The 72,089-nt window shown below is 40.6% G+C and overlaps 2 protein-coding genes and 1 long non-coding RNA gene across 6 annotated transcripts; 1 reads left to right on the top strand and 2 right to left on the bottom strand.

Annotated features, from left to right (window-relative positions):
* The first annotated feature begins 3,513 nt into the window (after positions 1-3,513).
* On the top strand, positions 3,514-4,953 carry LOC131256457 (scopoletin glucosyltransferase-like). The gene has a single exon (XM_058257345.1). The coding sequence runs from the start codon at positions 3,514-3,516 to the stop codon at positions 4,951-4,953; it is 1,440 nt and encodes a 479-aa protein (XP_058113328.1).
* Positions 4,954-13,213: 8,260 nt separating this feature from the next.
* LOC131256849 (uncharacterized) lies at positions 13,214-14,589 on the bottom strand. Of its 4 annotated transcripts, none has more exons than XR_009176985.1 (4): positions 14,051-14,589; positions 13,684-13,748; positions 13,456-13,576; positions 13,214-13,316 (listed from the first exon to the last, which is right to left on the bottom strand). It is a non-coding gene; the product is annotated as an uncharacterized LOC131256849 (long non-coding RNA). The 4 variants fall into 4 exon arrangements; XR_009176984.1 differs by having other exon boundaries at positions 13,926-14,589; XR_009176982.1 differs by having other exon boundaries at positions 13,456-13,748.
* A 5,771-nt stretch (positions 14,590-20,360) lies between these two features.
* On the bottom strand, positions 20,361-41,312 carry LOC131256464 (uncharacterized). Its single transcript, XM_058257350.1, has 4 exons — positions 41,237-41,312; positions 41,032-41,121; positions 20,822-21,252; positions 20,361-20,742 (listed from the first exon to the last, which is right to left on the bottom strand). The coding sequence occupies exons 1-4, from the start codon at positions 41,310-41,312 to the stop codon at positions 20,656-20,658; spliced, it is 684 nt and encodes a 227-aa protein (XP_058113333.1). The 3' UTR covers positions 20,361-20,655.
* Between the last annotated feature and the right edge of the window lie 30,777 nt (positions 41,313-72,089).

The raw sequence follows: 72,089 nt of genomic DNA on the forward strand, positions 1-72,089 counted from the left end.
TGTTCCAGGCCTAATATAGCTGAGCTTGGGCTGGTTGGCGATGGACCCAACAGCTACCAGGTATTTCACATGCTGATTTTCAGGTATTTCACATGCTGATTTTTTCAACTGTCCAAAACACCTTGTGTTCATGAATGTCCTTGATCGTTCTTCCAACATACCACCTGCACTTACGGTACAATTTTTTCTTGAATTGTGTCAATATGAACTTCAACTATTCATTTTGCAATTGCAAATTTAGAAGTTCTTTTTGTCGGAGGATTGTGAATCTTGAGATTCCCTTGGTGGCTGGAAGAGGAAGAGGATATGCTAAGGGCGTTTCATCGGCACAGGGCCTCCATTAGATGATAGAGACAAACCAAGTTGTTGAGAATGCAACTTTTATGGTTGATGTTTCATGTTGCATGCTGTGAAATTCTGGAGCATGATATGATGTTGTTATGGAATTTGCACTTCAGTGCAAGAAACATGAGGAGAAGCTGCAGGAGATTTGGGTGTAGGAGCATGGGAAATTCTGTTTCAAAATGTCAGCAAATATAAACAGCTAATAAGAAGTTTGCAGCAGTGCAATTATGAAGCAAGAACTACACATGGGTAGATGATTCGATCGTGGTAATGCAAGTGTATGATATTTAAGGTTGTTATTGCATGACTTTACGGTTTTTGCTATTGAATTGATATTAGAATGTTTTGTAGCAGTTCAGATCTTGTTGATTTGTTAACTTTCTTGGTTTTTCTTTATCATTCTTTGTGTTTCTTGTTACGCACATTGGATGGATAAGAATACATGTGACTTGTCAAATAATCACTACTTTACTTGTGTAGAAGAGGAAGTTGTCTCTGATTTCTCTCTTCTTCTTTTTTTAATGACAGTCTGTACATGGTAATATGGGATTTTTGTTTAGGGTTTTGAGTTACTCCGTTCTGATTTTTATAGTGAAAAAACTTTTTATGGTTTTTGCTACACTGTTTATGAAGGAAATTAATTAACTGCTTTTGAGTTATTTCTTTGATTTCCGATGTAGATCTTTGTGAAGACACTCACAGGCAAGACAATCACTCTCGAAGTTGAGAGCTTAGATACAATTGACAATATGAAGGCCAAGATCCAGGACAAGGAGGGTATCCCACCTGACCAGCAACATGTGATCTTTGCTAGCAAGCAACTCGAGGATGGCCGCACCCTGGCTGATTACAACATCCAGGAGTCAACCCTCCACCTTGTTCTCCGATTGAGGGATGGGATGCAAATCTTTGTGAAGACTCTTACTGGCAAGAACATATCACGCTTGAGGTTGAGAGCTTGGACAAAATCGACAGTGTTAAGGCCAATATCCATGACAAAGAAGGCATTCCCCCGGATTAGCAACGTCTGATCTTTGACAGCAGGCAGGCAAACATCAGAGAAATCTGATTATTATTATTATTATTTTGCTTCTTTTTTTTTTTTTTTTGTTCTTTTAAAAGGAAGTAGCTACGGATATAATTCGTAGCCATTGTATCCCTAATTTTATTTTATTTTTAAAGCAAATGGCAACTAGTATGTAATTGTTTTCACTTTTAGCTACAGCTCATGTCCGTAGCTCTTTCTTCAATTGATATGATTCGATGCAATGACTACGTTCTATTACGAATAAAAATCGTAGCTACAGACCAAAAGCTACGCTTTTATTCCGTAGCTTTTCACCTATTTTTAGTAATATTTTTTATATGGTTGCTAGACTATTTATGCGATCACATCGAGATGGTCCTTCAATGTTATTGAGACCCATCAATAAACTATCAATTAGATCGAGGATCACTCAAAAATTATTGTTTTGGGGAGATACGATTACAATAGCTTTGTACCTCTTTTAACCTTATTTATATTGTTCCAATATGAATCCTAAGGTTAAGAGATGATCAATCAAGATTTACCTATAAGGGATATGATCATCTAGAGTCTAAAGTTATTTTGAGTCTAAGGTTATGGTCACTAAGGCACTTTATTTACATGTTTTTCACTCTTTGATGCTCATGTTCTCCTATGTCTTCGGTCTTCAGCTTTCAATAGCTCAATTAACTTCATGACATATAGACTCACGTGATTAATAAAAAAAAAGTGCACTAATAAACCTAGCAGTTTGTACTCTCATCGGTTATACCGAAAATTGTTGTCTTTTTACATGGCCGATGGATAATGGATATTTATAGCAACTAAGTAGTTTTTAGTTCCACCGGGCGTGCCAAAAATTGTTAGCTCTCGATTTAGTTTTGATTACATGTGGTGTGCAGAAGCATGCCAAAACCGATTATGCGGCTTGATTCAAACTGAACAACTTTAACCACAAGCGCCGAAATAGGCAGATTTGTCAAATGCAATTGTATATGATCAAGAGCTGAGAAATCGGTCGCCTATTCAGCCACTCGCGCACACAAGATTGTTATAAGATAATTAGGCGACTGTCGGAGGGTGGGATTCTTCCTCCAAAGATGGGTTGCACTTTACCTTCCATACGAAAGGAATTCTATTATACTAGGCAATCAGAAACAATTACATAGAAAGGAAATACTTACAATCGATCATATAGCGAGATTGCAAGGAAACTTTCTGAATGAAGAACTATTTATATTGAAACAGAAACCGTTCAATGTGAGAGCATATATATATAGACTTGGATTACAGTTAAAGATTACCACTAAAGATTATTGTTACTCCTAAGATAGAGCTAAAGATATGATAAGGAGAAATAAATTGATTCGGTTTGTTTTCTTGGTAGGAGATGATTTGTTCGGCTGATTTCCCATTATATTTCGAAGCTTCTCTACTATGTAGATAATCTATATTTGTTTCTGTACTTTACTTCAACTATTATGGCAATTGAACCATTGCCACGTTAGTCTTCCAAATCCTTCTACATCTTTGTATTCTTTTAATCGTTTCTCTTCTCGATAACTTTCTATCTTTTGAGCTTCTCAGCTGTGCCTTGTCATCGGATGATGTATACTATATCATGTTCAATGCCAGCTATACTTTATAAAAAGTGCTCCAAATATATTTTAAGATGTTACATATGTTATTTTTTTCTATGCAACGACACACCCTTTTCTCATTAGTCATTTCAGTAACGGTCAAAAATAAGATACAACAATTTTCAAATTTAATTGCATAACTGATTTTCTCTAAGTCAGTCCAAAATAGCAATAGTCTAACAATCCCAACCACTGATTGGTGGACGCTTGTTCATTGAATTAGGACAACGGGAATTTTTTGTTTTCTCAACTTTAACCATCCAATAAATGTACGCCAATCCGGTAGCTGTAATGGAGGTTCCATTTGAAGTAGGACTTGATTTGGACTGTCACTTAACCCTTGCAATTTCCAAGTGCATGCGTATCCTCATCCATCACTCTGCCAAAGTGTGGAATCTTTTCCTGGGCTGGGTCCCACCACATTAATGACCCACTAAACCCTATAAAAACCTCATGCCTCCTTCACCCCAAATCAATCTCCACTAACACACCCCATTTCCCATGGAATCCAAAGAGCCCCGTGTAGTCATTTTCCCATTCATGGCCAAGGGCCACACCATCCCTTTGCTGGACCTCTCCAAGGCCCTCTCATGCAAGGGCCTCAAGATCACCATCATCACCACCCCATCAAACTCCCCTTTCATCCTTCAATCCACATCCAACCACCCCAAAATACATACCGTTGAACTCGAGTTCCCAATAGTCGAAGGCCTACCGAAGGGCTGCGAGAACACCGACCAGCTCCCCTCCATGGACCTCTATGTCCCATTTGTACGTGCCACCGAGCAGCTCCAGCGTCCGTTTGAGCAGCTACTGCATCAGATGTCCAACGGCCAGGATCTGCCCATCTTCGTGATCTCCGGCTTCTTCTTGGGGTGGACCCTCGATGTCTGTAACATATTCGACGTCCCTCAACTCGTCTTCCACGGCGCGGGAGCATTTGCGCTTTCTGCGTCCAAGTCCTTGACCGTGCATGCACCACATAAGCATGTGTGCAGAGACGACGAACCTTTCAAAGTGCCAAGGCTCCCAACAACTACCCGGCTGACGTTAGCGGATCTTCCCCGCAGGTTGAAATTGTTGGACCCGACAGCAGACCCGTTTGCTAAATTTATAATGGAAGTCCATGACTCGGACGTGGACAGCTGGGGTGTGATTGTTAATAGCTTTGTTGAGATGGAGGGAGATTATGTGCCTGCTCTAGAGTCCTTCTACAGGAATGGAGCTAAGGTATGGTGTGTGGGCCCCATCTTGTTGTACAAAGAAGTAGAGGATGCTGAGGAGACCCGAGATGCTGAGGCCCCGAATAAATACCGGGCATCTAAATGCATGGAATGGTTGGACAAACGTAGCACATCACCATGTTCTGTAATCTATGTATCATTCGGGACCCAAACACATATCTCCAACGCCCAGCTTGATGAGGTCGCGTTAGGGTTGGAGATATCATGCCAACCGTTCATCTGGGTGGTCAGATCGATAACATGGTCCCCGCCTGATGGAATGGAAGAGAGGATAAAAGAGAGAGGTCTGATCATAAGAGAATGGGCCCCACAAAGGCAAATCCTCGCCCACCCAGCCATCGGAGGGTTCCTGAGTCATTGTGGCTGGAACTCGGTGCTGGAGAGCATCTCAGGAGGGGTGCCGATCCTAGCTTGGCCAATGATCGCCGAGCAGCGCTTGAACGCCAAGTTCGTTGTGGATGAACTCCAAGCTGGGGTTAAGATCGTTGGTTGCACCGGTGCCGAGGAGGGAACTATCATTGGACGGGGCGTGATCTGTAAAGGAGTGGAGGAGCTGATGGGCAAAGATAGAGGAAGGAGGTTCAGGGGGAGGGTTAAAGAGCTGAGTCGAGCCGCGAGGCAAGCCGTACATGAAGGTGGGTCATCTGATAAGAGATTGGATGAGATGATTAATTGTTTAATTAATCGGGCTAAGTAGGGATTTTATTCGGGATGATGGATGTGGATTACTTGAGAAAATATATTTGTAGAATTTGTGTGTATTGCTTTCAATGGGATTATATTAGCTTTAATTAAAGAAAAGATAAACGTATTTCTGTACGTAATTAAAGGCATGAAGGTCAGTCTTCTTCCGCATTGTATGGGGTCATGCTAAGTGGGGAACGGATTAGGTGTTACGGTTACCGTGTGGGGCCCACCTTGAATATTTATTATATATCCATTTCGTCCATCTGATTTTACATCTCATTTTAAGAAAAGATAAATCTTAAGTAGATCCAAATTTTCAGTGTACCACACCATTGGAAAGAGTGGTGGCTGGTCATTAAAAAACTTTTGAGCGCCACAAAGTTTTTCGATCAAGCTGATATTTGTATATCCCCTTCATTAGATCTTCTTGACGTTATCAACAGGTTGGATGGAAAATAAACATCACGAAAAACCTTACAATGGACCATTTGGAAGCTTTTAATGGTGGGGTGTTCAATCACCACTGTTTCCTGTGGTGTGGTCCACCTGAGATTTGAATCTGCTTAATTTCTGGGACCACGTCCTAAAATGGGCTGGAGAAACAGCTGTGTAGCAGTAACATTTTTTTCCCTAGCAAGGTGGCTGGCTGTATTCTACCACGTAGGTCTTTTAAGCCCACACGTGTAGAACCATGGTCCATTCACGTGATAGCACACGTATATGGACCAAGTGTGCAAGATTTTGAGCTTTGTATTAGGTAGTCACACTGTTAATTTCGTTTGGAAGTGGATTAGATGTGGCCCGGGCCTCACCCAAAATGGTTAAGTCCTCACCGTGGGGCCACCTTTATATATGTATTATATATCCAATCCGTACATCCTATTTTCCAGATCATTTTTGGTCACGAGACTGAAGCAGATCCAAATCTCCGGTAGAATATACTTACAGTGCTTGTTGAACTCTCCGCCATTTAAAACTTGTAAGGGCCCACCTGTAATATTTCGGTAATGTTGATTTGCCAAGCAACCTGTTGATGAGGTCGGCAGCAAAATCGCTAAAACGCTGTGAATTGCTAATCCACGTCCACTAATGTAATTATGTATTAATGGGGTTTAAAAAAAAAAAAATAGCTGTGCTAACGTCAGCATAATGTACTGGCCAATGAAATTTCATCAAACAAAGAAATGCCTGTATCCTGCAAACAGAGGATCCGCACTCGCTCTACTGTATCATTTTCCTGCATTCCATGATTTGCTGGATGTGTTTGTACGGGCTTAAAATAAATAAATAAATAAATAAATCTCTTATTAAACTTACTTTCATCTAGAAACAAAGGATAACACCAAGTGAGTTTAAAAACTATAAAATACCGATGAATTGGGTAATTTCAGTACCTTTCATGTGTCCGTTAACTATAGTTGCTTTTTCTCTCGTAAGAAGACAATCTATCGAGCTGTCTTATATAATCCCATAAAATAAAATAAATATCATATCGAGTATGTCTCATGTAAGCTAATATTAAAACAGGATTAGACATCACATTAATGACACTTTGAATGTATAACTATCACAAGCTAGTAACATGGGATCATGATCATCCCAAGTAAAACAAAATGAAAGAGATAAAAAAATAAAAATAAAAAATCCTCTAGAAATGTTGAAAATAGCGGTCAATGCCCATGTTCTCCGGGACAAACACGCTGTGGTTTAAAATCATGGCCAGATAGTGTTTTCCTCGAGTCTTAGTGAAATGTAATCCAGTCAGTCAATAGGCGAGTCAAGTTCATCGCAAGTCAAGTTTATTTATTTTTTAGATTCTAAACTGTGATTATTCATATAAAGTGAAAACAACAGACACCCAAATTTGTCCACAGAACGTGTGGAGAACACCCAGCTCTGTGGGGCACACTATATTGACTATGTAATTCCACCCGGTGTTTTAGGCGTGAATATCAACAGACCCAAATTTGTCCACAGAACGTGTGGGAAACACCCAGCTCTGTGGGGCTCACTATATTGACTATGTAATTCCACCCGGTGTTTTAGGCGTGAATATCTTAACTATATATATATATATATATATATATATATATATATATATATATATATATATATATATATATGGAAAAGGTACTATGCGCTCGACCTCACGATAAGCTCCCGTGAGGTCGAGCTGTGTGAGCCCCACCGTGATGCGTGTCGACCATCAACACCGTGCATTTGATGGGTTCCCTCTAAATTATGGGACATCCCAAAAATCAGTCGTATACGGAACTCAAGTGAGCCATACCATCTAAAATCATGTGAAGACACCGTTAAAACATATAAAAGCACTTGGTGGGGCCCACCTGAGTTTTGAATGCTGCTGAAACTCGGTCTGAACCCTCATCCAAGTGGGACACACATAATGAATGGTCTGGATTTGCAAACCACATCTCGGTGGGCCCAAAAAAATGATTATGAATGTTTTAATGGTGCATAGCCCCTCCCCACTTCTGTATGTGGTGTGGCCCACACAAGTTACGGATTGACTTGATTTTTGAGACCTAGGCCCACGATGGAATGATGCATCTGACTGATGGGGTAGATGTTCGAAACGCATCACGGTGTGGCCCACACAGCTTGACCTCATGAGACGAACTCGTGAGGTCAAGCGCATAGTACCTTTTCCCACACACACACACACACACACACACACACACACACACACACACACATATATATATATATATATATATATATATATATATATATATATATATATATATGATCTCCTATGAACCATACCATAAGGAATTTACATGTAAGTCTTTGTGATGAGGAGAGCTGCTAGGATTCAGCTGCATTGAAAGAGGGAGAGTCTTCAATAAAAAGACTCTCCTAACACTTGCAGACAAGGGATTTCATGCAAAAGCCTTTCGTTAAAAGATCCTGTGCAGGAATTCTGTGTGGGGCCCATTATGATGTTTGTGATAAATCCAATACGTCCATCCGTTTTTCAAAATCATTTTAGGACATGCGACTAAAAATGAGAAGGATCCAAAAGTTAAATGAGCCACGTGAGAGGAAACAGTGGGGGATCCAAAAATTAAATGGGCCACATGAGAGGAAACAGTGGGGATTTAGTAACCACCGTTGAAACATTCATATGGCTACAAAAGTTTTGTATCAGTTTATGTTCATTGTGTTTTCATTTCATCTCACTGAAAATGACCTTATAAACAGTTTCGATGGAATATAAACACCAAGGTGGAGCCTAGGAAGGTTTCAATGGTAAGTATTCCTTTCTCCACTATTTCATCTCTTATGGCCCACTTGAATTTTGGATCCTCCTCATTTTTGGTATAATGTCCTAAAATGATATCTAAAAACAAATTTACAAGTTGGATTTTACACAAAGATCACAGTAGACCCCACACAGAATCCTTCCGCGCGCGGATCTTCACAGAAAGGTTTTACCAAGAAATCCGCATCCCTGGGTTTGGGAAACGGACTGGCTACTCCCTCACCACCTTCCAATGGCAGGTGGTCGGTGCTATGTGGGCTCCACCATGATGTATATGTTTCATCTTCGTCGTCTATCCGTTTTTCTAGATCATTTTATGGCAATGAGACCAAAAATGGGGTTTATCCCAATCTCAAGTGGACCACATTATAGGAAAAAGTGTTGAATGGGCGTTGACCATTAATATTTTTTTGGGGGCCATAAAAGTTTTGGATCAAGTTGATCTTTGTTTTTTCCCTTCATATGGGTCTGTATGACCTAATCAATAGATTGGATGTCAAGATTTGGATTTTCCTCATTCTTTTGGATAATGCCATAAAATGATCTCTCAAAATGGATATGGTGTAATTACATAATATGGGGGCCCAAAAATTTGAGTACTTTTTCCTTCAACCTCTCTTTATAATTTGGCCCATAAAAAAGTTGGTGTATTAACGTCAACAAGTTCTATGGGTCCCATCATGAGGTATGTGTTATATCCAAAACGTCCATCCATTTGGCAAGCTCATCTTAAGGCTTGAGGTGAAAGATAAAACAGATATAAAGATCAAGTGGACCACACTGCAAAAAGCAGTTGGGGATTGAACGTCTACCGTTGAAACCCTTTTGGGGTTCACAGAAGTTTCTGATCAATATGAATTTTTTTTTCCCTCTTCATCTATTCATTTGTGATCTTATTAACAGATTGGATTGAAAATAAACGTTATGGTAGGCCCTACGAATTTTTTAACAGCGAAAATCATTGTCCTCGTTGCTATTTTTGGTGTGGTCCATTTAAGCTTTGGATATGATTATTTTTTGTTTAATGGTTTAAATTCATCTCAAAAAATGGATGAACAGTGTGGATATAATAAATAAATCATTGTGGGGCCATGTAACTTTGATCTCCTTTGAACCGTTCATGCAACTTGGAGCTCGAGGAGCGTAGGCGCTTGTCTTCACGTGACACGTATCTACACCCGCTATATAGCTGGTGTGTGGTACACCAGCCAATCTGCTTCCCTCCTAGATGGAAGGGAATTGCTTAGCTTACTGAGTAAACTGTGCGAGGTCCAACGTGATTAATGTATTTTATCTTCTCCGTCCATCCATTTTCCCAAATAATTTGATGGCTTGATCCCAAAAATGAAGTATATACAATGTTCAAATGGACCACATCACATGAAACAGTTGAATTGAACTTCTACTATTGAAAATTTCTTGGGGCCCACATAGGTTTTGGATGACAGATAAACATCACTATGGGGCCTAACAAGGTTTTAATGGTGGAAATCATTATCCCCAGTACCTTTTCCCCTGGTTTGATCCACTTGATCTTTGTTTATGCTTCAATTTTGGGCTCAACCCCTTAAATTAGATGTAAAAACAGATGAACGGCATAGATGAAACACATACATCATGGTGGGGCCCACATAGCACTGACTACCTGCTATTGGCCCGTGGCTGGGGAGTAGCTAGTCTATTTCTCAAAACCAGGGACATGTATTTCCTGCTAAAGCCTTTCCCGTGAAGATCCGCAGAAGGATTCTGTGTGGGGACCACTATAATCTTTATGTGAAATCCAACTTGTCCATTCATTTTTAGATATCATTTTAGGACATTATATCAAAAATGAGGAGGATCCAAAATTCAAGTGAGCCATACGAGATGAAACTGTGGGGAAAGGAATGCTTACCGTTGAAACCTTCCTAGGCTCCACCTTGGTGTTTATATTCCATCCAAACTTATAAGGTCATTTTCACTGAGATGAAATGAAAACACCACAAACATAAACCAATACAAAACTTTTGTAGCCATATGAATGTTTCAACGATGGTCACTAAATCCCCATTGTTTCCTCTCATGTGGCCCATTTAATTTTTTGATCCACCTCATTTTTGGTCGCATGTCCTAAAATGATTTTGAAAAATGGATGGAAAGGTTGGATTTATCACAAATATCATAGTGAGCCCCACACAAAATCCTTGCACAGGGTCTTCCAACGAAGGGCTTTTGCGTGAAATCTCCTTGCAATTCCAATAGTGTATCTATGAGTGAATGAGAGAGTTTTTTTTTTTTTAAAGACTCTCCCTCTCTCAATGCAGATGAATCTCAGTCACTCTTCTCATCTTACGGCTTACACGAAGGCTCACACATAAATTCCTTGCGATATGGTTCACGGGAGATCATTACTCTACACACACACACATACACACACACACACACACACACACACACTCAGCTGCGCATTCGCATGGAACTTGTGCAAACTTTTTTGAGAACTCGTCATACAATGGTTCACATGAAGCAACACATCATGAAACCCTCTAGGTCCAATTTTTACTTTGATCCAAAACTTTGTTGGGTCATTTTAAGAGCAATTTTATATATAATTGCTCTTAAAATGACCACATAGTGTGGCCTACCTAAGTTTGGATCAGGCTGATTTTTGTATATTCACTTAACCCTGGTGATTTAGGCTTAGATGGTTACGATGACTTCACCCTGCTGAGTTATGGCTGATTAATGGGTTTGGTGAAAGATAAAAATCATGGTGGTGTGAAATAAATTAACATGTAAGAGAGAATCTGTCTTATTAATCTTTCTACTCCCAAATCCAAAGGGAACAAGATGGGAAGGAATGGCCACCCTTAAATTTCAGGGAGGCCCACCTGAATGACAAAACACCCTGAATCTTGGCTTAATCCTTCATCAAGATTGAATGAAGGTCATCATGGCCATGATTATATACACACAACACGGCAGGCCCCCATTCTAATCAACAGTGTGTGTTCCCTCTCAATATGTTACACGTGTTGTGGCCCATCTGATTTTGGATCGGACTGATTTTTAGGTTTTATGAGGTGACAATCTTATGACGGGTTGGATTCCGTGAACAAATTACTAGGTCCAGAACTGCCCAGTAACACTAAGCTTATGGTGGTAGTGGTACCACTGGAGGGCATCCCGTAATTAAAACCCATGAAAAGCTAGCTAGTTGAAAAGCAAAAGGAACCCAAGGTATGCAAAAATGGTTTCACAGTAATAGTGGCCACCATCAAGCGTTACAGGGTCGTAAGAGCCATTACAGAAAAAACAACCCGTATCGTAATGGTAGCATTGGTGGCCCTTACGGCCACCGTTACTGTTATAGAATACTCTTCAATCCAATGGGGCATTCAAAAAACATGACTTTGCTTGGAACAGCAGGTTGATCATGCCTTGCACTCATGCTAACAAAGCCCAAATGTACAGTACAAGAGTCAAATACTTTTCAAACTAGTATCTTCATCTCTGTATATAGGTTAAAAAGTTGGTGACCCATTATAAGCACCTAATGTTCAAGAGAAATCAGAGCAAACTAGAAACAATTTGGGGAAAAAATGCTAGAAAACACACGAAAGCTATTAGCAAGTGATGGAAAGCTATGTAACATATTTTCATAGTTTCCTACAAAGCTAACGATGAAGGTGCATATAAAATAAGCAAATGGCTATATCATGCTAAAAGTTATATAGTGATTCCTTCTCTATACCAATGGAGGTTTCAACCAGTTATAAATCAATTAGAAATTATCAACTCAAGCAACTGTGCAAAAAACACTCCCACCCTGTTAGCCATTGACCTCAGTGAGGAACCCAATAGAAGAACAAGACAATAGATCGGCGGTTCCAATCATCGTAACACCCAGCATGTGAGCCCATTGGCGGCGATGGATGATGGTCATGAGTTGCGCAAAGCGAACTGAGGCCCCATGCAGTTGGAACCATCTACATCCTCTCAATTTTGGGCTCATATCCGGCAAAATGGACAGCATGGATAAAATCCTTACATCACGATGGGCCCCACAGAGACCTGTCTAGACGGATTATCTTCGAGGAGGGGACAGGACGCAACCCACTTCCTGAGTTTTGGAGTTAAATGCGACCAATTGAAAATAATTTTTTAATTGTTCTAAACTCAAAAATAGACAGGGACAGTCACAAACACTCATTCTGTGTAAGTTTCTTATTCTGGCTCATTTATCATACATTCCAGAACATGAACAGCTCTGATGATTGAAACACTCATCTTGTGGGCCTCTAAGGGCGGCGACAAACGCTGCACCTAAATCGTGACAGAGGAAAAACCAACTATTTCTTTACTCCGTTTTCTCCTCTCATTACCTCCGTCCCTTCGTCTCTCTATCTTATAAAATACCGCCTACGGAAGCGGAGAAATCTTCAACAGACAAAGAAACCGTCACTGCCAAAAGAAAAAAAAAAAAAAGCCCTTCAGAAGATTTCAGACGCGTATCGTAAATAAATGCAAGTCTTTTGTTCAAAAAACTCAACTAAAAAACAAGAAGAGAGAGAGGGCTCCTACTGACCTTGTAACACCTCTATAATGTGATGTTCTCTGCCCAAATTTATCAATGGACTTCCTATGAACTGGCTGCTTCTGGCCCACCTTCCCACCCCCTCTTCTTTATGTCCATGGCTACAAAATCAGCCTCACCATGGGAAGATTCTCCTGCACCTATTAGGAGAGAGTTGGTTCAAGGCTCTAAAAAGGCAATAGGAAGGCCCAGAAGGATGTGAGTGGAGCGTGTGAGAAAAGACTTGCTGACCTACAGTTTAACTGACGATATGGTCCTTGATCGAGTGAATGGCGGAACAGGATTCATGTAGCCAAACCCAATTAGTCGGGATAAGGTTTAGACGATGATTGGTATTATGTCATTCCTGGCACCTATTGACTGCAATATACATCTTTAAGTCAAAACAGACAAGCCAAACAACCTATGCAAGTGCTTCTTCAAGAGTTCCAATATCCCCATGTATCTCAACAGTTAGATCCATCATCCGTTCATGCTTCTCAGACTTTCTTTGGCATTTCATGCACCTTATCTGCAATAACCATTCAAGTTTCCAGCAGCTATTCAGTATTCAGTACAAAATTTTGTTGCAGAAACCACGATGACTCAAACTAAAAAAGAATACAAAGATCTAATGAAAATGCTCTCGATCTCGAGGACCATGGAAGTACCTTAAATCGAAGGTAACCCCCGAAAATCAGTTGTATAAGAGTAGTTTCCCCTGCTAAAGAGTCCGTTGCATTTGCACCAGCTTCCTTAAGGCACAGAGATTGCATTGTATCAATAGCATACCTGCCAAAATCACCCATTAACAGGATATCATTACATGCATTTGAAATGATAAAATATATGTCCAGATGGATGCAGCATAAACTCCAGAAATAGTTTAAACAGCTGACCTCAAAAATTCATGGGCATCTTCTTCTTAGGTGATCAGGTAGGCTTTCATGGCTGTGCATGTGATCTGCAGATAATCAGGTAAACATGTCATTTCTTTTCATGCTACATGTTCTGGAAGCAATTCATTTGTTTTCATCGTCAAAACCATGGTGAAGTATGAAAAAAAAGGAATGTGGATCCCATCTTTACTAACATTTACAGAAGTGATGGGTAGATCAGCATTTCATAATCACCAAATTACCTTTATTAGTTAAGAGGGAACTACTGCTATATTGACTATAGGTGTTTGACTGCAACTGTGCCGAAGAAAATCAAACTGTGCAACCTATTAAAAAAAAAAATTAAAAGGGAGAGAAAGAATGCTACATGCTACAGATGCACACATAGGGTATTCAGCTTGCAAAAAATGCTAATTGGGCAGGAGCGCTTCCTTTAAGAAATGGTCTGGTCCTCTGTCCACGCCGCTTTTTTTCCTGTACCAATTTCCAAGAACATAGCAGGAATTCTGTTTTAAACTCCTAATAAAGCACAAATCTAACAAAAACCTTCTTAATAAAATCATATAAAATCCATGATGGAGGGCAGTGATGAATGATGCAGGGATTAGTAAAACAGCTGGTTGTAGCATGATTGAGGTTAATGGTAGATTGCACAGGTTTTTGGCTGGTGATCTTAAATGAATGTGTTTTGAGATAGCCTTTGATATATGTAGATGGGGACTGATCAATCGAAGCGTAGCTGTTTGGAGCCCACCTATGATGTGTATGTGGAATCTGAACCATGAATCTTGCGCGTCTCGTCATTTTCACCGTACCTTCCCAATAATCATGCTGATCCAAGATTCAGGTGGAGCACACCATAGGAAGCAACGTACAATCAGACTTGAGACCTATATATATTCATATAGTTTGCGTGTCTATAGAAGAATAAATGTACAATGTTCACAATCAAGCTTCCTTTATTTATTACAACTAGTAGAAGACTGGCATTTTGTCGAACATGTCAAGATAACAAAATTTACTGCCTTGCATATACAGTTTGTGTAATGAGAACTAACCTGCAAATGATGTGTTTCTTAATCCTCCAAAAATGGCAGATAAAGAATTCAAATGAGCATATGTTAGCTAGATTGGATCGCAATTAAAAACAGAATGCAAATATGTCAACAGAACTTGATGGAATACTGCATATGCACCACTCCAAGTAATTCACAACACGAGTATACCAGATAAAAGAAGATCAGCAGCAAAAACATCTCTATCAAGGTCTAAAGGGAAAATTAATACATGAAACATGTAAATTCTGTATCAACAGCTATGCAAATAAGTAGATGAGATGAATAGCCTAAATATCATGCAATATCGAGTAGACTTGCCCAGTTGCAATCAGTACTGGCCCTAGAAGCGACGAATCCATGGCCAATTCAGGCATGTACCAAAGACTCATGCATATCAGCAAAGTCGTACAGGCAACTGGACCATGTCAAAGAAGCCAAACATGGATCATGCAAACCAAAGTTATGAACAGATTCAGTGTGGCTTGCCTGAATCATACCAGTTTCTGCAATATGACTAGGACTGACCACTGACCAAGTGAGTCTGGGATTTTAGACCCTGCCACATGCAAGGTCATGTTTATAGAAGTAAAATGATTCAGCAACCTAAGAAAGATATCTATATGATGAAGAAAAGGTGAGAATGTTCTGACATTAGCAGTGACATTATCTTTGTAAAACATAGATATCTACATAGCTAATAAGAAAAAGTGACTTCTATCAATCCATTCTATGCAAAGAAAAAAGTGATGACTGAATTGGCTGTGTTGGCACTGACACCTTTTTCCAATAAAAACAATATTAAATTACCATTAGTAACTAGCCAATGGCTCTTTGGATGACACACTTACCCCAAGCAGGCCCCATCGAATGAATCGCTCAGTGACTCGTTGGAACCCATGTCTAATAAAAGAACTACTTGTTCTTCTCACAAAAGAAGCTAAGTAAAAATGTACGAACTCAGATTTTGAAAAGTTTGCTACCTCCAAACACATTGTTTCACACAGCACATGTGCCAATCTAGCAAGTGTGTGGGACATCAGAGTGGTGCATAAGTATCATGCAATATATATCCTAATTTACTGAAGGTAATCAGATTAGAGAAAATTTTCAGATGGGAGAAAAATATGTACGTTGGTTGACAGTCAAGGTTTGGTAGGGAAACATGCAGAAAAGTGACAACTGGGATGATCAGTAATTGCGAGCCAATCCAGATGGGCCCCACTAGATGGAGAGCCAAGATTCCTGAATTCCTCATTTACTCGCAGTAAGCAAATTAGCAAAAAAAATTCCAATGCTAAAAATTATTAATGATTAATAGTCGAGGTTCAGCCTGGAAAATCTGCAGACAAGTGATGTCTAGGATGATCAGTAATTGTGAACCAATCTAGATTGGCCTCACTAGATGGAGAGTCAGAATTCATGAGTTCCACATTTACTAATAGTAATCAGAGAAAATTTTCCATTGCTAAAAATGAATGGTGGTTGATAGTCTAAGTTTCAACAAGTGAAGAAAAGTGGCATCTAGTCTACGATCAATCAGTAATTCTGAACCATTCTAGGTGGGCCCTAGATGGGCAGCCAAGACATAAGTACGCCATTTGTTTGAGTGTAATCAGGTTAGAGAAAATATTCAGAAGGTAAAAGCAATGATGGGTAGAAGTCAGGGTTCAGTATGGAACGCTGCAGAAAAAGTGATGTCAATGATCAATCAATAATTGTGATCCATTCTAGCTGCGTCCCGCTAGATGGACAATCAAGAGTCATGAGTTACTCATTTAATGAGAGTAATCAGATCAGACGAATGTTTTCAGATGGAGAGGCTTCCAATTCCATCTCAGAGAAGTGGGACATACAAAATAAATTGCCCAGCTACAATGACCAGACCTCGGAGATGAAGTCAAGATAAACCACTAATACAATTTCAATCACACACAAAAAATTATATTATATGAAATTCAAATTCAATAGAACAATTAAGTAACAAAAAAGAAGGCATGAACAAAAACCAAATTGGCGCGACTACTTTACCAATTCATCAAATCCAATAGAGGATTAATGCAATAGATAGCAGGCATCAATATGTCAAACTAGAGAACCATTCATTTCAATACTTGAATTCTATGACTCATCACTTCAGAGCATTATATTCAAACCTCATGCTCATATGAGCAAAGCTTGATGATTCATTGGTCAAGGACTGAAAGCTAGAAATACCTGCGAAACCAAAACAAAATAAAAATAAAAATAAAGACATGAGAAGGCATGCACATATCCAGGAATCAGATGGATGGCAAAAGCAAGTTGTGATACTAAAAGAAATCAAGTTATGACTACTCTCCAAAATGTCTGAGAAACCCATCAAATATCCAAAAGCCCATAACTTTAAGAAAATAAAAATAAAAATAAACCAAAACCTGAAATCCCATGTACAAAACATGCAAGAATCAAAAGAAAAGGATGGCCACTAGAAGACAAAATGAAAGTAAACACAAAACACAACAAAAATTTTCATAGAAAACCCAAAACCAACAAATTTAAGAATCTTAGAGAAAAATAACTTTTTATATGAAAAACCAATAAGAAATCCAAAGGCATAACCTCAAGAAAGGTTGTGTGCAAGCACTCAGGAACAGAAGAGCCCCATTCTATGATTTGCCTACTACCCATTTACCAAAAAAAAAAAAGCATAGCTGATTAAAAATGGGCCAACAAGAAAGAAGATAGAGTGCTCAAGTTCATTGGACCTTAAATTTTTTTTTTTGAATTTAGATGTCATTGAAATTTTTATTTTTATCTGAATTTAGATGTCATTGAAATTTTTTGGGCCTACATATGACACATACAATTTCTGAGTGCATCTGTATCAGCTTTTCTTCTTCTTCTTCTTCTTCTTCTTCTTTTTTTCGGTAGAATCATGTGATATAGAAGAAAAAACTAACCTGTGTTCCCTTCTCAGGTAAGTGAATTGCAAAAGATGAGACTCTAAACTGAATCTTCATACGGGGCTGCATAAAGACATAGAACACAAACCATTAGCAAAAAAATCTAAATTTCTCTTTCTTTTCGGAAAACTTATGTACTACCTAAACAATTTTAATGATTTTCTTTTACCTGTCAATATTGCCTTTACAAACTAATATTTGGTGCCAAAAACATAATATCATAAAATTGAATCCTACTCCCACTTATAATCCATTTTTTAACATTATAATTAATAATATGATATATCAAGATTGAATCCTACTCCCGCTTATAAATATCATAAAACCAACAAGATAATTCACTAGTCATGAGATCACTCAGAGCTTGGAAAGGTCAACTAATAAACACTACTTAATAGTTTTGGAAGTGCAAAACCCTATCCTGGCTACATGCAGTTGCAAAAGTACAATTTTGAATTCTACTTTCCTGCATGTGCCAATGTGCCTCGTGGAAGTGAGATCTGAAATGTACAAGGTAAGAACATTGCTCAATCCACACGTGTAATCAATTAGCTATAGAAATCATAAAAAATGGTGGGAAAAGATCTCATTAATCTGAAACATGATCTCAATACAATGTCTAAAAATCAACAAAGAAAAGCTAATTGTGAAGGACAAAAACCAATCAACAATAACGTCAGCTCAAATAGCTAACGGAAAAAGAAAAGGAAAAGAAAAGTATAACTTAAGCAGCCATCCCATGGTTAGCATGTGGTATCCTGCTAATGTGTACATGAAGCAGTCAACTTGAAACAGAGGATCTATTACCTCACCCGCTACTGCCTTAAAGTGAATATAAATGGCAGATGCTTCCACGCCCTCAGAAACAGAAGTTCTACTGCCACAACTGCCATGAATTGCTGCCTAAACCTGAAAAAGAAAATAAAAAGGAGCTTATGACAAAGTGATTCTTCAAGTACTCTTTCATACAATCAACTCTTTCATAATTTGGTTGTTATTATTGTTAGGTAAATACCTGAAGTTGTTGGAATTTGACCAAGAAAATGCTGGATTCAGCATATTGTGGGTTGCTTTCAGCATACCTAAGCTACTAATACAAACAGATTGAAGAGCACCCTACAAATAGATACATCCACCAGCCATATAACAGCTACTAACACATCCATCAGCTAAGCTCTAATCACCCCTTCAACCATATGATAGTTACTAATACAAAAAGATTATACCAAAATAAGAATTTCAACCATTCTTATCAGTCTTATTCATGAATAAGAATCCAAAAAGATTATACCTTGGAATATTTAAGAGGTGAGTTGTGGCACACTTACACAAGATCCGTGCCATGCATTAAGCGGATCCTAAAATCTGAACTAATCTCATCATTAGGAGAGGAAGTTCTAAGATTTTTAGGCAATCTTGCTAGTCTCATTGCCTCAAAGCATTAGATGCTTTTTCTTCTTCTTCTTTTTTAATTCTCAGAGTATTTTTTGGAGTTATAAAAGGTTATAAATATTTTCCTGGTTTAGTTGAATTGGAATCCATTGCAGAGTTGATTCTGAATTCTCAATCAAATGTGATTTTTTTCTTTGATAACTACGATTTAAATAAATAAATAAATAAAAACTCAAATGGAAAAAAGTTTGGAATCTGCCAGCCCCAACTTATAGAGATCTCATGGTAGCTAGTAGCCAAATCGGCGAAACTGTCCAAATTATGATAGATGGACAATAAACTGAGAATTATGCAGACGGCCATTTAATGGCGTGTTAAAGTAAATGTTATCCAGTGATCTGACTACTTCAATCTAGTGTTCACTAGCCAAAGGTTAGGATTCTACAACCACTCTGATTCTTGGATGATGATCAATCTAATCGGGACAGTTTGATTTAAGGCGTGCCAATGGCCACAAGTCGAGCTTTAATATAGACATCGACCCATTCTGGGGGCACAGATTCAGGGTCAGTGTAGTGCTAGGGCCCTTTGATACAAGCTAAAAGAATTATTGTTCCAGGAGCACCCGTTTGACAATGAACTGCATATTGTTGAAGATAGAATCTTGTTGTCAAGAAACAACTCCTGAAAGACTCAAGTGATATCACGTAAGAAACAACTTATGAAAGACGGAATTGAGATCTCATGAGGCCCAGTTGAAAAGAAGCTCAAAGCTGAGATTGTGACTTAAGTACGCTGACTTGATGCTCAGCAGGACCCACCTATAGACCTACGTTGTGTTGTGTCGAGGAGTAAGCTTAGGGCTAGATCATGCTTTAATGATCTAGCTACAAATACTCATCATTGGGTGGCAAATGGGACCCACCTAAAGATCTGCTCTAGATAACACTTCGGATTAAAGGCCATACCATGATAAAGACGTGCAAAATTTGATCTGATGAGCGTTCCAGGAAGAAACATCTCTCATGAGCATTTTATCGAACAGTGTGTGTGCATCATTAATCTAACAACATTTTACATACATATCAATCAAAGAGGTCCCAACATACAGATCAAACATGAGTTATCAAGTACGTCAAAGAAAAAAGTCACAAAGGTGAGGAACTCAATCTAGCAAATGTAAATGTGTCTATGAAATCAACTAATCTAGATCAAGAACTGATAGAACAAACTATCATAAAACTAAAAGAAAAATATACTCCAAAAAATCCACATGGAAGAAGCATCAACTAATAATTCCAGATCTATACCATTTTATAACTAAAAAAATAAGAAAAAAAATACTCCCAAAAATCCAAATCAGGAAAATGCTACAGATCTCAAGCTCTAAATACTATAAAAGAAAGAACATTTCTTGCCAACCCAGATCAGCATCTACAGCTTCACATAGACAAAATCATGCCAAGATATAAAAAAAAACACTGATTAGAAAAATGGAAACAGAGGGGTTTTGAAGAAGATCGCCTCTCTTGCTCAGTCGTGCCCCCAAATCTAAGCTTTGGTGACCTTCTCGTCGACGTTCAAGCTCCGAGTTGCGAACTTGACCCCAATCGTCGACCTGAACTCATTCCTGGTGAACCTCGAGAGCGGATTTGACTTCCTAACTCCTGAATCACCGATTACAACGACAAAAAGGCAGGAAAGATGGCGGAATTACAAAAATACCTTGGCAGAGCTTCCTCGGACCTCCGGAAAGATGACATTGTTGAGGTCATTGATGCCATTACAGAACTCGACGGCCACGATTCTTCGCCCTAGCAGCTGCAAGCAGATTAGCACAAGGCCTAGAGCAATGACCACTGCGACCACTGCTGGAGTAGCAGCTTGGCCCTGATCTGCAGCAGCTGGCGCATTCACCACTTGTGCTAGAGGCTCCACACCTATTACAGAGAACGAGAGGGAGATCGAGATAGGGATGGAGATTGAGAGGGAGATCGAGAGAGAGGGTTGAGATCGGGAGAGGGAGATTGAAAGAGATGGAGATCGAGGGAGAAGGAGATCGAGAGAGAGGAAGGGAGAGTGAGAGGGAGATCGAGAGAGAGGGTTGAGATCAGAAGGGAGAGGGAGATTGAGAGAGGGAGACGGAAATGGAGAAGCGATGGAGATGTGAAATCGGGCTTTTGGCGCAAGGAAGTGTTTAAAACCAATCGGTAGTCTGTGGCAGATAGAGCAACGTGCCTCTTGGGCCTTGTGGCGTCCACTCAGAGTTTTTTAATCAAATCCATTCCGTCCATCTGTTTCAAAATAAAATAATAAAACAAAATAATAAGAAATAAGAAAATAACACACTCAATTGGGACACGCCAAAAAAACAGTAGAAAGAACAATCCATAACACAATAACTTTGGTACGGTTCATGACCGTGTCAATTCATGGACGGCTTGGGACAGTTTTCGAACCAAATACTCAACCGTACCAGATTGACGATTTTGGTATAGTGTTGGTAAAACAACATTGACTCGGGTATCACTTTTCGGTAGAAAAGAAGAGCTCATACTGCATTATGGCGAGCCAGCTGAACAGCACTTCCTAACCAAACATATGAGTCTTAGGGCTAGTTGGAAGCTCATGGAGCATATCAAAAGGACAACAAAGAAGAGGCCACAATCTCGTCATGATGACTGGAATTCCACTTGAATAAGAGAGGAAGCAACCACCTCAACTTGATATTTTTCCCCTGCCCGAGCTTTTCAATGTAAGCCTGGAAAGAACTCCCAAGCTCACAAATCATTTTATCAAAAGAGAAATACATGGAACAAGGTCAGTAAAGATCACTCTGATTATCTTACTTTCCACGTGCATGCGCGCGCGCGCACACCCCACAAAAAGATTGACAAGATTTTTCCCTTCTTTAGTGATGTTCATACGTAAGTGCCCACCAATCCGATGGTCAGATAATGAAACAAGCATGATTTTTTGGTTCATGATACACCTAAAATCGGACCCATTATTTGGACAGTTCAATTTGAATTGCTTGTATGCCATTTATTAAATTTCTAAGCAATTTATGAGTGCCTGCGTATCGTCCATTATGCGCAGTCCGAGTATGAAAGCTTCTCTCAAGTACGAGAATCTTGCCAAATTTCATCTCTAATAGTTCATGTGAATTTGCCAAAATGCCCTTGATGGGTGAAATTTAAGCTGCTATAGTGGCATACATGTAAAGCGATCAGAGCCGTCCAAACTGTAGATCCCATTGTGGTTGGGGAACTGTAAAAAAATAAAATAAATTCACACTAATAAGATGATCTCGTCCATTTGATAGCAACCTATTGGATGGTTATGATCGTTTGATCAATCTACACCAACTACAGTGGACCCCAGTGCATGGGATGTCGGTTTCCTACAAAATGGTTCTGATTGCTAAGACCAAAGTCCATCAATGATTTTTTTTTAAGATCAGAAGAAAGCTTTCTGTAACTTTTTCTAATAAAGGGCATTTTGGTAATTTTCCTCGACCATTGCACTTCTTCATCTATCAAAGGCAAGACACAGCCATGTTTGGTTTAAAACCTTAGATTTCAAGTATATGAAACCTATGCATTTTGGGACCATAGAACTTATTGTTGGGCTCCCTTTTATGTCAATGCTTTTTTTTGGGTGTTTGCCCTTGAAATCTGTGGGTGGCATTTTTTGTAATTTTCAGGAACATGTGCAGTGCAAAGGGTTTGGTGAAAGGAAGGTCTCCAGCCATTCCCTGTGGGGCAAAGACATAAATTAACATGGAACAACGCGATTAACACATAAACCAATGGTTGGCATCCTATCCCTATTGTTCTCCTGGTGTGGCCCACTTGAGTTTTGGATCCAGTTGATTTTTATATCCAAGACCTGGAATCATGGATACAACATGATGTGTAGGGAGTGAGTTTTATATATACAATTTGTGGCCTGCGAGCCTCACACATCTTGAGTTCCGGTCCAATTGTTAGTAGTGAACTAGATGCAACTCTAGAAAGTTGGGGCTAAAAAGAAGGGTTTTGATAGGTACAGTGCCACCATACCACAGCATGGTAGGAGGCAGTTACCACCACCGAGTGCATCTTAAATGATATTTGAGCCGTTAATGGTATGAATCTATACTATCTAGGCGATGTATGTTGAATGAGGGATTATGTAGGAAGATGAATATTTAATGGCTCATTTTCAAGTCCAAGATTCAAAGGGCAAGATCATTAAATGAGAATATAAACCATTCATATTTGGAAGCATGAGAACACCATGACAGCAGCAGCAGCAGCAGCAACAACAATAATAATAAAGAGATTTGGAATAGCTAAACTGGGGGGCCACGGAGCAGGTACACATTGGCCCAAGCTGGACTAGTTTACTAAACAGACCAAACTAAATTAGACTAATTAATCATAAATACTATGATATTTCGTGATATTTGGTGCAACCAAACGTAAACTAAGTGTAATAGCATGTTTGAGAATGTGTTGATAAGTAATTCATTTGGCTGACAATAGTAAATTATAACTTGTGTGACAAAGGTTGGTAAGATATTGTTTACAAGTTGCCGGAACCTTTAAAATGGCTTAAATTGTAAATAATAATAATAATAATAATAAATAAATAAATAAAATTACTTTGTTACTTTTGCTCGAGGAGGGAACAGAGAGCAGGGGAGGGGGTTGAAAGAGGGATCAAAGATGGCCCAATACAATGGACAAACAACGTAAAGGTGCATGTGCCTTACGTGATGGATGGTTAAAGGTGGTCTCATATGATGGACAACCCACATCAAAGGTAGGGCGCATAAGGCAATAGGTCCACATCAAAGGTGGGTTCCACATGATGAGCAGTGGTTGAAGGTGGCCCCCCATAATGGACAATTAACGTCTATAGTGGGTCCCATATGATGGATGACCCAAATCCAAGGTGGGCCCAAAATGATGAACGACCCGCAATTTTAAACTAGGCCCATATAATGGACGGTCTACCTTAAAGGTGGGCCTATGCATGATAAACAATCCACATCCAATGTTCTACGTGCTAATGGCCCAAATTTAACATTGGATCCACATGATAGATAGCCCACATCATGGGTGGGCCTCACTAGATGATCCACAATGAAGGTAAGCCCCACATGATGGATAATTTACATTGAAGATAGGTCCTAGGTGGGCCCAACATAATGAAAGGCCATATTAAAGATTGGCTGATGTAGAGTGGGTCGCGAACACTTTCAAGTCCAAGATGGATTAGAGAAGGCCCAATCGGAGGAAGAAGTCATCAAAACTGTCAGAACCTTATAATAATCATATCTCGCAAACCGGAATGAGTTACTCGACATACCGTATATGATTTTGGGGTAGCACGAGCTACATTAGCCAACCAACCCGGCTATGCCAGGTTACCCACGCCAAATTTGAAAGATTCCATCATATTGACGGCCGAATTCCATGTTTAATTTTGTTTTTATCATAAATAATAAGTTTTAGTTTAATTATAACTTTTCATCCATTGGGCTTTAGGAGTTGCGTCCAACATGAAAAGTGTTTAGAAAAATTAGAAGAATAATGTGATTAAGCCACATAGGACACTTACTATAAATAGAAAATTTACTATTTATAGTAAGTTACGAATTTTAGGGAGTTTTAGTTATAGTTTAATTCTTAAACTTCTTCCTAGTCTTGGTATCCCTATTTAAAGGGTTGTAGACTCGTTTATTTCATTAATCAATCAATCAAGAAGTTTCTTTCATATATCTTAAAATTATTTCTATTTCTTTTCCTCGTGGATTCGAGAAGTCTCTATGAGGAGTCCAAAGAAGCTCCGTGGGTTTGGAGTAATTATCCTTGAGGAAGACAGTGATCGACCTCATCACGTTCATCCCTGCGTCAATTGGTATCAGAGACAGGTTCCCCTCGGGCCGATGGAAAACAATAAAGGTATGAATAAAAATCTTTAGACGGTAATCCAGGGATTCGTTATCTTTTGAAAAGAATGGAAGCTTTCCACCGAAAAAGTCAATTGACTATGCAAGGGTTGCAAGCAATCTTCGACCATCTTACAGATGCGCTAATTTCACCCTGAGCACTAGGCTATTCTCCACCGCCTATGGTTGCTCCATTGCCCGTGGTTGCTATACAGCACAACCCCGATTTTCGTAGAGCACTACCAATGATAAATCATAGGGCTATACCAGATGATTCAAGTTCTAGCGATATGGACCTTAATGAAGGCTTTGCCTGATGACAAATCCATGGAAGCGATCATCTATATATTGCCGAAAGATACTATCGAGTTAAGGCCAAACTTTCTATTTTTAATGGTTTATTACGCATAGAAGATTTCCTCGATTGGCTAGCCAAAATAGAGAGATATTTTGATTACATAGACATGTCAGATCATAAAAAGGTAAAATCGGTAGCATTTAAATTAAAATCTGATGCTTCTGCATGGTGGGAGCAATTACAACTCTCATATGCCTGACAGAACAAGGCGTCCATCTCATCATGGCCATGGATGAGACGCCTTCTTCGATCACGATTTCTCTCCAGTGATTATGAGCAGATATTATTTCATCAATACCAGAATTGCCGAGAAGGAAATCAAACCGTCACAAATTACACTGAAGAATTTCAGCGGTTGGTATTACGAAATAATCTATCAAAATCTCAATCACAGAAGGTAGCACAGTTTATAAGTGAATTACAATCCACAATTCAGGATCGAGTTCAGATGCACCCAGTTGGGACCGTGGATGAAGCGATTTAGTTGGCAAGTAGGGCAAAAACGCAACTTGCGAGAGTCTATAATCATTTTTATCCTTCAACTCAACATCTCATGACGGGTCCTACGCGGGATCCAGTGCTGACACGAGGAAAAGAACCAGTAGGAGAATATCCTCAACCTCATACAACCGCAAACCATGATACGAGGAGTAGCTTATTTAGGCCTCAACATGTAGCACTCACAACAGCAGGCCCGAGTAGGATTTCAAATCCTTACATTTGGCTAAAATCGAACAATTGTAACCGCTGTGGCCAACCGGGCCACTTATCAAACACCTGCCCTCAATATCCCGTAACACACTTAACCATAAATAAAGAGGGTATTGAATGTGAGGCCGCAGGAGAAGACATTGGCTTTGATGAACATAAACAAGTCACTAAGAAAAGAGCAAATGGTGATGAATGGACAGGTGAGGATCGTGGCGAATCTCTGGTTATGAGGCGATTAGTGTACACCCCACAGAAGGAATTACATCTACAGTGATACAATATATTTCGTACGCGGTGTACCGCCAATTAAAAAGTCTATGATATAATCATAGACAGTGGCAGCAGTGAGAACATCATCTCAAGAGTGATGGTGGACAAGTTGCAGCTACCAATGACAAAACATCCTTCCCTGTACTCAATTGGTTGGATAAAAAAAGTAAACGAGACCAAGATAACTGAACAATGCACTGTCTCATTTTCAATTGGTAAAACTTTTAAAGATCGGATACTTTGTGACGTGGCAGATATGGAAGCATGCCATATGTTACTCAGTCGACCATGGCAGTCAGACCGTGATGCGACCCACCGAGGATGAGACAATGTTTATGTCTTTGTTAAGGACGGTCGAAAGATAATCCTTATCCCTATAACACCAAAGAAACACCTTGAAGCTTCTAAAATAGAGAGGAGCTCCCTCTTGACCATTCAAAGTTTAGTGGAGGAATCTAAGGAAGCCGGTGAGGTATACGCCACAGTGGAAAAGGGCGAGAAATTGAAACCCTTAAACATTCTTCCAAGTTTAAGGCCTTTCCTGAGTGAATTTAAAGAAGTCTGGCTCAAAGATTTACTCCATGGATTACCCCCATGAGGGACATCCAACATCACATAAGCCTTGTCACTGGGGCTAGCTTGCCCAACCGCTCTTACTGTCAAGTAAGTCAGAAAGAATGTCAGATCTTAAAGATTGTAGTGAAGGAACCAATCGATACTAGTCAAGTCAAGGAAAGTATGAGTACATATATTGTGTCAGCTTAAGAGTCTAATGACAAGTACAAGAAAATAACTAATAAATATCGACATCAGAAGTTATCTCAAAATCATGAGTCAAGTTCCTTGAGTAACTCGAGGACGAGTTTTTTTCAAGTTGAGGGGTTTGATGTAGAACGTGTCACGGATACATTCCTAGCATGGTTGGACCAAAAGAAGGTGGATCGTAAATTGATCATAACTTTTGATTTGGGTATCGTTACGGCATACGAGGCCGAGTATCAAGGATCGAAGCAATACGAGAACTCGAGGACTAGTTCTTTTAAAGTGAAGGGGACCGATGTAAAGCGGGTTGCGAACGCTTTCATGTTCAAGATGGATCAAAGAAGGCCTGATCGGAGGCAGAAGTCATCAAGACCATCAGAACCTTAAAACAGGCATATCTCGCAAACCAGAATGAGTTACTCGATGTACCATATATGATTTTAGGGTAGGACGAGCTACTTCCACAACCAAACCGGCTAAGTAGGGTTGCCTATGCCAAATTTGCGAGATTCCATCATATCAACGTCCCGGTGACTACCCTGCTAACTTTAGCAGATCTACCCGAATTTATTTATAATTTCGACCCGACTACAGACCCGCTTGCTCAATTCATGATGGAGATCGAGGAGCCGAAAATAGACAACTGGGGTGTAGTTGTTAACAACTTTTTAGAAATGGAGACTGATTATGTGCCTGCTTTAGAGTCCTTTTACAGGAACGGGGCGAACGCATGGTGTGTGGGACCTGTTTTGTTGTACAAAGAAATGGAGGATGCAAAGCAGACGTGAGATGATGTGGCCCCGAATAAATACCCGACAAGTAAATGCATTGAATGGTTGGACAAATGTAGCATATCACCATGTTCTGTCATCTATGCATCATTTGGGACCCAAACACACATCTCTAACACCCAACTAGACAAGGTTGCCTTAGGATTGGAGATATTAGGCCAACCATTCATCTAGGCAGTACGATCGATAACATGGTCCCCGCCTGATGGAATGGAAGAGAGGATAAAAGAGAGAGGTCTGATCATAAGAGAATGGGCCCCACAAAGGTGAACCCTCGCCCACCTAGCCATTAGAGGGTTCCTGAGTCATTGTGGCTGGAACTTAGTGCTGGAGAGCATTTCGAGAGGGGTGTCGATCCTAGCTTGGCCAATGATTGTTGAGCACCTCTTGAACACCAATTTCATAGTGGATGAACTCTAAGTTGGGGTTAAGATAGTCGGTTGCACCGGTGCCGAGGAGGGAACTATCATCAGGCGGGGCATGAATTGTAAAGGAGTGGAGGACCTAATGGGTAAAGATATGGAGGAAGGAGGTTCGGGGAAGGGCTAAAGAGCTGAGTTGGGCGGCAAGGCAAGCAGTCCATGAAGGTGGGTCATCCGATAAGAGATTGGATGAGATGTTTAATTATTTAACCGATCACGTTAAGTAGGGTTTTTGTTGGGAGATGGATGTTAGAAAATATTATTGTAGAATTCGTGTTTTGTTTCGAATGGAATTCTATTTAGCTTTAGTTTGCAGTTGGATTTGGATGACGTTAGAAAATATGCTTGTAGAATTCATGTTTTACTCTGAATGGGATTTTACTAGCTTTAGTTTAAAATAACAAATTAAATTAAATTAAAATTGTGTACATACGTTATTAAATGTGTGACGGGGTCATGGTTAGTGTAATAGTAACATTTCCTTTCTTGTTTTTTTTTTTGCTAAACACACTAGGGTACCCTATGAGTGCCAAGATAGCACCCATTTTGAAACTTTACTTTTATAATCTTCTTTTTTTTCTAGATAAAAATGGCAATAGTCATTTTTCCTATACTTGGGAATTTCCTTTACCATTATTTTTCGACTCACTCTTCTTTTACCATTGCGCTTTAGTAAATTTTTGTACTTTTCGACTATTATTTGACAATCTTTCATGCTTTCTAACTATTATCTCTGATAGAAATTGTTAGTGCACTTATTTATGCACCTTATTTGTCAATCATGTGCGTCTGTGTGTTAGGGAGTCAGTTGAGCCCTTAGAAGCCGAAGGCTGAAGACACGTAAAGACCGAAAAATCAAGGAAGTGAATAACAGGTATATGAGGTGCCTTAATGAGCCTAACCTTAACCCAAAATAAACCTTGAACCTTTAGATGATCCTTGCATTAATAGAAAAACCTTGTATAATTATCATTTAGCTTTAGAAGCCTAATCGAAATATGATAAGATAGGTTATAGAAGTCCCGAACTACTGGAAAACAAACTGCCCAAACCAATAGACTCATTGGTGTGTTCGAGTAAAGTTCGATTGATTGACCAAACATGACAAAAAATGTCTAACAAGCATTTCGCCTAAAATTAATTTAATTCGAGCACTCAAAGAATGAGCATGATCGATTAAGGAATCGAAGGAATCTTTGATTCATCTCGAGCGATTAAACTCGATTTATCAAACATTGACAAAAAAATCCAACGAGTTCAATGGACCATTTTCGGCGAAGCTCAATCGCTCATGCCTAGCCATTAAAGATCCTTTGGAACCTTTTTGTTACACACACACACATACAGACACACACACACACTGTAACAACCCATACCTCTAGTTCACAGGTGTTACCCCTGAGGACCCTGGTTATAGGGATTAAAGACGATTAAACAAAACAACTTAAACTTTGCACGTGTAGGTTAAGACTCCCGTTTAATGATAAAGCCGACCACCAAGAACTGAAGGAGCCACGTCGAACCCAACACCAGCCGGAAAGTAAAGCCTAGCAAACCCTTAGATTAAAACAAGTTATGAACAAATTAACTAAGTCACATTGGCGCAATACATCCACTAACAACCTTGGAATAATAAGTTATGGCCAACCAGGCGCTGGAACCCCTTGAATCCCTATTCTACCATTGAAACAAAACCTTGTGCCCATTTGACCATCACATCGCATTATATGGGCCAAATATAGCCCCGAGAGGTGTGTAACGGCCCACCTGGGCCTCAGCCCTACTTTAAAGTGGGCCAAGGCCCATGTACCGGGACCCGTAAGCGAATGGTCGGTATAGATTTATCACAAACATCATGTGAGACCTCACACAAGGTGCGCGTGCACCTTGGACTATGGTGCACGATGTGCACTGGACAAGGTGGAGTGGTCAAATGGTTGTTGACCGACCATTTGCAAAAATAAGAGAAATCCTTCCGGCCACTTTCAGCATTTGAAACTGATGGGTTTCAAACCCCTAAGTGAGCCACCTCGACCTCTTTCGGGCAATCCGGACCATCCATTTTGTCGGTGGGGTCCACCCCAACGGAACGGTATAAGGATGAGGCCCCCCGAAAACAAACGAAGGAAATCGATATTAACCGTCCTTTTTATCATAAACAACGGGATCCGTAGAGGGCGATCGAACTGCTGGCGTAATAGGGAGAACTGCGTCGGTTTACGTGGAGGGTTGTCGGCATCCTCACACCTGCCGGAGAGGTCCTTCTCTTTCAAACCAAAAGCAACCAAGCATGGAGGAATGTCCAGCCGAACTTTTTGTTTCGGTAAAAATAAAGGCAGGCACCGACGACCGTTGCTTAGGGATTTGAAGAACCAATCTCAACCACTGGACCTCTCCTCTCCCTACCTATAAATGGGGAGGTTCATCTCTCTCAGACTCCACACAGAAAGAGAGGTGAGAAAGAAAGAGAAAACAGAGAGAGGGAGAAAACAGAGAGGAGTGCGTCTTTGGTGAGCTTAGAGCATACTGCCCCAACTCAGTCCGTGAAAAACGGACCGAGCCAAGTCAGTGTGAGACCATAGTGTTAAGGGTCAAATATTACATATCAGACCCTAATTACTACCTAGATTTATGAACATGATATTGTTTAATGACCCATTTTAATTGTGTTTGTGATGCAAGGTGTAATTACAAGCTTGGACTGAAATAGGTGCTCAAAGCACGGATTTGATGCTCAGAATTCACCAAGGCAAGGGACGGACTCAAAGGGAACAAGATCGACGGATTTACATGCTAGAGATCCGAGAAAATCAAGAAACTGAAGCTCAAGTGGCCTGAAAGATGTCCAGAATGCGAGATTATTGGGTTTTCCGCCATCCGATTAGCTTGAAGCTGTATATATGGCCTAAGGACTATAAATTAACCATAAAAGTCAAATTTTAGCCATTGGATCCCTTTAGAAGTGGCCCAATGGTCAGATCAGACCATGAATTATCAATCTGGGACCCACTTGAGATCTGGACGTGCTTCGAATTTGGACTCAACCCATTATATGAGGTAAGAAATGGAATGGATGGAGAGGATTTCTCATAAAAATCACATTGGGACCCACATACGTGAGGTGTGTGCACCGTGTACATGAACTGGAAGTGCACCGGACCACTGCGTTTGGCCAGAGTCACTTTGACCGACTTTCCTTAAACAGAGAAACGAGTCTCTGTTTTCTCGTTACGCACGGACGTCTGTTGGGAGGATGCATGGCCCACCTTTATCGTCTGGGAGGCTGATCCGATCCATCCAATGCACTCAGGAGGAGAAATCGATCGCACCTTAGGAGATCTTGGCCCAAGACACGTCAGAATCTGCTCTCTTGCTCGCTGAAGGGTTGAATCATCACCAAACAATAGATCAGGTGGGCCACATCAAGAGACAGCCGAAACCATCCATTTCCAGTTGGTTTTTCGACATGCATTCAATAGACGGACTGGATTTACAAGTCAGCATCAATCAGGGCCCCCACAGCTAATGCAAATCGGATTTTTTGCATGTAATATGCAGTAAGACGTGCGTCCGAGACCCGACCGATCCGGGCTGTTTTGCAATCGTAGCAAGGATCGGTTTGTCCATCTGGACCGTTCAAAACCTTTCCAAGGAAGGGTCGACCAGTCTTAAAGAGTCTGAACGGTTTGGATAATGAAGAGTCCGGGAGATATCCACTGCAAAATCAAATTGAATGCAAGAGGTTTCCAAATCTACTGCTGCGAACATCTTATGCATGCAACCAACTTCAGCCTCCATTCCACCGCCGCACGCAACTCTTTATGGATTGTTAACTCCCAGCCGACCGACCTCTTAACCCATATAAGCAAGAAAATAGAGAGAGGGAGGGGCTATCTTGGCTTGGCTTGGACGTGAGAGGGAGATAGTAATTTTGTTTTGTTTCTTTTCTTTTTATTTTTATTTTTGTTTAAGGGTTAGCCGCATCATGGCGGGATAAACCTCTTAGCTAGGGCTAAGAGGTGAAGCTTGTAGTGTGATGGGGTGATTCTACTAATTGAATTCATGGTTATGAATTGATGTTGATTTTAGTTTGATTAATAGAAATGTTTCTAGTTTTTAATGGTTTGTTGTGACTGAAATTACTATAGATCTGTGATAGCTTTGGAGCATGTTCTTTCATTATAGGGATTATGAATTTAGGAAGCCCTGTTGTTCAACATTGTCTCCTGGGCATGGTTGGATGACGGAACTCTTCCTGACATTCATACATCTCTCTGATTGGCTGTGGATTAGTTTAATTCTGTTGTTTACTTTGTCTCATGGGCATGGTTTTGTGATGGAATCCATTCTAATTTACAACTGTCTTATCTCTTGAAAACTAGATCAACAAAAGTTCAGATTCAATTTTAGTGATATATCTTCCAACTGGATGAAGATGGGACTCGAAGTCCAGTTGAGATCATAAATCGACCGTAGATCTCCCTGATCTCTACAAGTGGATCTTCTGAATCCCTAGTTCCCTACTTCTGAATTCTACATATTTTAGTTTACTATTTCATCATTATTTCTCAAATTCACCTGATTTAGATTTTATCTTATTCTAGTTTTAGTTCTGGTTATTTTCAGATAACATACAGGTTTCAGTCCCCGTGGATTCAACCTCGGTCTCACCGAGTTTATTACCACATCACAACCCAATACTTGGGGAGTGAACAAGTTTCTAGCGCCGTTGCTGGGGATGGACTGTTACGTTTTTCTGAGATTAACTAGTTTCAGGATTAGTTTCAGATTAGGATTTTTTTAATTTTAGGTTAGAATTTTTTTCTATTTTTAGAAACTAATCTGTTTTCCTGTTTTGTAGGATCCTGATATAAACTTCTAATTTGGTAACCTCTTTCTGATTTCTTTACTTCTTCTATTCTTAGAATTAGGATTTTAGTTTTAGAAACTTTCTTATTCTAGGTTTCCTTTTTAGAAACTAACTTTCTATTTTTAGGAATTTTCTATTTCTAGGCTTTCATTTATTTTAGAATTTTTTTTTTTTTAGAAACCAACATTGCTTTCTATTTTTGAATTAGGATTTCTAAATTAGAACTTTCTAACTTTACGTTTAGAACTTTCCTCTTTTGTTTTTAGAAACTAGGTTAGTTATTTTCCTTTTTAGAAACTCTTCCTAATTTTAGAAACTAACTCATTTTTCCTTTATTTTTAGACACTTTCTAACTCTAGATTTAGGAAACTTTTTTTAGAAACTAACTTTCTATTTCCATTTTAGAATTTTCTAACTTTAGAATTTCTATTTTTAGGAACTAATTTCTTTTTTTTTTTCTTTTGCAGGATCTTAACATAGGAATTTCTAACTTGGTACCTTCCTTCTAACTTCTCCTCCTCTTACTTTCCATATTTTTGTAGGATCTTTTCTTTTGTTTTTCTTAGAATTAGATTCAGAGTTCGGGTTTCACCATGTATATGCACGAGTGGGAACGTCAATATGCTGAGAAGAATAACATATATTGGGATGATGATTATGATATAAATCAACCTGTCTCAAAACTTTTCTGAAACTATCATCGAGAACCGATCAGAATATAAAGATCTACCGGTTAAGAAGTCCTTATGTGATCATGTGCAGGAGAACAATTACACCCCACGGATTATCAAAACAGTACATGAGTGTTGGGGTTATCATAACTATGCGAGTAAGAATTATTATCATCCATCCAATAAAAAGAAAACAATGAGTGATTATATTATGAGTGATAATATGTATTACCAGCCACCAGATTCTCCCGCATATGATCCATATGACTATGATCAGTGGAAACATCAAAATTGGAAAGATGAACCAGTAATACACCCTAATGAACATTTTCTTGGATCTTCTACCTTTGAAACTCAACCAGAAACGATCCAAGAGGAGACACTTCAGGGTAACATATATGATTTTTCGAGCCTTAGAAAAATAATAGAAGCACTCACATTGCGCATTGATCAGGCATTGGAGGCTCGTTTGTCCCAGTTACAACTCAATCTAGAAATATAATGTGAGGAAAGTGATCCTAACTCGCTTGTGGAAGAAGCTAAAATTACGAATGAAGAGTTGGAGTTCATTAATGATCATATGGTTCAATTTCCCGATGAGTCGATCTCGATGACTGTCCAAAGGAATGATCAAGAGACGTAAGTGTCTTTCAAATATAATGATAGTGACACACTTTACTCACATGACACACATGATTACACTGATGAGGTAGAGGTTAGTTTATTCGAACCTCAACCCAATCTAGGAATAGAATGTGAGGAATGTGATCCCATCCCAAGTGCACATTGCATGGAACTTGACGATGATGAGTGTTGAGATTCAATCTCAAGTGTGGCCCCTGCCAATGATCAAGGGGTTTAGGAAGTTGTCAACCATAATGATCTACTCCACCTATCTGACATGACTGATTTGAATGTGGATAATGAACCAATTTCAACTAACCCTTCCAACCCCTGTGATGCATGTTTGGACCACTACCCTGAATTGAATGATGATATGATTCGGGTGATGGACGATTTGCTTTATATGACTCTGGAATTTGAAACTACCTAGTTGAGGCCACAATCTAAGCTACACACTTTAGACGATTCAATGCCTCCACTGAGAAGCTTCAATGGCCAGAGTCTTCACATCAATTCTTCGCCTATTATTTGTCCATCTGTCTATGAAGGGCAAGAGCAAGCGAGCATGCGTCCATCCACTTCAAAAGATAATGGAATCCTTAGACAAATCATCACAGACTTCGATGCAGGAGACGAGTCACTCTCAGTTGATTGTCCCAACCCTTTGACTACATGCGTGGCACACTTTGTGGATTCTGACGACCTCATGATACATGAAATAGTGGATGCCTCACAAGACAGTACCTCAGTAGTCATCACTGACCGAGAGAACCCTTAATCTGAAGCCCCTCCTTCCCCAGACCCTGAATATTTGCCATTAAAGAAAGAGGAGCTGAAAATTGAACCGAAGTCTCGAAGTTCGGAATGTGTTGAGACTACATTACTTCCTAAGAATTTTTCTGAATTTTATCTACCTATAGTCTCCGATTTACCCTGGTGTAGTAACTCTAAAACTTTCTCTGTCACAGGTGAATCATATATACTTTGGACATCTCGGGAAATTAAAAGAAAACCTTATGTTGAGGTTCATAAATTTCTCTAGAAATTTATGCTCCAAGGCATCTAAGCTTATTACAAAAAGGGCTTTTGGATGATCTTGTTGAGGAACTTATTGAGAAACTTATCAAGATACTGGCCGGAAGAGGAACCTTGCGGCATGATCGAGTAGTTTTTCCTTGCTTTCATAGGACTAGGATAGTTTGCTTTATGTTGTTCTAGGATAGATGGTTTTATGCCGTTAGCTTAGTTTGCTTGATATGTTATTTTAGGATAGTTTGATTTTATTAGTTTCACTCTTATGCTGACCCGCTTTCATGCTGATATCTCTTTGGAAAAAGCCTCTTGAGTCCTTCGTCCAGGTACTATCTTTCCATCACTTCTCTTTCAATTTTCGTATCTCATGTGCATTGCATGCTCATATCTTTTACATTGAGGACAATGTAGATTTTAGGTTGGGGGTGGGAGATTAGGTAACCTAATTAGTGTTTTCTTGGTCTTGAGCAAAAATTGAGAAATTTTTTTAGAATTTCTTGTGAATTCGAAGTGATTTTGACGGCCATTTAGGGCACTTAGAATTTCAAGATACATGATGTTGGTAATTTATGTCTCTGGATTCAGTTATCGATTATATTAGATTTTACAGTTAAGTTTGAATTATTAATCCAGAATTAGAAGTTGTAAACATTGATTGAGTCATGATGTCACAAGTCACATCTCGCTTCCACATTAAGGTTTCAGTTTGATATTGAAGGGTTAACTTGGTAATCACTAAGCATGTAAGGAACCAGCCAAGAAAATTTGCCCGTCATGATCAATTGAAGAAAAAGAAAATACCGAGCTAAAAAAAAAAAAAAAAACAGATACTTTTGGAAAGGGTTGGGCGAATAATCTTCACCATGGGTTTGCTCCCTATAGGTGTAAATTTAATTCCCCATGGATGATATGTGAAAAGGGTTGGGTGTACGATCTTCACCATAGGTTTGCTCCCTACAGGTGCAGATTCGATTCCCCTCCTTGGAGTTGCTTTTGATGAAAAATTAAAAACTGGAAGAAGGAAAAGGTGATCTATAAGGAAAGTTCTGGTTTACGTTTTGGTTGTCCTGAATGCTCATTCAATCATCAATGTATTATGGAAATTGACAATTGGATCTCTCAATGATGGTAAGCAGAGATTTCATTATACACTCATGGTACTCAATGTTTAGAATTATTCTAATTAATGCATAAATACTTTAAACTTGATTATAAAATTTACTGTGCGCTTGATTCCAGGAGGAAGTAATGCCCAACATTCATGCATCTTAGAATTCTCATATCCAGATTACTTTTCAAAAATCACTTGACTTCATAGAAATTGTCCTGTAATTCTCAACTTATTTTTTACATACTTTGCTCGGGACTAGCAAAATGCTGGTTGGGGGTTGTGTTGAGGGTCAAATATTGCATATCAGACCCCAATTACTACCTAGATTTATGAACATGATATTGTTTAATGACCCATTTTAATCGTGTTTGTGATGCAAGGTGTAATTACAAGCTTAAACTGAAATAGGTGCTCAAAGCACGGATTTGATGCTCAGAATTTACCAAGGCAAGGGACGGACTCAAAGGGAACAAGATCGACGGATTTACATGTCAGAGATCCGAGAAAATCAAGAAACTGAAGCTCAAGTGGCCTGAAAGATGTCCAGAATGCGAGATTATTGGGTTTCCCGCCATCCGATTGGCTTGAAACTGTATATATGGCCTAAGGACTATAAATTAACCGTAAAAGTCAAATTCAGCCATTGGATCCCTTTGGAAGTGGCCCAATGGTCAAATTAGACCATGAATTATCAATCCGGGACCCACTTGAGATCTGGACGTGCTTCGAATTTGGACTCAACCCTTTATATGAGGTAAGAAATGGAATGGATGGAGAGGATTTCTCATAAAAATCACATTGGGACCCACATACATGAGGTGTGTGCACCGTGTACATGAACTGGAAGTGCACTAGACCACTGCGTTTGGTCAGAGTCACTTTGACTGACTTTCCTTAAACAGAGAAACGAGTCTCTGTTTTCTCGTTACGCACGGACGTCCGTTGGGAGGATGCATGGCCCACCTTCATCATCCGGAAGGTTGATCCGATCCATCCAATGCACTTAGGAGGAGAAATCGACCGCACCTTAGGAGATCTTGGCCCAAGACACGTCAGAATCTGCTCTCTTACTCGCTGAAGGGTCGAATCATCACCAAACAATAGATCAGGTGGGCCGCATCAAGAGACAGCCGAAACCATCCATTTCCAGTTGGTTTTTTGACATGCATTCAATAGACGGACTAGATTTACAAGTCAGCATTAATCTGGGGCCCCACAGCTAATGCAAATCGAATTTTTTGCATGTAATACACAGCAGGACGCGCATCCGAGACCCGACCGATCTGGGCTGTTTTGCAATCATAGCAAGGATCGGTCTGTCCATCTGGACCGTTCAAAACCTTTCTAAGGAAGGGCCGACCAGTCTTAAAGAGTCTGAACGGTTGGATAATGAAGAGTTCGGGAGATATCCACCGCAAAATCAAATCGAACGCAAGAGGTTTCCAAATCTACTGCTGCGAACATCTTACGCATGCAACCAACTTCAGCCTCCACTCCACCGCTGCACGCAACTCCTTATGGATTGTTAACTCCCAGCCGACCGACCTCTTAACCCATATAAGCAAGAAAATAGAGAGAGGGAGGGGCTATCTTGGCTTGGCTTGGACGTGAGAGGGAGATAATAATTTTGTTTTGTTTCTTTTCTTTTTATTTTTGTTTTTGTTAAAGGGTTAGCTGCATCATGGCGGGCTAAACCTCTTAGCTAGGGCTAAGAGGTGAAGCTTGTAGCGTGATGGGGTGATTCTACTAATTGGATTCATGGTTATGAACTGATGTTGATTTTAGTTTGATTAATAGGAATGTTTCCAGTTTTTAATGGTTTGTTGTGACTAAAATTACAATAGATCTGCGATAGCTTGGAGCATGTTCTTTCATTATAGGGATTATGAATTTAGGAATCCCTGTTGTTCACCATTGTCTCCTGGGCATGGTTGGATGATGGAACTCTTCCTGACATTCATACATCTCTCTGATTGGTTGTGGATTAGTTTAATTCTGTTATTTACTTTGTCTCATGGGCATGGTTTTGTGATGGAATCCATTCTAATTTACAACCGTCTTATCTCTTGAAAAATAGATCAACAAAAGTTCAAATTCAATTTTAGTGATATATCTTCCAACTGGATGAAGATGGGACTCGAATTCCAGTTGAGATCATGAATCGACCGTAGATATCCCTAATCTCTACAAGTGGATCCTCTAAATCCCTAGTTCCCTACCTCTGAATTCTACATATTTTAGTTTACTATTTCACCATTATTCCTCAAATTCACTTGATTTAGATTTTATCTTATTCTAGTTCTAGTTCTGGTTATTTTCAGATAACATACAACCATATACTTGGGGAGTGAACAAGTTTTTGGCGCCGTTGCTGGGGATGGACTGTTACGTTTTTCTGAAACTAACTAGTTTCAGGATTAGTTTCAGATTATGATTTTTTAAATTTTAGGTTAGAATTTTTTTCTATTTTTAGAAACTAATCTGTTTTCCTGTTTTGTAGGATCCTAACATAAACTTCTAATTTGGTAACCTCTTTCTGATTTCTTTACTTCTTCTATTCTTAGAATTAGGATTTTAGTTTTAGAAACTTTCTTATTCTAAGTTTCCTTTTTAGAAACTAACTTTCTATTTTTAGAAATTTTCTATTTCTAGGCTTTCATTTATTTTAGAATTTTTTTTTCTTTTTTAGAAACTAACATTGCTTTCTATTTTTGGATTAGGATTTCTAAATTAGAACTTTCTAACTTTAGGTTTAGAACTTTCCTCTTTTGTTTTTAGAAACTAGGTTAGTTATTTTTCATTTTAGAAATTCTTCCTAATTTTAGAAACTAACTCATTTTTCCTTTATTTTTAGAAACTTTCTAATTCTAGGTTTAGGAAACTTTTTTTTAGAAATTAACTTTCTATTTTCATTTTAGAATTTTCTAACTTTAGAATTTCTATTTTTAGGAACTAATTTCTTTTGTTTTCTTTTGCAGGAACTTAACATAGAAATTTCTAACTTGGTACCTTCCTTCTAACTTCTCCTCCTCTTACTTTCCATATTGTTATAGGATCTTTTCTTTTGTTTTTCTTAGAATTAAATTCAGAGTTCAGGTTTCACCATGTATATGCACGAGTGGGAACGTCAGTATGCTGAGAAGAATAACATATATTGGGATGATGATTATGATAGAAATCAACCTATGTCTCAAAACTTTTCTGAAACTATCATCGAGAACCGATCAGAATATAAAGATCTACTGGTTAAGAACTCTTTACATGATCATGTGCAGGAGAACAATTAAACCCCATGGATTAACAAAACAGTACGTGATTGTTGGGGTTATCATAACTATGCGAGTGAGAATTATTATCACCCATCCGATAAAAAGAAAACAATACGTGATTATATTATGAGTGATAATATGTATTACCAACCACCAGATTCTCCCACATATGATCTATATGACTATGATCAGTGGAAACATCAAAATTGGAAAGATGAACCAGCAATACACCCTTGTGAACATTTTCTTGGATCTTCTACTTTTGAAACTCAATCAGAAACGACCCAAGAAAAGACACTTCAGGGTGACATATATGATTTTTTGGGCCTTAGAAAAACAATAAAAGCACTTGCATTGCGCATTGATCAGGCATTGGAGGCACGTTCGTCCCAGTTACAACTCAATTTAGAAACACAATGCGATGAAAGTGATCCTAACTCACTTGTGGAAGAAGCTAAAATTATGAATGAAGAGTTGAAGTTCATTAATGATCATATGGTTCAATTTCCCGATGAGTTGATCTCGATGACTTTCCAAAGGAATGATCAAGAGACGTGGGTGTCTTTCAAATATAATGATAGTGACACACTTCACTCACATGACACACATGATTACACTGATGAGGTAGAGGTTAGTTTATTCGAACCTCAACCCAATCTAGGAATAGAATGTGAGGAATGTGATCCCATCCCAAGTGCACACTGCATGGAACTTGACGATGATGAGTATTGGGATTCAATCTCAAGTGTGGCCTCTGCCAATGATCACGAGGTTCAGGAAGTTGTCAACCCACTAAACCTCTCCCTCCACCCTTTTATGCAACTCTAAGATAAATTCTACACTAAGGCTCCATCGCACCTCACTGACACCCCAAACAACCCACTAAACAGGGCTAAGATCGTGACTGAAAATGCCCCTTAGTGGGACCGCACGTAGAGCCAAAAACAAGCTCTGTTTTGAAGCTGGATGTGGCCTGCGTTCAGGCATTGTTCTAAGGACCGAACAGGCCGAAGTACGGGCTTTGTTTGGGGCCAAACAACGGCATGGGAATGGCCCCAGCTGGGGACTGAAACTCGGCCCAGGAACAGCCCACAAACAAGCCCTATTTGAGCTCTAAATCTGACCGAGAAACGGCTCAGGAGATGGCCGCATCAGACGTCCAACAGACCTATAAACGGTTGGTTTCTCAGCTGAAAAACAGCTGAGAACGCAGCCTGCAATCAGCTACATATCTAGCCTATAGAACAGGTGAAAATCAGTCGAAAATGGCTGGCAGTGCGTCTTGAACATGAGCTTTGTTTGAGTTGCAGCATGCCCCAAAAATCAGACTGAAAACAGTCCGGAAATTAGGAAGAAAACGCTCCTGTTCAGGCCGTTCCTTGGCTGGAAAAATGGCAGCCGCCATGCCTCCGTCGATCACTGATATAGGTCGAAAGAAATGGTCAGAGATGGCCGTGATCGAGCTAAAAATCGAGGCTGAAGGGGGATTCAAACGGCATGCAGCTAGGGGCCGTTTTTCTTTTTACGTTGGCAGATTGTCGGGCTGCCCTAGTAATGGGCCCTGCACAAATGCAGGTGGGCCTCACCCAAAGCTGGCGGGCTGCCCTGGTCATGGGCCCTGTACAAATGCAGGTGGGCCTCACCCTACACCAATTGGTGGGCCACGTATGTGGACCCCACCTTGATGATGTGGTTTATCCCAGGCCGTCCATCAAAGGAGGTAAGGCCCTAGACGATGCTGCATGCAGTAAAAACAAATATATATATATATATATATATATATATATATATATATATATATATATATATATATATATATATATATATATATATATATATATATATATATATATATATATTGTCATATGATACTTACATAGGTACGTGTTGAAAGGAGTGGGGTGGCCCATCTACGTGGGACCCACCCTAGTGCATGTATCGTACATCCACTCCGCCCATCTATGGGTGTTCCCAGCAATGGACGTGAATACCATCCACTAAAGCCACGCCCGCATCAAAACTCTCTCATCTCCGTAAGCGTGGTACACGTATACCAAATCATAACCGTTAATCTCCTTGGCCACAGTGAAGATAAACGCACCACCAATCAGATCATCCTGGCCTCTCATGGAAGGACATTTGTTTATGGGTCCCTTCCAATGGTACCAGTGACACCACAACTTGTGGTGGGCCCAACCAAACTGTACAATGGATCGACCACGTGCATTAGATGCACCCTTAGGTGCGCCCGACCTCATCTACTACCGTGTGGCCCTCACCGTGGACCCCACCTCAATGCATGGGGCCTACCTGCACCGTCCAGCAGGTCTGGACGGTGGGTACCCACCTCTGATATATGCATTCCTTCCACGCAATGTAATGAATGTGGATTGCATCCAGGCAGTCCGTCAGCAGCCTCTATGGGTCTGATCTTGAGGGTTGCATCTGAACCATCCATTTCTCAGCCCCACCTTGACGTGTCTATTTTACAATCCACTTCATCCCTCAAAGACCATTGATCCCTGGCCGTCAATCAATGGATGCCTCCAGACCATCCATCTATGGACGTCCAGCGCTGGACATGAACGCCTAGGTCCATAGCCCAACTAGCAAACTGAGTGAAGATACCTCGTTTCAACACTCGAGGTCTTGGTGTCGACCCCTAGCAGGGTGGCTAACACGGAGTGTGTGTACTGTCATGGGTGGCGTCAGTGCCATCTGAACCATTCGTTAGATGTGCCCTCATGATCGGTCATGGATGGCCAACATACCAAAATACCTTCTGATCATTGAAACTTTTGTGGGACATACATGGGGACTCCACCCTGATATTCGTGATTCGTCCAAACTGTCCACTTGTGCAGTGGATCCCACCATAGTATAATTGTTTTATTTGCATCGTTTGTGCAGTAGATCCCGACCTAATGTAAGTGTATATTTACATCGACCATGTGAGGTGGGCCCTACCTTTTTGTATGTGTTCATCATCCACACCATCCAGCTCTCTAGACGGGTGGGGCCTACCTCATGATGTGCTGCATATCCGCACCATTCATTGCGATATAACTGTTAATCCAAGCCGTGGTAATACTCGACAAATATAAACTATAATTTTAGGAAGTTCCTTGAGTGACCTTGGGCCACAAGAAGACTTGGATCGAGTTCACAAACACAACCCTACAGGTGAGGATTCTACCCCTCGAGCTTTCCTCTTCCATGTTAACTCATTTGTTATTCCAACTCTAATTTTACTTAATAATTAATGACTCTGCTTTTATGGATATTTACAGTAGTATTAAAATTTATTACATGCTTAATATCTATTTTGTGGAAACCTATATATGTAGTATGCCAAATTTTGCTTGAAGGATAATTATGTAATACATACTTATAAACCTTGGACTATGATACCTATTAGAAAGTCTTTTTAAATTGACTGCTTGCAAATTCGGATAATAATGATGGGAATTAATCATGCATATATGACACTCCTATTTTTGAATGGACTAACTATTGAAAAGGTCCATTTCTCTTATTCGGATGAGCCGACTGTTTGAAAGGCCCATCCTCCTAGCATGAATGAGCCGAATGTTTGAAAGGCCCATTCATTGTTTAAGTGAGCCAACTGTTTGAAAGGCCCACTATCTTACTTGAGCGGGTCGACTGTTTGAAAGACCCGTTCCTTCGCAAGTTAAATGAGTCGACTGTTTGAAAGACTCATTCTCTTGCCTGAATGGACTGACTGTTTGAAAGGTCTATTCCCTTGTTGAGATAAGCTGACTATTTGAAAGGCTCATCCCCATGCATGAATACGCCGACTGTTCGAAAGGCCATTCTCTTGATTATCGGACCGACTGTTTGAAAGGTCCACTCATTGACCAACTGGATATGCACCCCCAGTTGACGTACACTCACGCATCCATGCACTTAAATAAGATCATTATGAAATGTTTTGTATGTTTTACTATATGGAATAATGCTTGGTTAATGTGGTGGTGTGTAATCTTGAGGGGAGTTCCCACTGAGCTGGCCACTCATCCTTTGAAAATATAACTATACAGATAATGCAAGTATAAATGAGGTTGCGAATGGGGCAGATTTGGATGGTGACCCCACAGGATTGGGAGAAGACTATTATGAAGAGGAGCCCCGTCAGGACACAGCGGAGTTTTACGGACTGAATCAATAGCTGCTTTTATTTCCTTTTTAGCTAGTAACTCTTGAAACATTTTAAGATTTGAGGTTTTGTATATGGGCCCCAGCTGTGTGGCCTTGAATATTGCTTTTTGTTGGGTTACATTTATACCACGCTTAGTTCCTTAATCGCACTTTGATTTGATTTAATTATCTTTTGATTTTCAGTTAACACCTGGGTTTTCAGGAAACGAGTGGTATACTCGGGTCCCAAAAATCGGGGTGTTACAAGTTGGTATCAAAGCGGAGTCTGAGATAGCCTGGCTGTGGGATCTAAGTATACAAAGTCCTTAGGTGAATAGCTTAGGATAAACGTAGAAATTTCCCTTAGAAAGCGGCTAGGATGAATGAATATAGAAAATAAAACACTTAGGACACCTTGAGGATTTGAACTTAGAAATTGAAATCTTAGCCCCCTCAAAAATTTCAACTAGGAACATCCCTCAGGTTAGGGACAGCTGGCAAACCCGCGATAGCCAAGTAAAGAGAAAGCTGACCTTGACACTACTTCACAGGAGGTTCAGGGCATTCCCCAAACAAGTGAACCATGAATTTTGATTTCTCAGGAAACCATGCTGCCTGTGCTATGGTCACAACGTACTATACGGTCGATATCCACCTCATCCTCTCGACCGAGCGCCAAAGAGAGCACAGTCCAGAGTACACTCCAGGCCTTCCACCTAGAATAGCGAATGTGGACAACGCATCAGAAATGGTGAGGGATTCTCCTTCCCCATAGGCCTTCACCACCGGGCTGCCATCACAATACTTTGCATAAGGAACGCCTACCGTTGAGGCATCCACAAGAGATCATACTGGGGCTGCAGCCTTTACAGCCATTGAGCAAATGGCTACAGCTATGCAGCAACAACAAGACGTATTCATGCGTTAGCAGCAAGACATGCATGCACTCATGATGGAATCCTTGAGGAGCAGGGACCGTGGGGAGGCGTCCCGGGAAAGATATAGTAGGGGCGCAGATATCTTTGAACAATTCCAAAAGCTCCGACCACCAACATTTGAAGGAGCGCCGGATCCAATGCAGGCGAAACGCTGGCTAGCGAGGATTTTTAAGATTATGCGGCCCTTGGAGTGCACCGATTCACAGATGGTGAACTTGGCCACATACTTGTTGGAGGGAGAGGCAAAGAATTCGTGGTAGGGCCTGCAACAGAGCGTCCCGGCCACATATGCATGGACATGGGCTGGATTCATGACAAAGTTCCTTAAAAAATACTTCCCCAAGTCGTGTAGGAATGAGAAGATAGCTTAGTTTTTAAAACTGGAGCAGGGCAGTTTGATCATTGCCCAGTATGAGGCCCGATTCAACGAACTCTCTCGGTATGTGCTGAAAGCCTTGGAAGATGTCGAATGTAAATTGCATAAGTTCAAGGAGGGACTCTGGCAAGGGATCCAGTCGCGGCTATGTGCCTGAATTTTAAGGACTTCGCAGAGCTAGTAGACAAGGCTATGCGGGTCGAGAAGGATTTTGAACACGCCCTAAGGACCCGCCCCTCAGCTATGGACGCCCTAGTCAGGCCTAGACGGGCGCATCCCACCCCACCAGTGCCAGAAAGGCATTTCAGGGCCATACCAACTGCCATCGCACCAGCATTCACAACTAGGAGTTGTCATTATTGTGGGAAGGAAGGACATACGGTTTGCTTTTGCTATAAGAGAATAGAGGATGAGGGCCTCCCACCCCCACTAAAGGGGAATTGTCCCCCTCCCTCTCAGGCAGCAGTTAGGCTAGTAGCGAGGCCGTAACCACCCAGATCCAGAGCCCCAGTACACCAGATGAATCCTCCTACCCGCATATATGTTGTCTCCACCGCCGAAGCCGAGGGAGGATCGTCCTAGGCAATATGCGGTACAACTCACATAAACGGTACCCCTGTACTCATCTTATTCAATTCCGGCGTAATGTTATCTTTCATAGGCTCTATTATAACGATGAAACTAGAATTAGACACAACTCGATTGCACACTCCCCCTAGTTATAACATTCCCTATGGGTAAAATCGTGAAAGCAACCAAAGCATGCCTCCTAACCCTTCAGTGACACACCTCGCCTCGAGGACGAGATTCTCTTTTAGGGGGTAGATTATAACAAACCTAGTTGTTAGTCGTGTACGTTCATACGAACACACAACATATAGAGGAGAATAGTAAATACATAAAAACACTGTAGGATAGGTTGCCATCATTTCCCGTCCTCGACAGAAGTGCTGAATTTCGAGGGAGAAATTCTCTTTTAGGGGGTAGACTGTAACACCCCATACCTCTAGTACACAGGTGTTACCCTTGAGGACCCCAGTTATAAGGATTAAAGACGATTAAACAAAACAACTTAAACTTTGCACGTGTAGGTTGAGACTCTCATTCAATGATAAAGCCGACCACTAAGAATTGAAGGAGCCAAGTCGAACCCAACAACAGTCAGAAGGTAACACCCAACAAACCCTTAGATTAAAACAGGTTATGAACAAATTAACTAAGTCACATTGGTGCAATACATCCACTAACAACCTTAGAATAATAAGTTATGGCCAACCAGGCGCTGGAACCACTTGAATCCCTGTTCCACCGTTGAAACAAAACTCGTGCCCATCTAACCGTCAAATCGCATTATATGGACCAAATACAGCCCCGAGAGGTGTGTAACGGCCCACCTGGGCCTCAGCCTCGCTCTAAAGTGGGCCAGGGCCCCTATACCGGGACCCCTAAGTGATGGTCGATATAGATTTATCGCAAACATCACGTGAGACCTCACACAAGGTGCGCATGCACCTTAGACTATGGTGTACAATGTGCATTGGGTAAGGAGGAGTGGTCAAATGGTTGTTGACTGACTGTCACGCCCCAAACTCGGAAACCAGGCTCACAAAATTCTCGATCGCCGAATCCAGCACTGACAGCCTCCATAGAACCGCATTCTCGGCTCCCAGCGCCCATTCGTCAAGTTCTGATCCTGGGATGCTACGAGGAGGATTATCAACATCAGTTTGATTCATAATAAGCATAACCAAAGGCATAACCCACAAACAACAACCAAAAACTCCATCACATTTCTACTATGATAAAAAACTTTACAAGTACAATGAGCATAAAGGAAAATACAATGATGATGAACAAAAACTCCAAAATGATCTACTAAGTGCTCCTACCTCAGTGCTGCTGTGAGCCAATGCCACCTACATGTAATAGTCGTGCATAAGCTTATGGAAAGCTTAGAGAGTGGTGTAAGTGTGTGCGTAAGGTAGTAATACAATTATGCAGTATCAGAGTAATGCGAAATATGTTGATGAATCTATGAATGCTATTAGCCGTACCAAGGCCATGCTGTGCAAGGCATGAATGATGTCAGTCATACTAAGGCCATGTGGTGTGAAATGCAACTCAAGCATGCGAATCCTCATTCCACATATCAATACAGCTCAACTCTGGAATATCACCGGGGTCTAGTACACTCCAAAGCAGATTGTCGCCCCATCATGCACAATAAGGCGAGTGGAAGAGACTCACTATCCGCCTGCCAATATCGGGCTCGGCTCATCAATAGTGGACTTATTCCTCGAGCTGGTCAAACTCAGTTTAGCTTTGCCCCCTCCTCTCGGGCGGATAAGGCCTCACCCCCTTCCAACCGACCATGACACAATAGAAAGCACGACCATCTGATAATCGACACTCGGCACTCATGCACTCACTCGGTCTAGACGTTGGAGCAACTTCTTGGTACCATAAGGGTTTAAGGACTTTCACCCAGGGATATTTATAACACCCCATGTAGAATAAGATTTTCGGTATCCAATCCTGCCAACCACGATACGCATGTGGAGGCTACGGCCCTGATGTCGCTAGGGCGTACAGTACCATATCACGCAATGCTAATGCATGAATCACACTATCCAGTCATGCAGCAATCCTGCGTGTATCGTGCGCTCATGTAGGGCAACACCGCTCATTCGGGAGCCCCTAAACAATCTGCCCAAAGGCATATGCTATAATTAGTCACTTCTCATATCAAGCATATATATGATGCGTATGATCATGAATCATGGAACTATACTAAACATGTTATATGGTGATGGATGCTATTCATAACGAAAGATGGGCCTAGACGGCCTACAGGTATGGGCCTAATAATGGGCCATAGGGAGAATTATAATGCGAACATTTAACCAACATTATTCTTATAATGTGGACGTCAAACCAACATTGCTCCCAAGGTACGACCGTCATAAACATCATTACCTGCATGATAGTGAAATCGCACATTACATCGGGTGCACCTTCCTCGCATTGAGCCTTATGTACATCCCATTGGGCCTCGACCCATGGGCCTCCAAGACATCAAACGGGCCTCATAACATGTGCCTCATATATATCAAGGTGGTCCTCAACGGATGGGCCATAACTTACATCAAGATGGGCCTCCTCAAATGGGTCTTATAAATATCAAGGTGGGCCTCAACAACGGGCCACCAATACATTAAGGTAGGCCTCCTCCAATGGGCCTTATATACATTACAGTGGGCCCTCATATGGTAAGTAGGCCACATCACATGGGCTATATGTACATCAAGTGGGCCACACCAATAGGCCTCATGCATATCAAGTGGGCCACACCGAACTATGAGTGGAGATAATGATTTCCACCATTAAAAAAAATTCCCTAGGCCCATCATAACATTCATTTCTCATTTAATCTGATCATAAGGTCACACGGACTCGAATTAAGAGGGAAAACAAATTTCATGTTGATCCAGAATTCCTATGATACTAAGGGATTTCAATGGTAGGCGTTCAATGCTCATGGTGTCGTGTGGTCCACTTGATAAATAGATCTACCTTATTTGTAGTCTCAAGCCTTAAAATGGGCTTTTAAAAGGGTTGGACGACTTGGGATGTAACACATGCATCATGGTGGGCCCCACCATCCAAACAGTGGATAGTGTGGATACATACATCACGCTGCACCCCACGCTACCCCCATGCTGCACGGACGCAGCTGTGTACAGGGGCAAATGGGGTAGATAAAACACTTACTTCATGGTGGGGTCCACACGTGTGGCCCACCATAACGTGTATCTGCCATCCAAGCCGTTGATGGGGTCCCACAGACCTGGCTGAATAGGAAAAACAATTTCATATTGATTTAAAACTTCTGTGGACCCAAAAAAATGGGTTTCAATGGTAGCCAATCAATCCCACTGTTTCCTACGGTGTGGGCCAACTGAGCTCTAGATCGGGCTGATTTCTGGAGTGGGTCCACTTCAGGGAGTGGCCCACCCAATGAACGGGTTGGATGATAGATATACGTCATGGTGGGGCCCACAGCTGGGCCGGTGGGCTGCTGCCCATCCACCGTCCGCCGTCCGCTAGTGCGCAGGCAGCGCCTGCTGCCTTCTGACAGCAGCAGCGCAGCTGCTGCATCTTTTATTTTTATTTATTTATTATTTTTTTGTTTTTTCGCAGTATTTCACATGTGGGGCCCATGTTAGGTGAATCCACCCCGTCCAATGGCCCCCCATGACTCAAGACAAGCAAAACAGGCACAATATTGAGCATATTTCGGTGTATAGAAACAATGGAGGATGTTTCAAGGATAAATACGTTGTTTACTATGTTATAGCCCGCTTGAAAGTTGGATTGGCCCCATCTTTTGGTTCAACGCCTAAAATGAGCTTGGGAAAGGAATAGACGGTGTGGATTGAATACATACCCCAAGGTGGGGCTTATATGAATGGACCACCCCATAAGCTTGGAAACAAGCTAATACTAGTGTTTTCCCTTTTTGTCCAGCGTCCATGGACACTAGACGGTTTGGCATTGCACATGCCTTGGGGTGGGCCCTGCTTAGGTGGGCCACTAAATGATGGATGGTGTGGGTACTACACATATAAGGTGGGCCCCACTTCTAAATGTTTTGGATAAAATACATACCTCGTGGTGAGGACCATCCAATCCAGGTGGGCCACACAACCACATCATCATCACATATAAAAAAAATAGAAAAAAAAGAGGGAGAGAAAGAAAGGGAAAGAGAGTGGGACACGCGTGTGATGGAGGAACCCCGACACTATGGGCCCTCCATTGCATTCAATCATACATCAAGTGGGTCCCATTATATGTGGGCCCATTAAATAAAAAAAGAATCCAACAGTGGAGATTCCTTCTCCACAAAAATAGACGATCTAGATGACCCATTTTCAAATTAGAAAGGTAAACATCATGATGGGGTCCATGGAGAATGGCCCCATCATGGAATGATATGAGGATCAAGGTGGGCCATCGGCCACCCATACCATCAATCAGTAGGCCTCACTTGGCCCATCTTAAAAACATGCAAATCTAAGCCTATGAAGCACCCACCATTCGATCTTCTTGCTCCCTTGGCTTCATTTGCTCCTTAGCTTCGATCTTAATGGAGGAGATGGAGTTTGGATAGTTGAGATGAGAGATGAAAGGGTAGGAAAGGTGGGCCACACTTATTGCTTGGGAGGGCTTGAAGAGGCTTGGACGTGTGAATTTTTTTTCTTGCTTGGGAAAGTGAGTTTGAGAATGAGAGAAATAATGTTGTAAAGAGAGGTGATGTGTGATGGAGTGATGGATGGGAGAGAGAGGGATGGGAGAGAGAGGGATGGGTGTGTAAGACCTTTTTTGACTTTTGTGGAGCTTGATGTAAGAAAGGCATGGGTGGTGTAAGAACTTTTTGACTTTGGAGTTACTTGGGGAAGGGTGAGAGGTGATGGTATACTTGACATATACTTGACATGATGGGATGGATTGATTGATTGATTGATTGAAGTGACATCTCGTAGAAATTCTCTCGAAATTCGCACACGCGGCGTTTTCCTCGCACCGAACGCTGACCCACATCTCTTGGCCAGAGTATCGGATCGGCACGCGAGTCGCGGCATCGGAACCGCGGCGACGGCGCGGTCGCTAGGGTACAAGTCTTGGGTTGAGTTGACTCGAGTTAACGGCTTATGAATCAGGGTCGTGCGCAAATACCGGTTAAGGGTTAAAGGTTACCGGAATTCAACCGGGAAGATCGTGGGGACTTACGGATCGGTACGGTATAGGATACGGATCTTACACTGACTATTTGCAAAAATAAGAGAAATCCTTCCCGTCACTTTCAGCATTTGAAACTGATGGGTTTCAAACCCCTAAGTGAGCCACCCCGACCTCTTTCCGGGCAATCCGGACCATCCATTTTGTCGGTGGGGTCCACCCCAACGGAACCGTATAAGGATGGGGCCCCCCAAAAATGAAAGAAGGAAATCGATATTAACCATCCATTTTATCATAAACAACGGGATCCGTAGAGGGCAATCGGACCGCTGGCGTAATAGAGAGAACTACGTCGGTTTACCTGGAGGGTTGCCGGCATCCTCACGCCTGCCAGGGAGGTCCCTCTCTTTCAAACCAAAAGCAACCAGGCAAGGAGGAATGTCCAGCCGAACTTTCCGTTTCGGGAAAAACAGAGGCAGGCACCGACGGCCGCTGCTTAGGGATTTGTAGAACCAATCTCAACCACTGGAACTCTCCTCTCCCTACCTATAAATGGGGAGGTTCATTTCTCTCACACTCCACACAGAAAGAGAGGTGAGAAAGAAAGAGAAAACAGAGAGAAGAAGTGCGTCTTTGGTGAGCTTGGAGCACACTGCCCCAACTCAGTCCATGAAAAATGGACTGAGCGGAGTCAGTGTGGGACCATAGCAGCACCACCTGAGTCAGAGGAAGGCAAAGGAGGGAAAGGAAGTGAAAGGAACGGTGGGTGCATACACGCCAGCCCAAGCTCGGGTCGGACCCAACTGTGGGAGGTGAAACCTCTCCCTCCACCCTTTTATGCAACTGTCAGATAAACTCAACACTAAGGCTCCATCGCACCTCACCCACACCCCAAACAACCCAGTAGACAGGGCTAAGATCGTGGCTGAAAACGCCCCTCAGCGGGACCGCACATATAGCTAAAAACAGGCTCTGTTTTAAAGCTGGATATGGCATGCGTTCAGGCACTGTTCTAAGGACCGAACAGGCCTAAGTACGGGCTTTGTTTAGGGCCAAACAACGGCATGGGAATGGCCCCAGCTGGGGATTGAAACTCGGCCTAGGAACAGCCCACAAACAGGCCCTGTTTGAGCTCTAAATCTGATTGAGAAACGGCTCAGGAGCTGGCCGCATCAGACGTCCAACAGACCTGTAAACGGTTGGTTTCTTAGCTGAAAAACACCTGAGAACGCAGCCTGCAGCAATCAACTACATATCCAGCCTATAGAACAGGTGAAAATCAGTTGAAAATGGCTAGGAGTGCGTCTTGAAAACGAGCTCTATTTGAGCTGCAGCATGCCCCAAAAATCAAACCGAAAACAGTCCGGAAATCAGGAAGAAAACGCCCCTGTTCAGGCCATTCCTTGGCTGGAAAAATGGCAGCCGACATGCCTCCGTCGAGCACTGATATGGGTCGAAAGAAACGGTCAGGGATGGGCCGTGATCGAGCTAAAAATCGAGGCTGGAAGGGGGCTTCAAACGGCACGCAGCTAGGGGCCGTTTTTCTTTTTACGTTGGCAGATGGCGGGCTGCCCTAGTTATAGGTCCTGCACAAACGCAGGTGGGCCTCAACCAAAACTGGTGGGCTACCCTGGTCATGGGCCCTGTACAAATGCAGGTGGGCCACACCCTGCATCAGCAGGTGGCCTCACCCTACACCAATTGGTGGGCCACGTATGTGGACCCCACCTTGATGATGTGGTTTATCCCAGGCTATCCATCAAAGGACGTCAGGCACTGGACGATGCTGCATGCAGTAAAAACAAATATATATATATATATATATATATATATATATATATATATATATATATATATATATATATATATATATATATATATATATATATATATTGTCATATGATACTTACATAGGAACGTGTTGAAAGGAGTGGGGTGGCCTATCTACGTCGGGACCCACCCTAGTGCATGTATCGTACATCCACTCCGCCTATCTATGGGTGTTCCCAGACCGTCCAATCAGTGGACGTCCAGCGATGGACGTGAATACCATCCACTAAAGCCACGCCGACATCAAAACTCTCTCATCTCCATACGCATGGTACACGTATACCAAATCCTAACCGTTAATCTCCTTGGCCACAGTGAAGATAAACACACCACCAATCAGATCATCCTGGCCTCTCATCGAAGGACTTTTGTTTATCGGTGCCTTCCAATGGTACCAGTGACACCACAGCTTGTGGTGGGCCCAACCAAACTGTACAATGGATCGATCACGTGCATTCGATGCACCCTTAGTTGCGCCCGGCCTCATCTACTACCGTGTGGCCCTCACCATGGACCCCATCTCAATGCATGGGGCCTACCTGCACCGTCCAGCAGGTCTGGATGGTGGGTACCCACCTCTGATATATGCAATCCTTCCACGCAATGTAATATATGTGGATTGCATTCAGGCCGTCCGTCAGCAGCCTCTATGGGTCTGATCTTGAGGGTTGCATCTGGACCATCCATTTCTCAGCCCCACATTGACATGTCTATTATACAATCCACTCCATCCCTCAAGGACCATTGATCCCTGGCCGTCCATCAATGGACGCCTCCAGATTGTCCATCTGTAGACGTCCAGCACTGGATGTGAATGCCTAAGTCCATAGCCCAACTGGCAGTCTAAGTGGAGATACCTCGTTTCAACACTCGAGGTCTTATTGTTGACCCCTAGCAGGGTGGGTAACATGGATTGTGTGTACTGTCATGGGTGGTGTCGGTGCCATCTGAACCATTCGTTAGATGTGCCCCCATGATCGGTCATGGATGGCCAAGATACCAAAATACCTTCTGATCATTAAAACTTCTATGGGCCATAAATGGGGACTCCACCCTGATATACGTAATTCGTCCAAACTGTCCACCTGTGCAGTGGATCCCACCATGGTATGACTGTTTTATCTGCACTTTTGGTGCAGTAGATCCCGCCTAATGTTAGTGTTTATTTACACCGACCATGTGACGGTGGGCCCTAACTTTATTGTATGTCTTCATCCACACCGTCCAGCCCTCTGGACGGGTGGGGCCCACCTCATGATGTGCTGCATATCCGCACCATCCATGGGACTTCATTGCGATATAACTGTTAATCCAAGCCGTGGAAATACTTGACAAATACAAACTATAATTTTAGAAGATTCCTTGAGTGACCTTGGGCCACAAGAAGACTTGGACCGAGTTCACAAACACAACCCTATAGGTGAGGACTCTATCCCTTGAGCTTTCCTCTTCCATGTTAAATCATGTGTTATTCCAATTCTAATTTTATCTAATAATTAATGACTCTGCTTTTATGGATATCTGCAGTAGTATTAAAATTTATTACATGCTTAATATCTATTTTGTGGAAACTATATATGTAGTATGCCAAATTTTACTTGAAGGATAATTATGTAATACGTGCTTATAAACCTTGGACTATGATACCTATTAGAAAGTCATTGGCTGCTTGCAAATTCGGATAATAATGATGGGAATTAATCATGCATACATGACACTCCTATTTTTTAATGGACTAACTATTGGATAGGTCCATTTCTCTTATTCGGATGTGCCGACTGTTTGAAAAGCTCATCCTCCTAGCATGAATGATCCGACTGTTTGAAAGGCCCATTCATTGTTTAAGTGAGTCGACTGTTTGAAAGGCCTACTATGTTACTTGAGCGGGTCGACTATTTGAAAAACTCGTTCCTTCGCAAGTTGAATGAGTCGACTGTTTAAAAAACTCATTCTCTTGCCTGAATGGACTGACTGTTTGAAAGGTCCATTTCCTTGTTGGGATGAGCTGACTATTTGAAAGGCTCATCCCCATGCATGAATACGCCGACTGTTCAAAAGGCCATTCTCTTGATTATCGGACCGACTGTTTGAAAGGTCCACTCATTGACCAACTGGATATGCACCCCTAGTTGACGTACACTCATGCATCCATGCACTTAAACAAGATCATCATGAAATATTTTATATGTTTTCCTATCTGAAACAATGCTTGGTTAATGCGGTGGTGTGTAATCTTGAGGGGAGTTCACACTGAGCTGGCTACTCATCATTTAAATATATAACTATACAGATAATGCAGGTATAAATATGGGTGCGAATGGGGCGGATTTGGATGCCGACCTCACGGGATTGGGAGAAGACTATTATGAAGAGGAGCCTCGTCAGGACACAGCGGAGTTTTACGGACTAAATCAATAGCTGCTTTTATTTCCTTTTTAGCTAGTAACTCTTGAAACATTTTAAGATTTAAGGTTTTGTATATGGGCCCCAACTGTGTGGCCCTGAATATTGCTTTTGGTTAGGTCACATTTATACCACGCTTAGTTCCTTAACCGCACTTTGATTTGGTTTAATTATTTTTTGATTTTCAGTTAACACCCAGGTTTTCAGGAAACGAGTGGTATACTCGGGTCCTGAAAACTGGGGCGTTACACACACACATATGTTAATGCAAGAATCTGGGCCGCCCTCTCTCGTCTTTCGAGCACCTGCATAGGAGAAAAACAAAGGAGAACCTAGCTAGAGCAGGGGACCCTCCGATGCTAAAGTTAGGCTAGGAATCTGGATTTAGTCATGTTAAAAGGTTTAAGGCGAGAGATTTTGCCTACCTTTACATCTAGGTGGGCCCCTTATTTATAGTGTTCGTAGGGCAAGATGGCCCGTAATCTTAGGCATAATCTCAGCCGTTGGGCAAGATGTGCATGAGTGGTGAATGTTAGGAATTACCCTGGAATCACGCAGTGGACGGTTACACGCAAGTGGTGCGGATTGGAGGTTACTTTTGAATCATGCATAACTGAGAAATATCATTCACTCAACCGAGGAGATAGTTCAGCACAGTTCTGGTCAGGACATCAAAGGTTGAGATGGTATGAGTTCATTTTTGTCCAAGCTGAGCTTTAACGGTTTACCAAAAACAATCTGAGCTAAGCTTATTCGAGTTGAGCTCTGCCGGTCAACCGAAAACGATCTGAACTAAGTTAATCTGAACCAAACTGTGAGAGGGCTCAGGAATCTTGCTCTGGTTGTTCGAGTTGCCGGCTTTGTCGACTAGGGGTTGGACTAATCTCCTTGTCGATAGATTCACCTTAATGAGTACGCTTGTTGGCCCGAGACGACCTCAAGAGTGGTCAAGTCATATTTTCTCATAACAATATATATATTGTATTCAGATCTTAAGGCAAGTTATGAATTTTGGTACTTTAAATACCCTAACTAGTGCATTATAAGCTCTATTAAACCTCTTATACTCTATTCCAATGAGATTCATTCTCTCTTCTTAATGATTCTTCACTCTAATGAGCATTCCAAGCTCCTCTACAACGAAATCATGATCTGAAGCCTTTTTTAGAGTTTATACTCTGATTCTATTGGCAAATCCTAATATCTATCAACTTATCTAGTATTTATCAATAAGAATTCCCTAGAAGTTCAACTTTCTATTAGTTGTAGGAGATTCTACCCAACTCTCACCACCATTGTCACCTCAATGGAGCACTACATATAGGGTGTTTGATCTTGGAGTTAAAGCCTTAAGAAAGCATTGACATCAATGATCGGTTGAGCAAAAGGAGAGTTTATTAAAGAACGGGAGAACATCGATCAAGCAACCTAAGAAGGCGGTACAAAATGGGCTTAATCCGATAAGTTGTCAATTGAAAGAGTCCTCACACTCCTTGTGTAGGATTAAATATAGAGTTTGTAACCCAAACTCATGTATGTTCGTGTGTAGGATCATATCACCACTGACACGGGTGAGTACATGTGTAAGTCCTTGTGTAGGCTACTTACATGGGTGTGTACATGGGTAAGTCCTTGTGTGGGCCACTGACATGGGTGTGTATATGGTAAGTCCTTACATAAGCCACTGACACGGGTGTGTACATGGTAAGTCCTTACGTAGGCCACTGACACGGGTGAGTACATGGGTTAGTCCTTGTGTAGGCCTATTGATGTAGAGCGGGTCACAAACACTTTCATATCCAAGATATACCAAAGAAGGCCCGATAGAAGGCAAAAGTCATCAAAACCATCAGAACTTTAAAACAGGGATATCTTGCAAACTAGAATGAGTTACTCAACGTACCATATATGATTTTGGGATAGTAAGAGTTACTTTAACCAAAAAAAAAAACCTAACTACGCGGAGTTACCCATGCTAAATTTGCAAGATTCCATCAAATCGACTGTCGAATTCCATGTTTATTTCCGTTTTTACTATTTTTAGTAAGTTTTGGTTTGATTGTAACTCTTCATCCGTTGGGCTTGGTATCCATATTTAAAGGGTTATAGACTCGTTTATTTCATCAATCAATCAATTTTCAAAATTTCTAGAATATTATTTCTATTTTCTTGCTTTTTTCTTGGTGTATTTGAGAAGTCTCTGTGAGGAATCCAGAGAAGCTTTATGGATTCAAAGTAGTTATCCTTGGCAAGACGATGATCGACCTTATCACGTTCATCCATGTGTCACCTATAGCGGGGGTATACACTTGTAATGGTTAAAGGAAAGTGCGTCTACCGAGAGTATAGCAGAGAAACTAAACCACTATACATACTTATATTTGGGATTGTCATTTAAGCACATTTCGAATTATACTTAATGTAATTATTTTGTTGAATTATATTTATGCATGCTTAGATTATGAGGAGTTAAATAGTTAGCACATCCCACCCACATATACACTATCAATTATATATTAGTAACATAATTGGTATATCTTTACTAGTCTATGTGATTGGACCCTCTATTAGCTTGGAAGCCCTAGAGTTAATTACCTTCATTAGTTTAATTGACATATTAGTTTAAATAAGTAATTGCATATTCAAGTGCATATATTTTATTTGGTCCTAATCACCTCCCCCTCAAAACATAACCACCATTCCAAAGCTCCACCAAGGTTCCGCACATAGCTGTAGTATCCAATCCACACAATTTTAAAAATTCCTACTTTGGAGAAATGTGTTCCTTTTCTTTTATTATTATGATGAAATGGGTTTGTTTATAAAAAAAATGAAAGCATATGAGATGGAAAAATTTTATTTTAAAAACAATGCACTTTTAGAAGATGGGTTCTTTCTTCAAAAGATTCTACTTATATAGGTCTTTTGTCTAAAAATGAATCGAAGTAAATAAATGAGATAGCAAAAAACTCCACTTTTAGAAGATAGATTCTTCTTCTTCCTATAAAGATTCTACTTAGATGTGTCTGCGTAGGAAGAAACTGTTCGGTAGTCTCTATTTTTCGTGAGCTAAACTTTGAGCCCACTTTTGAAATATCAAACAGTTATAAAATTATTACAATCCTATTTGAAAGCTCATCAAATTATCTTTCCAACGAGCACAAAATCTCCCTGATCTCACTTGTAATAATGGAGTTATGACCATTTTCATGGGATCTCACAATGCTAAAAATGAGAGGGAACACGAACAATTTATGATTGTTATTGTGGACTTTGGGCTTGCTTTTGAAAGGTCAAACGGTGTCCATATAAGATGATTCTAACCTTATTTGAAAGCTTATCGAATTATCTTCTAACAAGTCTACCCAATCCGACCTGTAATGAGGGAGTTGTGATGTTTTCACGAGATAATGAGATACTGGAAACAAGATAATGAGATACTGGAAACAAGAGTTAATCGAGCCTAAGTACACACTCGCTCGCTTTTAATATGCATTCTCATTCACATTCGCACTCATTTCCAGCATTGTATGATCCCACAAGAATGGTCATAACTCCCTCGTTACAAGTCAGTTCGGGTGCTGAAAAGATAATTTGATGAGGTTTCAAAAAAGACTGGAATCATCTCATTCGGAGGCTATTTCACAAACTATTAGTGATCGCCCTTATTTTCGGTAGCGTACAATCCCACAAAAACAATCATTACTACCTTATTGCGGGTTGGATGAGAGTGATCTTAGGCTCATTGGAAAGATAATTTGACTATTTTTCAAATAGGACTAGAATCATCTCATTTGGACACCATTTGACATTCCAGAAGTAAGCCTAAATTCTATGATGGCATTGTGAATTGTTGGCATTCATTCTTGCTTTTAGCATCATGTGGTCCCACAAAAATGGTCACAACTCCTTCGTTACAGGTTTGATAGAGGCAACCTTGGGTTCATTGGAAAGACAATTCAATGAACTTTTAAATAAAACTAAAATTGCCTCATTTGGAGATCATTTTATCTTTCAAAAGTGGGTCCAAAATCTCTGATGGTGTGACTCACGTTGCTTGCATGGTTAGACCGCGTGACTTTAGTAAATGGATTAGATTTCTTTTGTTGCACCTCGGATTTGAGTGACCATGGGCTTATTAGAAAGGTAATTCGATAAGCTTTCCAATAAATTATTAATCGACTTAAATGAGAAATTTTGGTCTATCATCACTAACTCGAAGTGCACCTTCCATAGCATAAGTCTTACTTAATTTCTTCATGACTTTCAAGTCAGATGATAATAGACCAAATGGTTGTTAATCAAGATATTTTAATTGCACATTATAAAGCTTATTGAATTGTCTTTCCAAAAAGCTCAAGATCACTTAGATTTGATGTATAACAAAGGAAATTTGGTCCATTTATAGAGTTGTGTGATGTTGACCATACAAGAAACATGAGTTACACCATTAAAGGATTTGGACTCACTACTTTTGAAAGATCAAGTGATTTTTGAATGAGACTGTAAGACCCCGTCCATTCCATACTATTCCTATGCTTATGTGTACGATGATCGACGCCCTTAGCCAAACCTGGACTAGCTGAGTATAGTGCACACCCGACTGACCAGATCCCAAAGGCTTCGAAACTTATTTCATATCGACCGCCCCATCGCTGCGATCGCGTAAGCACCACCCGTGCGTCTATATGATACTCCATTAGTGAGATACGCCGTGAAGAATCATTAATGAATCATGTACGCAAGGCGTCATGTACTCCATTCCACACATGTGCATAACTCATGCCATGCACACATGCACATGCCACACATGGGTGAGAGAATCTCTACTCATATGTGTGATGTCACACACACCCATACCATCCCCTCTCTCATGTGCTCCCCAAAGTCAACTTCTCTTCATTCCATAGCCGATGTATGACATCATCACATCATATCATCCCATGCTCTTTTAATCTACCATTAATTACAAATCATGAATTAATTATCATAATCTTAGTCTAAGCTAACCAAGATCACATTAATTAAATCTAACCACATTTTTACAATTTCTCTACAAATAGTCATTCATCCCTTAGCATTTCACCATTTTTCTACACAAGAGAGAAAGAGAGGAGTGATCTTGGTGGGCCATCAACTCCATCAATCTCATCCCTTCCATCCATCTCAACTATCCATCTAGTCCATTAAGGTGAGTACACCCCCTCCATTCTTATGGTTTGTTCTCTTTTTAATTACTTGGATGATTAATAGTGGTGATGATTTGATGATAATGATGTGATCAATGGTATGGATGTATAGGAGAATTCATACAAAAAGATGATTAAAAGTTGTGATGATATGATGATAATGATGTGATTAGTGGTATGGATACATAAGAGGATTCATACAAAAAAATAATAATAATTCATTATAGACTTTATGTGGGACCCATTGATAGTGGGCCCCACCAGAACCTTTGTATGCCATCCAAACCATCCAAAGCATGGCCCATTGGGCTGGCCAAACACACACACTCACAACCATGCACACTTGTGCACACCACACCATGAAAATAAATAAATAATTTTTTTTTTTTAAAAGAGAGAAGTGGACATTGCGTCCCCGCTGCTACTTGAAAGAGAAGAGGGAAGGGGCTGTGGGTCCCCAACGGGCCCCACCCATAATGTATGTATTTAATCCACACCGTCCATCCAATTTCCCAGCTCATTTTAGGCATTGAGCCAAAAAATGAAGCCAATCCAAATCTCTGGTAGGCCAAACCATAAAAAAGACTATTTTAATATTGTTAACCTATTAGGGCCCGCTGTGATATTTTTGTGTGTCAAAACATGCTGCATATTGGACTCGTTAGATGGATCACGAGCTAGAGAATGCACGGACTTGATTATCTTGATGTGTACCCCACTTATGAAAAACCACACTAAAACCAAAAAAATAAAATAAAATTGATAGGCAAGGGGTTGACGGCCCTTACTGCTGACGTCCAGCGTCCAAGGACGCTGTAGCTATTACTGCGGGCAGGGATAGTGGGCCCCACCATAGGCCCCACCATGATGTATGTTGATCATCTACACCGTGCATTTGCTGGGTCCCTTTTTGAAAATGGGATACCCCAAAAATCAGTCGTACATGGAACTCAAGTGGCCCACACCATTAAAAAATAATAATAATAAGTAAATAAATAAATAAATAAAAATAGGAAGCTGGATCAATCTGATCATGAGGTATGTGTTACATTCAAACTGTCCATCCATTTGGCGAGCTTGTCTTAAGGCTTAAGAAGAAAAATAAGATAAATCTAACTATCAAGTGGGCCACACAACAAAAGCAATAGGGGATTGAATGTCTACCATTAAAACCCTTTTTGGGTCATAGAAGTTTTGGACCAATATTTTTCCCCTTAATTCAGGTCTTTGTGACCTTATGAACAGATTGGATGGAAAATAAACGTTGTGGTGGGCCCTGTGAATTGTTTAACTATAAAATCATTATCGTCATTGCTATTTGTGGTGAGGTCCAAATAATCTTTGGATATGATTCATTTTATTTGGATAATGCTCTAAAATGATCTCCCAAAAAAAAATAAAATGAACTGTGTATATATAATAAATATATCACTTTGGGACCCATGTAACTTTAATCTCCTTGAACCTTTTGTACAACATGGAGCTCAAGTGTATAAAAGCACTTGTGGGGTCCACCTGAAATTTTGATGTATCTAAAACTTGGATTGACCCCTCCACCAAGTGGGATACACACAATGGATGGACTGGATCTCTCAAGTGACCCACCTTGATGAGAAATATACAAAATAAAATAATAAAATAAAATAAAAAGAAAAGGCATGGAGGAGGTGACGTCCAGAGAGGGCGGTCCCTGCCCACCTTTGGGGTAAAGTTTTGTGCGGCTGATCATGGCCACACCATAATGTATGTGCTAAATCCACACCATTCATCCATCTTACCAACCCCATCCATTGCATAATATCAAAAATCAGACCGTTTAGAAGCTCATGCAGGCCATGCCACTTGGACAGTGGAAATTGTACAAAAAAATGCTCACATATTTCTGGGGCCCACCTTGTTGACGAAAAGTATATCTGGGCCATTCATCCACTCCTTCAGACCATGTTAAGTCATGAGTAAAAGAATGAGATAGATCCACGCCTTAGGTGGACCACACTATAAGAAATAGTGAGAATAAAAATCCCTATCATTAAATCCCTTGAGTTCTATCGTGATGTGTAACTGCCACCAAAGTTGGGTCGGTCATTGGATAGCGAAGCCAAATCGTTACATGTATTTTATATCCAGGTCATCCATCATTTAGACCATGCATGTGTTGAGGGCCCCACCTGATGTATGTACCTTATAGCCATGCCATTCATCTAATGGTGATATCAACTATGATGTTGTTTGTTGTACAAACTGTTTATGGGGTGGACCCCACCATGTCAATGGGACCCATAATTATACAAAATATAATAATAATAGCTTTAATAATAATAATAATAATAATAATAATAAGGAAAGGGAGTTGCGTGCTTACCAATGAAAACTTCCCTGGACATAACGTGATGCATGTGGAGCCTACCTAGGTGCATGTGTTGTATACCCACACTACCTATATTTCCAGTCACTTGGGAAGTGGGCCCACCTCTTGCCCGTGGACACAAGATGAAGTAGAACTCAATTTTAGGTGGGCCACACTGCAAGTAGAAACAGTAGTTATAACCATTGGAAACTCTTAGGCTCTAGTGTGCCCCCTATATGCTAGGATGCTTCCTTGACCATGGATTCCACCTTGTAATATGATGTAGATACATGTCATTCATCAGTTTATCCTTATCATTTTAGGGTATGGTCCCATAGACTAGTTAGATCCAAATCTCATGCCACAGGAGCAATGTTGATCACTTGTCCACCGTTAAATATTTCCTAGAGCTGCAGTAATGTTTGTGAGAAATCTATCCATCTATTCTTTTTTAACTGATCATGGGCTACCTAATATACATGTTTCACCAGCCATTCATCTATTTTGATTAGATCATTTTAGAGTGTGGGGCTGCCTATATATTTACTGGAATCTAAGTCGTTTTCATGGTACCTATTGTAATGGTTGTTCCTTGTTTAGACCGTCAGTTGGTAGGAATCATGTGGACCACTACACTATAGGAATTTTGGATTTTGGGTGGCCCAACTAGTCGTGTGAACTGGTAGAAGTTGTGTGGGCCACCACACCATGTGAGTGTGTGATTTTTATAGCCCACCTAACTGTATGAAATTAGGGCAATTGTGTGACTACTTGCCTTAAGTGGATTTATGAATGATGTGGTCCTTAACCATATGATCACTGACGGGATGAATGACAACTAGATTTGGCAAAATGGTGTTGAATATGTAGCTCATAAAACTTGTGATCATGTGTGACGTAAATAGCCATAAATCATGTGGGTATGTACAGAATGTGTGGCCTAACCATATGATTATGTAGTGCTTAGGTGACTGCTAAACTATGTGAAATTGTGGTACTGGCTGCCTGACAATGTGAAAGTTTAGTAAAGCGGTTGCCCCATTAGTGTGGCCCATTGATGCAGCCCACTTGATATGTATGAGGCCCATTAATGCAGCCCACTTGATGCATATGAGACCCATTATGATATATTTAAGGCTCATGTTTATGGTCCATGTGCCGAGGCCCATGTGATGTATATGTTGCCCATATTTGAGGTTCATTGTAATGTGTATTTTGCCCATATTTAAGGCCCAATTTCATGTATATGAGGCCTATGTGAAGAGGCCCATTATGGTGCATTTGAGGGCCAGGCAATGGAGCCCATTGTGATGTATATTAAGCCCATGTGAGAGGCCTATCGTAATGTGTATTAAGCTCTTTAGTGAGGCCCATGGCGTTGTATATTTGGCCCTTATATAAGGTCATAGGTTCACTATATGTTAGGCTCTATGTAAGTCATTCCTTGGGGGCAATGTTGGTTAAATGTCCACATTATTGAGGTTGATTGTCGATGTCAGTTATTGATACCGATTATGAGTATATGGTAGCATAACATCATGATACATGCCCATACACATCATCTGCATGTTTGTTATGAGATGTGTTTGACCATTACATATGTCATTGGGCAGGTTGTTATGACACTCCTTGATAGGCGGAGGTTATCTCGCATGAGTGCACGGTATGCGCAGGATTGATGCATGACTGGATTGTATGGCTCATGCATCTTGCATTATGTGTTGTGATTATTATACGCCCTAGCGACATCAGGACCGTGGCCTCCACAAGCATATCGTGAATGGCTAGATGGGACATCGAAAATTTGTTATTAGTATCGGGCTGCCATAGATGGCCTTAGGTGAAAATTCATAAACCCTCTTGGTACCAAAGGATGCCCCAACGTCGAGACCTAGTGGATATATATGAGCGCATGAGGGTCGTATACCAATAGGCCGCGTCTCTCACTGTGTCGTGGTCGGTTAGAGGGGGTGTGGCCTTACCCGCCTGAGGGAGTAAGCATAGCTAGGCTAAGTTTAACCAGCTCATGAATGGGTCCGGTATTGACATACCGGGTAGATATTGGCTGACTACTGATTAGACGAATAGTGAGGTCTCTTCCACTTACCCAGTTGTGCACTTGATGGGGCGGCAAGTTGGTGTAGAGTGTATTAGACCCCGGTGATGATCTCAGAGATGAATAGTACTGATATGTGGACTTATTGAGCAGGAGTTGCATACTCATTCATTCATTCATTCACTATCCACTCGGGCTGGTGGTGCACAACTATTTGTTATGTGTACCTTCGCAATGGCCAGGATTTCGGTTGGGGCACGCGACTAACCTGAGATCAGGAGTATACCACATTGAGTCTGATTATCCAAAGTAGGTATGAGACTGGTTTGGATAGAAGTCCCTTGTGATGGGCCCCATAGGCTGCGATACTACGTACTATCATCTCGACTTCACACTTCAGCATGGTCATTCCATTCGCACAGCATATTGCATTACATTCACGGCATACGCCATTTTGGGTTACTGTGTTTCTGCATTTAGATATGCTTGACGATATTCGTGAACTCATCAGGAATTGTATATTCCATTGCATGCTTGGCATTTGATATTTGACTCTTTATGACTCCTCATTTGCATAGTTGATCTGTATTGCGTACTTTGACATTGTATGACTTATGGACTTGTCAGTATTTCCGCTTACTCCGATATCATATGATTTATGATCTTACCAGTATTTCTGATATTGTATGATTATGGCATGACAATATAATGATAATGATGATGTGATTACAAATGCGTGTAATACGGTTATGGCTGTGGTATAGGAGAAATGAAAATATGACTTAGTGATGCTGGTAGCATTGACTTGGAGTGTTCCTATGTTGCATATGCATTGCATTGACATTGACAACATACCTTACATACTACACGCCTTTCACTATACATAATTTCTTAGTGGCATATTTATCTTGCATGCATGTAGGACACACTGCACACACGAGCGTGCTCACTAGGCTTTTTGCCTAAGCTTCCTATTACCCTTTTTTTAGGGTAGGAGTAGCTTGGAAGACTTAGCTTTCTAAATGCATTGTATCTATTTTTTGATTTAGCAATGTTGACGTTATGTACCTTTTGTAAAGCATTATACTTATAACCATTAGGATTCATAATGGAGAGTGTTGCTAGGTGTTTTGATCATGGATCTTCATGCTCAAGTATTATTATTATTATTATTATTATTATTATTATTATTATTATTATAAATTCAGTAAAAAAATCTTCCTTGTGGTTCGCCGAACTCGGGACTTGGTGTATGGAAGTCGAGTGCCGAATTCGAAGCATCACGAAAGCTGTCCGTCCCCGGATTTGGAGCATAACAGATATAATTCTAGTCATATTTCAAAACTCATTAAATTAAGCCTAAATCGCCTCGTTCTGACCTATAACAAAGGAGTTACGATCATTATCGTGGAATTGTGTTATGGTAAAAAATGAAAACGAATGCAAATAATTCATAAACACATCATGAACTTTAGGCCTATTTTTGAAAGGTCAAAAGGTCTCCAAATGAGATTATTTCAATTTATTTGAAACCTTGTTGAATTATCTTTTTCACCAAGCCTAAGATTGCCCAATTCGACCCTTAATGAGAGAGTTATGATCATTTTTATGAGATCGCATGTTGCTGAAAACAAAAGCAAATGTAAACATGAACACGATTATATAATGAAAGAAAATGCAAGTGTGTACTAAAAATGAATGCAAGTGTCAATGTACTCTTGCTCTCGCTTTCACTGCACACCTTCACTTTAAGGTGAAGTCCCTCTCCTTTCAATACACACTCCTCACAAGTGTACCACACACCAATGACCTCAATGGTGTGTTGATGTCACCAAGTTCTGTGGGGCTACCATGAGGTATGTGTTATATCCAAACCGTTCATCCATTTGACGAGATCGTTTAAGGCTTGAGCCCAAAAAATAAGAAAGAATCAAAGATCAAGTGGGCCACACTGTAGAAAGCAGTAAGGGATTGAACATCTACCATTAAAACCTTCCGAGGGGTTGTAGAAGTTTTGGATCAATCTATATTTATTTTTTTCTCTTCATCTAGGTTTATGCGACCTTATGAATATATTGGATGGAAAATAAACATTATGGTGGGGCCCTACAAATGTTTTAATGATATCATTGTCCCCTCCGCTATTTGTGGTGTGGTCTACTTGGGCTTTGGATGTGACTCATTTTTAGACTCATGCTATAAAATGATGGTGGATGGTGTGGATGTAATAAATTAATACATCATTGTAGGCCCACGTAACTTTGATCTCCTTTCAACCCTTCATACATTTTAGGGCTCATGGACTGTGCTTATCTTCGAACACTACATACACACATCACCAAGGTCGGTGGTGTATAGTACGCCAGCCAATTTGCTTCCGGTACTAGCGTGTGAATTGACCTTGCTCCACATGCGTGTGGGCTTTGCAAGTGAGCTGGCAACCGGGGAGGTTCAGGCCCAGTCGAGGTCTGCCCAAGGCCATCCAACAGTAAAACCCAGGCCTGATACTGGCCTGAACCTGTGACAGGCAAAAGCAAATAGGTTCAGCCCATGAAGATTGAGATGGCCCATTCCGAGTCCAGTTTAAGTCTGGCCTGAGCCCGAACCCAACTTCGTTGGGCTTGCCAAATCATGCCTGATATTGATAAAATTCCATTGAAACCTTGAACGAGCTGAGTGTGATTGGATTCAGGCCACATTAACTTGCTCTTAGCATTACTCGTGCCGGCCTGACAAGGGCCAGTATTTTGGCCCAGGCCAAAATCAAAACAGGCCAAGCTTGAAAGCCCAGCAGGCCAGCCCGGCCCATTGACTGATCTGATCGGTCCACCCATTCATCCGGGCCATCTGATCAATAACGTGGTCTCCATCGGATGGAGTGGAGGAGTAGACAAGGAGAGGAGCCTGATCATAAGAGAATGGGCCCCACAAAGGTGGAACCTTTTCGTCTTTACACGGTGACCATAGACTACTATAGAGGTTTGCTAAGCCACACGTGTGGACGCCTGCCTGTCACTCGCAATACCTAACAATCACCCCCAAGAACCACCGAGTTCACGTGGCTGCCCACCTGATGTTTGGATTGGCCTGATTTCGTAGTGCGTTTGCTGGGTGGGTAATTAGATGCCATACACAAACCATGGTGGACTTTCCATACACCTACTTGCACTAAATTCTCCTCAACAAGGAATTGGCTTCATCTTTCCCTGGCACCACACCGTATAATGAATGCATTAACTCCTCTTATGGAAACTAATAAAGATGAGAAACAAATATAAATAGACTGATAGACATATGGACACACAAATATATATATATATATATATATATGGACACACAAATATATATATATATATATATATATTGCACCTAGTGGGATCCAACCCGTCCAGCCCATTAAAATGGAATGCCCCAAAAATCTGGCCAATCGAGTAGACAGATGCACCACATTGAAAACAATAGACAACCACTCCAAAAACCACCAATGTACGTAGCAGCCCACCTGATGGTTGGATTGGCCTGATTTCATGGTGGGTTTACTGAATTCCTCTTATAGATACCAAACAAAGATGAGAAACAAATTTAAAATAATAATAATAATAAATAAATAAATAAATCCACACCCATATTAAATTTAATGTTGGAAAAATTTATTTGAGGGTGCATTTAGTTGCACCAAGTATCATTAAATTTCTAAGATTAATCAGTTAAAGTTGGTGCAACCAAACGCACCTAAATTCGTTTTTTCATCATAAATCCAGACCATTTATCTCAATTCCCATTTCAAGACTTCTTCTTTTTTTTTCTGTTTTTTTTCTGTTTTTTTATTTTTTTTTGGTCGAGACTGATCTCAATGGAGAACATTGTGATACTAATAAAGATACTAATAGATGTTAATAAAGATTAGAAACAAATTTACACACACAAATACTAATTTTGTGCAATTAGCTGCATGTGGGGCTACCATTGTGCAACTATGCGATCCAACCTGTCAAGCATCATCATCGTCTGACCATTAAAATTGACTTAAAATGGAATGCCCCAAAAATCGTGCCAATCCAATCATCATCTCCACTACATCATTGAAAACAATGAACAACCACCCCAAAAATGGCGTCCCACCTGATGGTTGGATTGACCTTATTTCATGGCGGGTTTACTAGATGGGTTGGATGCATTAATTCATTTTATAGATACTTAAAAATATTAGAAATAGTTTATATATATATATATATATATAAAACACGCTCACACAAAATACTAATTTAATGTTGGAAAAAATATTTAAGGGTGCATTTGGTTGCACCAAGTATCATAAAAATTTTCATGATTAACCATTCTAATTTGGTGCAACCAAACACACCCAAATTCAATTTTTCATCATGAATCCGGGCCATTCATCTCAATTCACATTTCAAGAATCACGCCATACACTTAAAACAAGTCCAAATAAAAATACAATCCTCACACACCATACAATTAAAACAACAAGTCCAAATAAAAATACAATCCTCCCTATCTATCTCTTAATTTCCTTCTACATCCAAACAACATTACAATAAATTAGTGGTACAACTAAACCTTTTTAATCTTTTGTAGAGGCTGATCGCATCCTGACCGTCGATGTGCCAAAGGTTAATTCCTAATCCTGCAATAGTAACAATGTAATTAAGCTTAAGAGCAATGATAAACAGAAATTCTCCTTGTTGGTTGGGGTTGGCAAACAAGAAAGAGGGCCATTGCTATGATAAGGGCCACCACCAGTCCTATCAGACACATATCATCATCTGAGTCGCAACATACCTTACCCATCTCTTCTCCTTGCCTTTAAATTCTTCAAATATTGCAAAGGAGAGCTTGCAAAATAACTAAAACACCTTACTACTGTGACTGTTCACCACCATTTTATAAAGGGCCTCTGCAAGTGGTACCCTAAACTTGATGGTGGGCAGATGTGGGGCCCACGTGATTTATGAATGAAACTATGTGGATTGAACGCCTAGCAGTGACAAAAGTTTTGTATCAGGATAATATGTGTTCCTACGGTTTATTTGAGTGATAATAATTCTATAAACAGTTTGGATGGCATATAAACATTATGGTCAACTCCAAAATGGGATTGAACGTCCACCATTAAAAACTTCTTGGGAGCTGGAGAAGTCTCAAATCAAGCTGACCTGAGAAATGAGATGAACGGTGTTGATAAAACTCTTACATCACGATGGGCCCCAAAGAACACACAGTTCAACATTATCCCCTGCCATGGCCAAGTCTCAACTCGATTCAAGATCATCTTAGTCACTGGAAAAAAAATACAGTTTTTTTATGGATGTTGTGCATTTCAAATTTTTGTTTAGTGGGGTTGTTCTTCCATGGTCATTCCAATTAGGTTGTGTTTGGATGCATAAGTGGATTGAATTGCAATCTTTTCTCACATAAGCCTATAATTAGGCTGTGTTTGGATGCATAAGTGGATTGTGATAGCAAGAGTGGGCAGCTGATAGCAGTAGTGGGCAGCTGATAGCACTAGTGATGCACCTCTGCAAATTCAATTAAAAAATACTATTGCTGGCTGGAACAACAGTATACAAATAAACAACACTTTATCTGAAACTTTTATTGTACTTCCACTGCCTTGTAAGTTACAGATTGATGCAACATTTGAATAGCTAAAAAATAAAAAACTAACTTTATCTTTTTCTCAACTAAAACAACATCCAAAAGATTTTTCAGCAGCTGTTAAAAAACTCAGTCGGCAACAACTTTCAGCAACGGTTAAAAAAACTCAGTCAGCAATAGTTGAAAAAACTCAGTTAGCAACAACTTAGCTCATTAGTCAGACTGACAAGTTTACCCTTCAACATTCCCTCCTAAACTTGTCTCTTCAAGCTTCATCATCTCGAGCATTGCCTTCAATCTTGTAAACACATTGTGTTTGAGCAGTTTTGTAAAAATATCAGCAATCTGGTCATGCGTCCTGCAAGAAACTAATTCAACTTCTTTGTTTTTCACATGCTCTTTGATGGAATGATATCGAGTATCAATATGCTTACTTCGTTCATGAAACACTGAATTCTTTGCCAGTGCAATTGCTAAACGATTATCGATGTAGATCTCAGTAGGATGATTTTGTGGAAATCCCAAATACTTCATAACATTCCTTAGCCATATACCATGGCAGACAACTGAGCTAGCAGCAACATACTCAGCTTCACATGATGACAATGTTACAATCGATTGCTTCTTTGATGTCCATGTGAATGTTGTATCTCCCATACAGAACATAAATCCTGTTGTGCTCTTTCTATCATCCAAATCTCTTCCCCAATCACTATTAGAATAACCAACCAGTTTGCAAGCTTCACTGGAAGTATAGAACATACCATCCTTGATGGTACCCTTGATGTAACGAAGTATCCTTTTCACTGCATTCAACTATGATTGGTCCGAAGTCTCCATGTACCTACTGACTAATCCGACTTCATAAAGTATATCTGGTCTAGTACATGTCAGGTATTTTAAATTTCCAACCAGACTCTTGAAATAAGTTGAATCAACATCTCCTTGCTCATTCTTTCTCAACTCTAATCCCGTTTCTACTGGAGTAGTGACAGGATTACAGTTCTCCATTTCAAACTTCTTCAGAATTCCCTTTGCATAATTGCTTTGGGAGATGAAGATTCCTTTCTCACTTTGTACAACCTCAATCCTGAGAAAATGTGCCATTAAGCCAATGTCAGTCATTTCAAACTCTTTGACCATGTTCCTTTTGAAAATTTCAAACATACATGAATTGTTGCTTGTGAAGATTAGATCATCAACATATAGACATGCATATAACAAGCTTCCGTCTGACTCCTTCATATATAGTGCATGCTCGTAGGGACACTTCTCAAATCCATTCTTTTGGAAGTAATCATCAATCCTTGTATTCCATGCACGAGGCGCTTACTTTAAACCATACAATGCCTTCTTCAGCTTGTATACCTTATCTTCTTGGCCTTTATTCATATATCCAGGTGGTTAATCCACATAGATTTCTTTTTCAAGATACCCATTCAGAAATGCTGACTTTACGTCTAGCTGATAAATCTTCCATTTATTTTGAGCGGCTAATGTAATTAGCAACCTGATGATCTCAAG

This window comes from Magnolia sinica, chromosome 9 (assembly GCF_029962835.1).
Source record: "Magnolia sinica isolate HGM2019 chromosome 9, MsV1, whole genome shotgun sequence".
NCBI classification, from domain to species: domain Eukaryota; kingdom Viridiplantae; phylum Streptophyta; class Magnoliopsida; order Magnoliales; family Magnoliaceae; genus Magnolia; species Magnolia sinica.

Excerpts from the sequence above, each read along its gene's own strand:
- LOC131256457 (XM_058257345.1), top strand. The coding sequence starts at position 3,514 with ATGGAATCCAAAGAGCCCCGTGTAGTCATTTTCCCATTCATGGCCAAG.
- LOC131256464 (XM_058257350.1), bottom strand. The coding sequence starts at position 41,312 with ATGGCGGCTGCCATTTTTCCAGCCAAGGAACGGCCTGAACAGGAGCGT. Across the intron at positions 41,122-41,236 it reads TAATTTCCGGACTGTTTTCA|GCTGCGTTCTCAGCTGTTTT; the intron begins GTCTGATTTTTG and ends AGCTGATTGCAG. Across the intron at positions 20,743-20,821 it reads ACAATGTCATCTTTCCGGAG|GAGTTAGGAAGTCAAATCCG; the intron begins GTCCGAGGAAGC and ends TCGGTGATTCAG.